This window comes from Mesoplodon mirus (genome assembly GCF_964341445.2).
Source record: "Mesoplodon mirus genome assembly, chromosome: 20".
NCBI lineage: Eukaryota > Metazoa > Chordata > Mammalia > Artiodactyla > Ziphiidae > Mesoplodon > Mesoplodon mirus.
In genome coordinates, this window is record NC_138996.1 from 9,231,175 (window position 1) to 9,302,615 (window position 71,441).

A 71,441-nucleotide genomic window follows, 5' to 3' on the forward strand; every position below is an offset into this window, starting at 1 on the left:
TTAGAAAATCAGCCATTCTTCTAAACTTTAAACTTAAATTTAATGATGTGAAGTTGGGCATAGTGTTTTATTAATTTTTTAAAAAGCTCTGTGTTATCTGCAGTCCTTTTATTATACTTAATATACTTTATTTGTGTTTTCTATTTTTTTCACGATCAGACTAGGTTTTCTTTAATTTTTTAGGCAGTGATTTTCTTTTTGTCTAGCTCGTTATCTTTTGTTTTCATTTTATGATTTCCCCTTTTCTTTTTCTATAATACTTTGTTTCTACTTTCTTCAGCAGAATACTTTATTTCATTTATTTTCAATCTTTTATGTTTTCCAAGAAATGCATTTAAAAGTGTAAATTTTCCACAAAGACAACCTGTACATTTTTTTTTAAACTGTACATTTTTATACACAGTACTTTTATTGCCATTTACTTTTAAATAGGTTCTAATTTCCATTTCAGATTTCTCTTTGACAGAAGAATTATTTTGAAGAGTGTAATGGAAATTTCTAATTGGGGGGAGAATGTATTCTTCAAGTTGCTTTTGCGTTGTATTGTGGGTCATCCTTCCTTCCTTATGAAACTAATACTTTTGGATCCCTACTGTGTGCTAAATATTGTGTCAGGTGCTCAGGTACAAAGGTGAACAAAACTGGCAAGGTTGCTGATCATCTTGGGGTTTAATTCCTAGCATTCAGAAAATGTGGAATTTATTGAGCTTTTCTTTGTTGGCTAGTATGTGAACAAATTTTCTTAAAAAAAAAAGCAAGTGTTTTCTCAGTTTGTTCAAATGAGGTTCCCCAATTTGATCTTCAGATTCTGAGAAAGGAGAGCTCAAGTCTCCTATGAGGTTTGCATTTTTCTCAAATCCATATATTCTCCAACAGTTTAGGGTTCATATTATTGTAACACTATCTTATTTGGTGTGTGAAGACTCATCACTATTATATCTTCTAAGTGATTTCATCCCATATCAATGGATGATAAAATTCTTTATCCTATCTAGTCTTTTTCGCCTTGGAGTCTATGTTGATAATTCTATAGATACCTCTATTTTGCTTTGTCAATATCAGTCTGTTACAGCTTTGCTTGTTTCTCTATTATCCACTTTTCCACTATTTTAAGTGTCAGGTTACTGTAGGGGAACAGAATATAGTTGGACTGTGCTTTTCTAGATTTGGCTTCTTCTTTTCTTGTACTTTCAGTAAGTGTTTTCATGACCTACGTTGTGTAAGTTTGTTTTTCTCTGCTTGCATTGGCTGATGCCAAGCTCAGCATGATCCTGGCACTGCTATCAAAGCTAATGTAGATGGCAAGAGCAGTTTCACAGGCAATTTTTAAAAATTAATTTATTTATTTTTGGCTGAGTTGTGTCTTTGTTGCTGAGCATGGGCTTTCTCTAGTTGCAGCGAGCTGGGGCCACTCTTCGATGCGGTGCGCGGGCTCCTCATTGCAGTGGCTTCTCTTGTTGCAGAGCACGGGCTCTAGGTGCAGGGACTTCAGTAGTTGTGGCACGTGGGCTCTAGAGCACTGGCTCAGTCGTTGCGGCACACGTGCTTAGTTGTTCCGCGGCATGTGGGATCTTCCTGGACCAGGGCTCGAACCCATGTCCCCTGCATTGGCAGGTGGATTCTTAACCACTGTGCCACCACGGAAGCCCCAAAGCAGCTTGATTTTTATAAGACTCCATTGCTTTCCCCCCACTAGTCATAATATTAGAAAATTTTGGTCTTTTAACATTCACTAAAAAAAACTTGCAGGCTTCCCTGGTGGTGCAGTGGTTAAGAATCCACCTGCCAATGCAGGGGACACGGTCCGAGCCCTGGTCTGGGAAGATCGCACATGCCACAGAGCAACTAAGCCCGTGAGCCACAACTACTGAGCCCACGTGCCACAACTACTGAAGCCCATGCACCTAGAGCCCGAGCTCTGCAACAAGAGAAGCCACCAAATGAGAAGCCCGTGCACTGCAACAAAGAGTAGCCCCAGCTCGCTGCAACTAGAGAAAGTCCGCGAGCAGCAATGAAGACCCAACGCAGCCAAAAATAAATAAATAAATAAATAAAATAAAACTTGCTTAATTCCTTCCTTTTTCTTTTCAGTTGAGTAATTCCACAACCATTTCCTCCTGGATTTTTTAATCCCACAAAACTAATTTGACCCTTAAAAATCAGGATCAAATTGGGTCATCAGATCTAGTATATGCCTTGAATTACCACATGCAAATTGATGGTCTCATCATTCATCACCATGTCCAGACCCCCAGCTGTTCTGGTTAATTCATTAAATGGAGCAGGTTCATTTTAAAGGTCACTGGAGTCTAAGCCATCAGTGGTTGGCTGTGAATCACAAGCAGTGAGGAAAGCCCAGGTTCCCATCTGAGAGAGGACAGGGCTATGCATTTCTTAGAGGCTCCCAGGGATGGAAATTCCATGGGTCTCTTGTTTGCTGTCAGCTTGGGGTGGTAAAACAAAATACCATAGACTGAGTGGCTTAAACAACATTTATTTCTCATAGTTCTGGAGGCTGGAAGACTTGGGTCGCAGTGTCAGTGCAGATGGGTTCTGATGAGAGCCCTCTTCCTGGCTTGTATATGGTGGCCTTCTTGCTGTGTCCTCACATGGTAGAGAGAAAGAGGACTTTGGGCTCTTCATCTTCCTGTAAGGGCACTAATCCCATCATAGGGGCCCCACCCTCATGACCTCATCTACACCTAATGACCTCCCAAAGACTCCACCTCCAAATACCAACACCTGGAAGTACTGGAGCTTCAACACATGAGTTTTGGTGGTGCAGTGGTGGGGACACAAACATTCAGTCTGTAACATTGCCCAGTCTACGATTTTATCTTCCTTGTAGTCTAGAGACTTCCTCATGTTCAGAGAACACTTCTTTTGCTGTGAAAGTAATTATATTACTGTTTAGTCCTTTTAAAGAATGAACTATTTAGCATTACTCTAAAAATTCTTCATTTTTTTTAACAGAGGGATTGAGTAACTTTTTTTTTTTAATTTAAAAAATTTATTTATTTTATTTATTTATTTTTGGCTGCATTGGGTTTTCGTTGCTGCACGCAGGATTCCTCTAGTTGTGGCGAGCGGGGGCTATTCTTCTTTCCGGTGCACAGGCTTCTCATTGCGGTGGCTTCTCTTGTTGCAGAGCATGGGCTCTAGGCACGTGGGCTTCAGTAGTTGTGGCATGTAGGCTCAGTAGTTGTGGCTCACAGGCTCTAGAGCACAGGCTCAGTAGTTGTGGTGCACAGGCTTAGTTGCTCCATGGCATGTGGGATCTTCCTGGACCAGGGCTCAAACTCGTGTCTCCTGCATTGGCAGGCGGATTCTTAACCACTGCGCCACCAGGGAAGCCCCCATCACTTTCTTTACTCCACTTCCACCTTACAAAGTTGTTCTACATTATCCTGTGCCAATGAATGGCATTGTTGTTTTCACAGTTACCCAGGTCAGATGGGTAACCAGCCTCCTCTCTCTCTCTTTTTTAAAAAAATATTTACTTACTTATTTCCTTTAGCTGCGCTGGGTCTTAGTTGCGGCATGCACGTGGGACCTAGTTCCCTGACCAGGGATTGAACCCAGGCCCCCTGCATTGGGAGCTAACCACTGGACCACCAGGAAGTCCCAGCCTCCTCTCTCTTTTACTCCAGTTCCCGCCCACCTCCAGTCTCAGTGCTCATCCCCCTCCCTCAGGCTTGCTCTTTGCTAACATTCTTTTTCAAACCTGCAGCGTTACTCTGTATTCCTTCTAGTTCCTCCCTGAAATGTTGGCATTTGTGTTTTATCTCCATGAGGATGGTCGGTTTCTAGCCTGTGTCTATTAGTTCCACCATCTGGAGGACCTGCATCTCTGTTATCTGTTCCCCCTTTGTTTTTTTTTCCCTTTTATGGCCAGTTATACCTATGCTAGATATTGTATTTGAAAAATTATGTATAGAAATCATTTAAGGCCTAGGATGTTCTCTTTCCTCAGAGGTGATTTTAGTCCTATCAGGTGCCTGGACTGCTTTAATCCAGTTTATGAGTTTGAAATTTTCAGGACCATCCACTGGATTCAAAGCTGGCCTAGGGCTTCCCTGGTGGCGCAGTGGTTGAGAGCCCGCCTGCCGATGCAGGGGACAGGGGTTTGTGCCCTGGTCCGGGAGGAGCCCACATGCCGCGGAGCGGCTGGGCCCGTGAGCCATGGCCGCTGAGCCTGCGTGTCCGGAGCCTGTGCTCCGCAACGGGAGAGGCCACAACAGTGAGAGGCCCGCATACCGGAAAAAAAAAAAAAAAGCTGGCCTAAAATCTCTGTGTGAGGGGTTGGTGTGCTTCTAATTCACCTGCACTTGTAGAGTCCTGATACTGAATGAAGGGTGGTTTACCAGAACTCTCAACCTTCACAGGCCCTGGACTCTAACTTCTTCTGTTACCGAACCGAGGTCCAGCTGCTTGCCGCTCGAAAGCCACTTCTCCAGAGAGACAAGTGTTGGTAGGAAAGGAAAGGTTGCTTTATTTCGGAGGTGGGCAACCAGGGGGGAGGGTGGACACCTGTCCAAAGGCCGGCTCCCCGCCCCCCGACAATCAGGGAGCCAGAGCTTTTTTTTTTTTTTAGAAGATGTTGGGGGTAGGAGTTTATTAAATTAATTATTTATTTTTGCTGTGTTGGGTCTTCGTTTCTGTGCGAGGGCTTTCTCTAGTTGTGGCAAGCGGGGGCCACTCTTCATCGCGGTGCGCGGGCCTCTCTTGTTGCGGAGCACAGGCTCCAGACGCGCAGGCTCAGTAGTTGTGGTTCACGGGCCTAATTGCTCCGCGGCACGTGGGATCTTCCCAGACCAGGGCTCGAACCCGTGTCCCCTGCATTAGCAGGCAGATTGTCAACCGCTGCGCCACCAGGGAAGCCCGGGGGGCCAGAGCTCTTATAGACAGAGGGAGGGGGCTACATGCAGAAACAGTACAGTCAGCTCTGACAGTCATCATGAAATTGATCATGTGGTGGCCTGACCAGCGTCATCTTGATTGTTTCAGGTACAGTTAATCTTCAGTTCCAGGGTCGGTTTGTTTCCGTTTCTTTGAGGTCAGTTCTTGGAATTGTGGCAGCTTATGTCATGGCTACAGCCTGGTCATCACGGAGTTAACTTCTTCCATCTGGTGGGGGTTTCAGTATCTACAAGACAGCTCACAGGACATGGCTCAGAATATTATCTATAGCCCTTGAGGAGGAACTACAGATCTTTAACAATGCTTAATGACTAAAGTGTTATTATTTGGTCTCCTTTCACTGTTTTCCTCTGTTTCTGCATTTTCTCACTTCTCTGATTAAACTTATTCTTCGGCTAAAGTTTTTCCACAGACAAAAGGTAGGCTGAGGACATGGGGTGAGGAGCTGGGAAGGACCAAACTGCTCCGTTTCAGTTCCACCAGGCCAGGGGTGCTTAGCCTCTTCTATCCCTTTGGCAATCTGATGAAGCTGTGGACGCCTTCTCAGAACGATGGTTTTAAAAACATAAAATACGTAGAGAACAAAAAATAATATAAAAGAAGAAAATAGAAAAAAATTAAAGGGGAAAAAATATACAGAGTTACAAAGGAAGCCCGTTAAATTGAAATACAGTTAACAAAACATTTAAAAAAATCTTGTGATAGAGTCATATGTGTGCTTCTTTATTAAAGCATTAAAGAGCAAGTTCAAGCAGCAGGTCTAGAAGTGACTGCAATTTAGAAATAGTGATGAATGTAAATGACATTTTTTTTTTGGCTGTGCCATGCAACATGCAGGATCTTAGTTCCCCAAGCAGGGATCAAATCTGTGCACCCTGCGGTGGAAGCGCAGTCTTAACCACTGGACCACCAGGGAAGTCCCTAAACATTCTGAGATACATACAGCTGTAAATGTGGTGTGAAAATAGCTGATTTCTGTTGCTGACAAAGTCACAGGAATGCACACATCACTGAGGCTTGTGGCCTAGGCTCATAATAGAAGGAAAATCTAAGCTTCATTTAGAGGTTAGTGAAAAGAAAGATGTAATTTTTCTCTTAACCAAGTTCACAGACCCCTGAGTTGACCTGTCCGTGAACCCCCGATTTAGGGTCCCTGCGTTTGCTGTAGGAAGCACTGCTGTTTCACGGCTACCGTGTTGCCTTGGCAACGCTAGACTCACTCACCTGTCCTGACTTGTCTTCCTCTAGACCTTGTGCAACAATTTCTCACTAGCTCATTAGCCATCTGATGTTTTCAGAAAAACGCTTTTTCTATTTTATCCAGCGTATCAGTTGTCTTCAGCATGAGAGTTGACCACGGAGATGCCGGCCCATCGCCTCGTGTCTCCACCTTTACGTGCTGCCGGGTCCTCATTTCTCCTCTCCTGGATTGCCAGCACGGCCACCTGTTTCTAACTCTGTGGTCTGGCCTCCATTCTCCAGAGTCAGCAGAGGGATTTTTCTAAATGCAAATCAGATTTCTAGAATGCAAACCTGATCCAATCAAAGTCCTTCAGAAGCTTCCAAATGTTTTAGTGCAAAAATCCAAATTTTTTAGCATAGAAAATCAGACTCCTGTAAAACTTACACATCATGTATGTCTTATAAGCCTCCTATGAGACCCTATGAAATGGGAAGCTGCTCTCTGGCCACACACCCCCGCTCTCATCCTATGCTCTTGCCAAGCCAGCTCCTCGGAAGGCCCAGAATGCTCTATGTGCCCATGGCTTCTGTGCCTTTAAACATGGCATTTCCACCCAAAACAGCCATTGCCTCTTCCCTCCTTGGCCTGGCTAACTCCTTGAGTGTTCAAGTCCTGGCTCAGGCATCACCCCTTCTGGGAAGCTTTGGCGATTTCTTTGTCTTTGGAGGCCTTCCTATGCTCTTTCTGTTTTTTTTGCGGTACGCGGGCCTCTCACTGTTGCGGCCTCTACCCGTTGCAGAGCACAGGCTCCGGATGCGCAGGCTCAGCGGCCATGGCTCACGGGCCCAGCCGCTCTGCGGCATGTGGGATCTTCCCGGACCGGGGCACGAACCCGTGTCCCCTGCATCGGCAGGCGGACTCTCAACCACTGCGCCACCAGGGAAGCCCCCATTCCTACTTTTATAAAAGCATGTTCTTCTGGGATTTGTGCTCTGGTTGGTCTCTCTCACTAGACCACATGCTGTTTCAGGTCAGGAGCCTTCTTCCTCTGAATGCACAGGGTACAAGCAGGTTACACACACAGTGTCTGACCCTGTGTGTTCAGGTACCAATTGAATGGAGTTACAGTTGGCAACTACTATTTTTATTGCATCGTTGACGTGACCTATTCCCTCTTTTTAGAGTTCTAGAGTGACAGGACTAGTCACGACTCTTGCCTTTATCACCACTTTTGCTGATGTGCCTCACTTAGGAATTTGTATTTTGTGAAATGGCTCATTCTCATATATATTTTATTTTATTTTAAAATTTTATATATTTATTTATTTGGCTGCACTGGGTCTTAGTTGCGGCGGGCGGGATCTTTAGTTGCAGCATGCGGGATCTTTACTTGTGACACGTAGGATCTAGTTCCCTGACCAGGGATCAAACCCAGGCCCCCTGCATTGGGAGCATGGAGTCTTAACCACTGGACCACCAGGGAAGTCCCCTCATAGGTATTTTTAAAAATTGGGAACGCAAAGTTACTCATATATGCCCAAGTGACTACTCCATACTTATTTATCTTTTACTTGATTCTCCCCCAAATTGGGCTCTCTTTTTAAATTGACAAAATAAAATAGAAAAATTGGAGGTATAAAAAGGAGATCAGAGAGTGTTTAAGGAAAGATCCAGGGCAATATTACAGGAAGCTGCAGTGAGACACTGAAACAGGAATTGCCTCTGTGCCCCTTGCTAGGAAGGCTAACAAGGGGAAGTGATAGGACTCATCTGTCTGATAAAAATAAATCATAGACATTTGAAGAGGCAAACTTTTACTTGCACCAAATTCTAAGAAAAATCTATTACATGGATCCTTATAAAGAAAAGAATAGGTCATGTAATTGACCATGTCTTCAATTATAATTTTTGGAAGACAGAAGATGTTGCTCACAGGGCTATTTCTTTGCTAAAAGCAAGGAACTTATACCTTAGCCCAGGGATATTGCTTTCTGGCATCAAGTTTGATATGGAAATAAAACTTGGGGGAACCAAGAGAAACAGACAGATGATACTGTCCTTAGTATCTCTCTCGTTGCCCTTATTAAACTGTGGCCATGCCTTGGTTAGCATCCTGCTCATCACTGAGCCCACAGAGTGCAGACATGCGATGTTGTTGATTGGAGACCAGGAAGCTTTAGATACCAGAAGATGGCAAAGTTGATGATCTTTCATAAAAATGAAGGAGGCGGGCTACAGTCTCAGTCAGACTGAAGACCACCCGACTTGCCCAGAGGTTGAAGGCAGCCATGCCTGCGAACAGAGCTAAGCTATTGCCATTTGTTAACAGATGAAGTCAGATGAAGCGTATGCGATTTTTCATTTAGGTTATTTTCATGACCTGTTCTGGAAATTAGATTGCAGCCATGCCCAAACCATCTTGTTGGCACCAGTGTTACTAATGTGAAATTATTTATACCTTACTTAATTCCCCAAAGAATCTTGGTGGGATTTTAAGAAAGATCAAGTAGTAAAAATGTAAGTTATGAAAAGGAGGTTAGAAACCATCTAGGGGAAGAGAAAATACAATTTAACCAGGAAGCTGGGATACGATGGTGAGACTCGTGCTTATCTTACAGGGTTGTTATGAGGATTAAACTAGGTAATTTGTGGAGGGCAATCAGTCCACTGTCCAGGACACAGATGTTCACAAAATATTAATCTCCTTCACCCCTTCCTTTTCTGTAGGCAATAAGTAACCATGGAAGCTTTTTAAGAGAAACAATGACATGGTTAGAATTATACTTGAGGAAAATTGCAGGTTCAGAGATGAAGAAGCAGTTAGTAGAAGTTTTAAAAAATTTACATTTGAGCTGGGAACAACTTTGGGTCCCAAGCAGTACCCCACTTAAACATTCACTGAAAACATTCTCTCATATACAAAGCTCTGAACCCAAGAAAATCATTTCCTTTCAAACTTTTTAGTCCCGGCTGTTAGGACAATTTTTCTTCTGAGTCAAACAATCTCATATTTTCAGATTTACTTAGGAAGTCTTCTTAGGAGTCCTTGTAAATTCCTTGGGGCAGAAATAGTCATTTACTTTTGTCCTCGTTCTCATAGAACCTAACAGAATTGGACAAGAAGCCAGGCTTAGGTAATTGCGCACTGAATTGATATTGTTTTTCCTTGTCTTAGCCAGGAGAATTTGTAAGCATCTTGGTATATAGAACATGACCTACTTAAAGCAGAAAATACTCCCATGTTAAGAAAAATGCCATCTCCTCTCAAGTAATGTGAATGGTAGTGGTTATTCCCCCAAGGAGTCTTTTTGGAAGACTTGAATTTACTCCAGTGAAGCTCTCATTGCTCAAAATACTTTTGGATCTTCTTTCCTTTTGTGGAGAGAGTATTACAAGGTAATGAAGAGGGTGGAATCTGGAGCTCTGAGCTCACCAGGGCTTGAACCCACCTTCTCTACCTAGTAGCTGGGTGTGGCCTTCAGTGGATCAGTCTGTTTTTTTCATCTATAAAATGGGGATATCAGTATTACCTACCTTACAAATATATGAAACATTTAAAACATGTATTTAACAGTAGGAACTGTTGACTCTCGGACAGATGTAAAATGAACATGTGCCAATAATTTTATTTAACTTATTTAAAATTTTTTTTAATTGGGGTATAGTTGTTTCACAATGTCTTGTTAGTTTCTACTGTATGGTGAAGTGAATTAACTTATTTTTTTTAAGGACAGAATCAGGAAAATGTTAAAACCAGTTCAAATGAGGATTTAGCTTTATTCTCTACAGGACAAAATGCATTTGCATTGCCATGGATGGGAATCACTTGCATAGCAACAGTTAGGGAATATTCACGTTACTATCAGTTTTCTATGAATTAACTTCTACCTCTAGAGAGTTGTAAAATAGCCTATTCAAAGACGTGGGCACACAGCCTACAAGGATCAAGCATCCCATTGAAAGGATATCCAGTCATCTCTTTTGTTCATTCCAAAAATCTTAAGTTTTTCCTTGCATAGTGTGGTTGTAAAGATTTACAGGTTTATCTACTTAAAGCATATGGGCGTCTGATTCATAGTAAATAAATCATAAACATTAGATAGTACTATTGCCTTCAGAATCTACAGTGCCTTTGATAGTCTATTTTGATAATCTGTATTGCCTTTGAATACCCCCAGTAGTTGTTTTTCTGCTGTGGAAGGGATATTCAATTTTTTGGAAATGACTAAGTTATTTGAAACCAAGTCTGTTAAATATTAAGAATACTGATTTTGCTTTTTAAAAACATGAAGGTTTTTTTTGGACAAGGTGAGAGTACTTTCAGAGCTAGTTGATTAGATACATTTTTAAAAAATCAATTCTCAGAGGATTCTGGGAGTTGGCAGAGCAGGAAGCCAGGAAGCTGTCCCTCCACCCAGACAACAACTGCAGTGGCAGAAATGCTCAAGGGAGTCCCGTGGGGTAAAATGGAAGGACACTAGACAGGGACTTGAAGCTGTATGGAGAAGTAAAGATCTCAATAAAGGCAAACACATGGGCAATTACGTAAGCTACTACATTGTAACAAGAATGTGACCTTAGCACAGGGGGCTATATTCAATACACTGGGATAAGCCATAATGGAAAAATATATTAAAAAGAGTGTATATATGTGTATAACTGAGTCACTTTGCTGTACAGCAGAAATGAACACAACATTGTAAATCAACTATCCTTCAATAAAAAAAAACTACAGACCAATATCCCTTATGAACAGTGACGCAAAAATCCTCAAAAAAATACTAGCAAATAGAATTCAGCAGCATATTAAAAGGATTATACACATGACTGAGATTTATTCTTAGAATGCAAGGATGGCTCAACATATGAAAATTATCAATGTAATAGGTCATATCAGCAAATGAAGGAAAAAACACATAATCTTTTCAACTGATGCAGAAAAAGCATTTGTCAAAATTCAACACTTTCACAATAAAACCACTCAACAAAATGGGAAGAGAAGGAAACTACCTCTACATGATAAAACCATATTTAAAAACCCACAGCAAACACCACATTTGATGGTGAAAGACTGAAAGCTATTCCTCTAAGAACAGAATGCCCGGCGTTACCACTTCTATTCAACATAGTACTGGAAGTTCTAGCCAGAGCACTTAGGCAAGAAAAATAAATAAAAAGTATCCAAATTGAAAAGGACTAAGTAAAATTATCTGTTTGCACATGATGTGATCTTATATGTAGAAAACCCTAAAGACTCCACAAAAAAGTTGTTAGAATAAATGAATTCAGCAAAGTAGCAGGATAGAAAGTCAACACACAAAATCCAATTGCATTTATATATATGAACAATCTGAAAAGGAAATTACAAAAACAGTTCCATTTAAAATAGCATCAGAAAGGACAAAATACTTAGGAAATAACTTAACCGAGGAGGTAAAACACTTATACAATGAAAACTGTAAGACACTGCTGAAAGAAATTAAAGAAGACATAAATCAATGAAAACACATTGCATGCTCATGGGCCAGAAGACTTAATATTGCTAAAATGTCAATACTACCCAAAGAGACCTACAGATTCAATGCAATCTCTATAAAAATCCCAGTAACTTTTTTTGCAAAAACAGAAAAAAAAAATCCTAAAATTCATATGGAATCTCAAAAGACCCCAAATAACCAAAATAATCTTGAAAAAAGAGGAACAAAACTGGAGCATGCACACTTCCTGATTTCAAAACTTACTACAAAGCTACAGTAATCAAAAGTGTGGTATTGGCATAAAGACAGACATACAGACCAATGGAACAGGATAGAAAGCCCAGAAATAAACCCTCACATATATGGTAACATTATTTTTGACAAGGGTACTAAGACCATTCAATGGGGGAAGGACAGTCTTTTGAACAAATGGTGCTGGGAACACTGGATATCCACATGCAAAGAAATGAATTTGAACTCTTACTTAACACTATATACAAAAATTAACTCAAAATTAATCAAGGACCTTTAGGTCTTTAAATTTATTGAAGACCTAAGTAAATAAAACTCTTGGAAGAAAGCATATGATAAAAACTTCATGACACTGGATTTTGTAATGATTTCTTGGATATGACACCAAAGGCGCAGGTGACCAAAGAAAACATCAACAAATTGGACTTTATGAAAAAAATTTTTTAATTTTTTCATAAAAGATACTATCCACAGAGTAAAAAGGCAACCCACAGAATGAGAGAAAGCATTGGCAAATCATATACCTGATAAGGGATTGATATCCAGAATGGATAGAGAACTCTTAAAACTCATCAACAACAAAAACAACCCGATTAGAAAAGCACAAAGCACTTGAATATACATTTCTCCAAAGAAGATGTAGGAATAGCCAATAAGCACAGGAAAAGATGCTGAATCATTAGGGAAATGCAAATCAAAACTATAATGAGATATAACCTCACACTCATTAGTACGGTTACTATAAAAAAATAGAAAACAGGTATAGGCAAGGATGTAGAGAAATTGAAGCCCTTGTAAAATGGTACAGCTGCTGTGGAGGAGTGTGGCGTTTCCTCAAAAAGTTAAAAACAGAGTTACATTATGATCCAGGAATTCCACCTGTGGGTGTATAGCCAAAAAAATTAAAAGCAGGATCTCGAAGATATCTGCACACCCATGTTCACAGCAGCATTATGCACAACAGCTGAAATGTGGAAGCAACCCAGGTGTCCACTGACAGATGTATGGATAAGCAAAATGTGGTCTATATGTATAAGGGAATATTATTTAGCCTTAAAAAGAATTTCCGACACATGCTACAACACGGATAAACCTTGGGGTTTCCCAAGGTGTCCCTTATGCTAAGGGAAATAAGCCAGCCACACAAACTATGATTCCACTTAATGCGGTACTTAGAGTTGCCAAAACCGTAAAGACAAAGTAGAATGGTGGTGGGAGGCAGTTATTGTTTAACGGGTATAGAGTTTCAGTTTCACAAGATGAAGAGTCGTGGGGACGGATGGTGGTGATGGATGCACAACAAGGTGAATATATTTAATACCACTGAATGTGCACTTACAAATGGTTAAGATGGCAATTACATTATGTGTATTTTACTATAATACAAAAAAATCAATTTTGAACAATTCCAAATATTTGGAATGTTTAGCCTCCCATGATAAATTACTTAACATTTTATGAAGTTTTTTGTTTTTTTGCGGTATGCGGGCCTCTCACTGTTGTGGCCTCTCCCGTTGCGGAGCACAGGCTCCGGACGCGCAGGCTCAGCGGCCACGGCTCACGGGCCCAGCCGCTCCGCGGCATGTGGGATCTTCCTGGACCGCGGCACGAACCCGTGTCCCCTGCATTGGCAGGCGGACTCTCAACCACTGCGCCACCAGGGAAGCCCTATGTGAAGTATTTTTTAAACTGAAGTATACAGTAGCTGATTTACAATATCGTGTTAGTTCCAGGTATACAGCACAGCGATTCAGTTATATATATATGTACATGTACACTCTCTTCAGATTCTCTTCCCTTACGGTTATTACAAAATATCGAGTAGAGTTCCCTGTGCTACACAGTAGGTCCTTGTTGATTATCTATTTAATATATAGTATAGTAATAAATAATCCCAAACTCCTAACTTATCCCTCTCTCCCCCTTTCCCCTTTGGTAACTATGTTTGTTTTCTGTATCTGTGGATTTATTTCTGTTTTGGAAATAGGTTTATTTGTATTTTTTTTTTTTATTCCACATAGAAGCAATATCATATAACACTTATCTGAAGTCCTGGTGTATGGTGTGCTCACTTCACAATCCCTCTGAGAGTTTCATGGTTAGCTCAAGTCCATCACAGAAGGAAGGTGGATGTGCACGGGGTTGGGGGCACTGAAGCCTCAATGTTTGGGCACAGAGTAAACACAGCGGGTCTTGCTGCAAGGTCACAGCTGGTACATGTTTTTGCTGCGCCTGCAGATATGGACCTGCAAGCATTTCTCAGGAATCTCGCTGGCAACAAGCTTATAATAAGGTATGATGCCATTGTTTTAAGTAAATGTCCCATCCTGCTTCCAGTGATTTTTTTTTTTTTTTTTGGCGGTACGCGGGCCTCTCACTGTTGTGGCCTCTCCCGTTGCGGAGCACAGGCTCTGGACGCACAGGCTCAGGGGCCATGGCTCACGGGCCCAGCCGCTCCACGGCACGTGGGATCCTCCCGGACCGGGGCACGAACCCGTGTCCCCTGCATCGGCAGGCGGACTCGCAATCACTGCGCCACCAGGGAAGCCCCAGTGATGAGTTTTTAACCATAAAGCAAAATACTCCCCACAAATTGAAAATGTCAAAGACGTCACACTAAACCACATCATTTCCCTTCACTTGGTTTTGAAATTCAATTTCCCCTTTATTTCGAAATGGCTCATCTAAACCAGTCTTCCTTTGCAGAGGTGACCTAGGAAATGGAGCAATGAGCTCTGTGGCTTCAGTGACGACCTTACTCCTCCATGCTGCCCGGCATGCACAGGGCGGGAGCGGGTGACACGATGCAGCCCGGTCCTCTCCTTTCCACAGCAGAGGCAACGGTGACACGGGACCACAAGGTGGCCCCGAGGAAGGAGACTTGGGTTCAGACCTACTGCTAAACGCCTGCCTTGTTTCCCACCTACTCACCTACTCACCTACTCCCAGCCCTGCCTGCTTCTCAGAATGCTGTGAGGACCCATGGGGTCCTTGCTAACAAAGCCGTACGTGATCTGGGGCCAGCCTGCCTCTCAGACCTTAATCCTGCACCCTTCTGCATTGTGCCCACTGCCTTCTAGCCACACCGACTGCAGGTAGAATTCGTTTCTGCCTCAGGGCCTTTGCACAAGCTGCCTTTTCTGCCTGGAAAGCCTTTCGAGTTCTGTGTCTGGCCCCTTCTTGTTATTCAGACCTCAGCCTAATTCAGTGAGAGCCTCTCAGGGCACCCAGTCAGTCATGCTGGTGAGACCCCCGTTCTAACTCTCTTCAAGGCACTTCTCCCACCTGAGCAGGGTCAGTGACCATCTCATTCTGGCTTGGAGCCCCCGTGTGGTGGACTGTGCCCAGCACACTGTATGCTCACTGCACATTTATTTAATGAATGGCTGAAGAGGGTGAAAACGCTCTGGAGAAAACAAAGCACTGCGTGAGATAGAAAACGTTTTTATTAATGAATAAAACCTTCCTTGCTTTCACTTAGTGATTTCTCTTGGAAACGACAGCAATATCACACTGATGACTCCAAGAGCCAACATCATGTAGATGAAAACCTGCCTTTGCATCGAGCAAGAAAGAATGGAAGGCAGTTGCTCTGTATCACGTTTCAAGGGAAGACGATTCATGTGTGTACATCCCTCACCGAGACACTGTCCACTCACCAAGTTTAATTTCATCCATTCGCCTTGAGAAAGTGAAGAGCCTGAAAAGGAACAGCTGCTGCTAAGGTGGCAGCGTAGGAGAGCTGCTGCTTCTCTGCCCCCGGGGCCCCGGTCAGGGCTGGCAGATGGCCTGCAGGCTGGTCTGGGAGACCGCCTGATGCTGCAGTTCCCCGCGGGGAGGACGCACCTCACTAGACAACATGCTGGGAATGGCCCATGGGCTCCTTCTGCCAAGAAACCGAGACCTAGTTACTAGTTTACTGGCTGTGATGCTCAGTTAGGCACTTAAAGCATTGGCTTTAAGTGCGAGATGAGTTTACACGAGTCAGTGACATACTATACAGGGCGGCCACACGGTTTCATCTATTTACACTCTTCCTACCAGGAGGGCTGAGGGAGCGCTCCTGCCGCTGTCAGGTCGGGGCCCACCAGTCCCCTCATCACAGGCAGCGAGGCCTTTCTACGCACCCCCTCGGCCTCACTTTCCTCAGTTCAAACACCACCACGAAGGGCGCTTCCGTGTCCCTGCCCAGCCGCGGGGTCGGCGGAGCGATGACCCCACCTGCTGATCCTGGCTGGAGCAGCCAGGGAGGGATCTGCCCCGAGCGGATCTCAATGCCCCAGTGACCCATGGCACTGCCGGGAAAAGTTCCCGTCCTCGGGCACCGGCTGACACGTGGGGTTTCCAAATACGCTCTCCAACGTTCCACGTCCTCACACTTGGTTAGTTTCTTCCGGTTTTAAATCAGCTGTACGGCTCCAGAAGCGACCAGGGGTGCGATGGTTTTGTATCGCATCAAGTGCTGTGAGCCCTCCTCCAGGTCGATCACATAGTCCCTGGAAAAGGAACAACGTGCCCGCGGAGCTTGGCTGCAGCCCCACGGGGAGGAGCGTTTCCCACCGTCCACAGCGCGAACGCCACTCACCTCTGCTCATCTATTTCCGGTTCTACCAGTATGTTTTCTTGTCGCTCTTTCACCCTCAGAAACACATACGAATCCAGATCTGGTTTGGGAACTGCCAGGAGGACAGATAGTGTGATCAGAAAATGCTCAGCTGACAAGATCGGGATGGAGAAGCTGCTGGGATTAACTGCCTCAGGCACAAAGGGACAAAGCATCTTGGGGGCAGGGATCTGAGGAGAGATCTGGCTCCTTCTAGAAACAGCATACTTCCCTCAAGGTTGCACACGGCACCCGCTCATCTGACAAGTGATGAGGCCCTAAGATCTGCAGGGTGCCTGGGAGGAAGGGTGAGGGCTATTGGAGAGACACGCAGGGCGTCTTAGGAGGACCGAGTGTGTGGATCGGGCCAGAAAGAATGTCTGTATAAAGGGAGGGAGGACAGGATGTTAGGGGGACGGGGTCACACGGCGACGGCCTTGAATGTCAGGGAGACGAACACGGGCTGCGCGCCGTAAGCATCCCTCCCTCCCTCCCACCCGCCAGCACTTTACCAGAAGTGCCCCGCACTGGCAGCTCCTCCAGACCTTCCCTGCCTGCGGCTCCGTTTGTGCCGAGGACCCCATCACCTGCGGGGTCCGGAGAACCCACCGGACGACTCAGTGTTCAGAGCCCAGCTCAGGTGTGGGGCTGCCATCGGTTCCGTCTACGGGAGGGGGGTCAGGATAACTGACCGCAAAGGTCTGGGGAGGGTCTCCTGGGCTGCTCGGGGGTTCTGGGCCTGCCAGAGACACCAACTTCAGCAGGGTCAGCTGGGCCCAGTGGGCAGCTGCTGATTTGAGGAGACCCTCGAAGGATGATAGGCTACAACACCCTTCCACGACCCTGCCATTGTGGTCTCCGTGCTCCAGGGGGCATCTGGGCTGAGCAAGGCTCTGATCTCACTTGGGTAGGCTGGCTCCCGTACAGCTCCAGCCCTAGGCGCCCAGCTCTGGTCCTTAGAAGGGACCCAGGACAAGCGACACATGAGCGTTAGGAGGTGTTGGCCAGCATCAAGTAGAAGCAGCTCTGGGGCAACGGCCTGGACCCGGCTCAACTGGATACGACAGGTGGTGCTGGGCAATGATTAGGGACGTGGTCCTTGCTCCACTCATAAGTGCAGACGAAAGTGGCCGAACTAGACACGGACTGGGCCTCCTGTGTCCCTCAGGCAGGTTCACCAAAACGACCAGTTCAGAGTTCCACAAGCCCGGCACGCGGTGGGCTTGCTCCTGGTGTCCCCTCCACAATGACACGCTGAAGCCCCGAACCCCAGTACTTCAGGATGGGAATGGATTTGGAAACCAGGCCTCTAAAGAGGCAAAATGAAGACATCAGGGTGGGGTCCTGATGCAACCTGATGAGGAGAGGGACAGACAGCAGGGTGCATGTGCAGGGGGCGGCTGCCTGCAAGCCAAGGAGAGAGACTCAGGGAAGCCAACACTGTCAGCACCCTGACCACGGACTCTGGCCTCCAGATCTATGAGAAGATCCAGGCCGGCTGGTCAGGCGCCCCCGTCCTGTCAGTGGTACTTAGCTGTGACAGCCGGGGCTAAGTCCCCCGCCAGCGGCAGGGCTCAGAGCGCGGCCCCCAGGCTGGGTCGGCGAGGGACGCTCAGGGCTCGGCTGTCCTGGACTCAGCTTGGGAACCCGTGGACTCCAGGCCCCCGTGAGGTCCTGTGTGGACATGGCGAGCTGGGAAAGACCAGGGAGGTGGACTGGAGGCCACATGCCAGGGGCCCTGCTGGCTGATCCAAGGTTAGGGGTTACCACCAGGGCCCCCCCTTGGCTTGGCAGACTTTCGGGGGACCGAGCAAGGGGGCGAGAGGCAGAGGAGATGGCCGTGCTTCCCTCCCTGGCGTCTCCCTGCCGTCTGTCCTGCTCTCCTTCCCACAGACGGGAGGCTGCTCACAACCGAAGATCAGGAGCCCTGAGGGATCCCCGGTGTCCCAGCCTCCCAGCTAACGTTCCCCCGGGAGGAGACAGGCCCTGCATGGCCTGGAACCTGTGAGGGGGACGCTGCTGCCCCCGGAGACCAGAGACCCCGGCATCTTCCTCACCCAGAGGAGCTGAGCACAGCACGGACCCTCAGGAGGTGACTGCGTACGCGGGTGAGCCTGCACTTACAGTGGAAGCTACGAGAATTTCCTCCGAACCGGAAGAACACAGAAGTGATGCTGCAATCGGCACCCTGGCGCCTGCTTTTCACAATTCTTGGTTTTTAACCCAGAACGCTTCCCCTCTGTCTCTTTTCTGTTGACTTATCTATGCACCTATTTGCCCATGTTTGAGAGAAGGGAGTGGAGATGAAGATGCTATGCTAAGGCACCTGGAGACACGCGGGGTGTAAACTACGGCCCCTCGGGACGTCCGAAAGGAGAATGCTCTGCCCACCTGCCCTCAAGAGGTCCACCTTCTGTAAATTAGGAGGCATGTGCTTTAAGGCAACGTTCTTCAGGTAGGTCTCTGTGTTGGCCAGGTACCTGAAACACACAAAGCCACATCGCAGTGACGACACGCCCCGGAGCCACCAGGGCTATAAGGCCAACAGCAGTGGCCCTGCGACTGGCCTCAGGGACACAACCACCAAACTCACACTGGCAAGCCAGGGAAATAAAGGCGGGCCCCACGCTCGCTGCTTACTCACTCTCTGGCAAAGGCAAACTCTTCTGGAGAAAGGCTGGAAGGCTCCCCCTCACGGCGTGTCTTCTCCTTTTCAAGGACGTGAGGGAAAAACTTCTCTATCTGTGGGGACAGGAGACACCTGTCAACGCTTTTTGCCATCAGCAAGTTTGATCAAGTGTGTCATCGAAGGTCTCGCCTGCTTCCAGTGGCATACATGCTAGTTTTCTGAAACAGGTCGAGGTTAATCTAGAAAGTGACTCTTAAAATGACACGTTTTCATGGTTGAGACTCTTTCTAATCATAAGACTTACACACTGGACTTCACGAAGGCGGGTTTCAGAGAAGTTGGAGCAAAGGCCAGGGCTCAAAAAAGGAAGACAGTTTAAAAAGGATGAGAGGCTTTCATGAAAGAAACTCTGGTGAGACAATTGGAAATGGAAGTTAAGAGAAAGGAAGGGGCTGTTACCCAGCACTTCTGTGTCACTGTACAGACACAACTGTACAACCTGTGAAGTGAAACAGATACAGAGGCTGGAGAGACACACACAGAACATTTAAGCAGACAGAGAGTGACGCTTGATTATAAAACTATAACCAGGGACTTCCCTGGTGGCGCAGTGGTTAAGAATCCGCCTGCCAACGCAGGGGACACGGGTTTGAGCCCTGGTCCAGGAAGATCTCACATGCCGTGGAGCAACTAAGCCCATGCACCACAACTACTGAGCCTGCGAGCCACAACTACTGAGCCCATGCGCCACAACTACTGAGCCTGCAAGCCACAACTACTGGGCCCACATGCCACAACTACTGAGCCCACGTGCCTAGAGCCTGTGCTCCGCAACAAGAGAAGCCACTGCAACGAGAAGCCTGTGCACCGCAATGAAGAGTAGCCCCCGCTCACCGCAACTAGAGAAAGCTCGTGCCCAGCAACGAAGACCCAATGCAGCCAAAAATAAATAAATAAATTCATAAATTTATAAATTTATTAACAACAACAAAAGAAACAATATAACCAGCAAGGATAAAACCCACAATGAGGTGAGGCTTGGGAAGCATGCTAAGAACTACCAGAAAACGACAACAAAGCTAAAAGCTACAGAAAGGTGTGTGGTCAGGAAACAGGAAAGGCAGCCTCGTCTGGAGTCAAAGCTCTCACGATCACCTCCGCCAGGGAAACGCTCTCTGCGAGCAGGACCATGATGACGGCGAGGAGGAGCTGAAGGCCCAGGTAAGGCAGCACTTCTCCTTACAGCGGTGAGGTCTCCCGGCTCGGACGGACTGTGCTCTGGGATGAACTAAATTCTCGTCTGTACGGAGTCTGAGTGTGTGAAGCACCTTCTCCTGTCCTATGCAGATCACCGCTGCTACTGTATCATGTCATGCACTAAAGCTACACGCCACTTCAGAATCTCAGAGTCACCGAGTTCAGAAGAGGTGGGAAAGATTAGAGGCAGACACATTTCTTGATTTTCAAAAATACAAAGGAGGGGACTCTTCCAACACACATCAGCGTCCTTCACGCTGTACGTGGCCTTACAGACAGACGGTTTGTGAACTCAAAGGAAAGTAGCGGTGCGCGTGAAGAGCGTTCACCTCACCACACACCCCAAAAAGCTGAGCGGCCTGGCAGCTGAGGGTGGGGAGAGGCGTAGCGCGTCTCAAGTTTTTCAAAATGCGTGATGATGTCTTTAACGTCCTTGTGGACAAGCTGTAGCGGGGGTGCTGGGTGACAGCACAGACTAGGAGACACATAAATGAGTGAAAGAAGAACACGGGCTCAACTGACAGACGCCAATCAGCGGGGAAGGCTCTGGCAGGACAGCGACCACTGGCCCGGTCCTACTAACGAACCAGATAAGACCTTTGATGACACACTCATCCAACTTGCTGAAATAACTAATACGCTAGGTGACAAGATTGGGATCCAGAGACCAGGGAAATGGCCCAAAAAAAGAAGCTGAAGAGGGACAAGTATTGAGCCCTACACTGAAGGGTCAAAAATCAAGCCATGGAAATACAGGATAGTGACGGGATGGCGTAATAATAATCACAACAGCTTAAAAACTTCAAAAGAGGTGGTGCTCGTGGTGAGTGCGGAATGAACCCCGGGTGACGTGTCCGTCAGACACTACAAGATACTGGGTGGCGTTTCTACCAGTCTGATATCCACAAGGGAAGTGATCATCCTGCTTTTCACAAAAGTGACCAAACTACAACGGGAACTCTGTTCCACTGTAGGTGGGATAATTTAAGAAGGATACTGATAAACCTTTTAAGGGAAGAGACCAGGAGAGTAAATGGAAATAAACGGCTGCAATGTTTAGCTGAGAGGGCTCTCAAGAGCCTTCCGAGCTGTCTTCAGTCTCTGAAGCGCGTCCACATGGTAGAGGGTACGGCTGGCCCTTGAACAACTCGGGGCTTGAGTGTGCCAGCAGCCCTCCCCTCCCCCCACCTTGCAGTCGGCCCTCCGTATCCCTGGGTCTGCATCTGGATTCAACCAACCTCGCATCACTTTACAGCAAATATTTATTGAAAAAATTCTGTGTATCAGTGGACCCACGCAGTTCACACCCATGGTGTTCAAGAATCAAGCGTATTTGCTTTGTAATAACTAAGAGGACAATTGGAGCCAAATTAAAAGAAACTTCAAGGAGGTAAGAACTTCCAGGTTTAAAACAGACGTCATTGAAAATAAGCATGTTTTGCCGTTTCATTTTTATAAGTTAGACGGCCACAGAGATATAGCTGAATGTCATTAGCACGGTCCACTTGACACTGACTTAACGACAGATGCAAAACAGTTCTTAAAACCAGGTCCCCTCTGGTCAGTATTCCCTGTTCACCCACTGCCAATACCTCCACGCTCAGCACCGCCCGACGGTCCCTCCGGGGGGGGGGCCGTTCGCGCAGCAGACAGACTAACAGTGTCCCTGGAGGTGGGAGACAACGGTGCCGTCGATGCTTCTCCTCCCGACTCTGGCTCCCCTGACGTGGGGCCTCAGCAGCACCTGCGGGCCCTGGACCCTCCCGGCTCCTCCCAAGACCCTCAGTCCGCACGACAGCTGCCCCCCAACCTTCGTGAGCCGACACCGCAGGTAGCTGCTCAGGACGAAGCGGATCCTCTCCATCTCCATCTGATGGATGCCGACCTTCAGGTCCCCCTTCTTGGCCCTCCTGAGATTTTCTTCCTGTTAACAGAGAAAAAGAAGTTTGTAAGAAACCTGAGAGTCAAAGACTAATGACTTTTTTTGTTCAATCAGCGCGCGGCCCATCATCATTGGCAACGTTAAGGACTCAGAGGCTACATTTAGGTCAGAGGAGAACAAAAAACTCATCGCTTAAGGGCTCTCATTTCCTTCTAATTTATTAACTACACAAACAATACATGACCACAGTCTCACGACATAAAGTGCAGACAGCACTCGTTTACTTTTAGAAAATGACCACTTGAATAGAATCTGAATCTGGCTGGTCAGAAGGGCCCAGAAGAACCCCAACCCGAGTGTAAAGGACGGCAGCAGACAGAAGAAATGTCTAAAGGGTCTTGAAAGTAGTTAAAACACCAGTTGAGAAACTGTAAAAGACCAACGTTTCAAAGCTACCCTGAGGCTGTCAGTGACCGAAGCTCGGTTCATCTAAGGCAAGGACCGCACACTCAGAGGCTTCTGGGCCAGGCAGGTAAGGCACCTGAGAAAGGTGGGCAGCCAGGAGCTGGGGGCCTGGGGAGCACATTGGAAGGGGCGGTCCCTACCCTGCTCTGGTCAGCTGTTCTCGCGTACAAATGCAGGAATGCTGAGGACAGGTTTTTAGAAGCTGACAGCCAGATGTTCATAGGAGCTCCCAGGCTTTGTAAATGTAGATAATTCAACATTAAAAAAGAAAAAAAAACCCCAAACTAGGCTGGGCCCCACGGAACAGATTTGCTGTCAGCCTACGGCCTCTCACCATGCCGACACACCTTCTAAGCTGCCCTCCTCTGAACGCTGAGGGAGGCACCTCTTACCATGTGCTGCAGCTGCTCCATGACACACTCCACGATTTCCGACTTGTTTTCCAGCAGCTCAGGGGCAAACTTTTCATTCATCCAGGCCTAAAAAAACAATGCCCGAAAAACGCACAAAGGGGCATTACTCACAATGGAGCAAAATAAGCCTGTGAGTCAGTACTCACCCCTAAAATCACAGCCGCCTCAGCAAAGAAACTGTCTACCGGTTGGAAATACTGGAAATGCTTTGAAGACAAGCTATGTTTAATGATGGCTTTTTTATTTCCTTTAGTGGAAAGGCTGTGTTGTCAGTACACCTATGACTGAGAGTAACCCTACCTGGTGTCCACTCGGTACCTGTCACCGGGCACCAGTGTCTGTATCTGCTATTGCCCACCAGGGGGCACCAGTGCCCTCCCATTCAGCTCAGAGCACTTTATAATTTTTTCATTCATCTCTGTCATAACTGAGATGAAATGGATACAGTTATCCTTACCTTGTTGATGAGAAAACACAGATCACGTTATTTACTAACTGCCCAAGAGTACAAAGGATCACAAAGGAAATGGAGATTTATCTATTAAGCAGTTTTTGGAATAAGACGTTAAATCCCTAATTTATGACTTAGGCCCAGATGCTTGGTATGTTTCAGAAATTACCAAGGCTTAGGGAACTGAAGTATCCACTGGTGACTGAGGAAGCTGTACTTATCTTTCAATCACAGGAAATTGAGTTCTAGCATAGCTCAGAGTTACAGGCCAAGCACACTCCAGTTATTCATTCTGACACACTTAAGTCTCTGCTTCTCCAATTATCACCATTCAGACGCATTATTAAATACCGGTATTGCTACTATCATAAAATTTTTTTTCAGGTGCTCAAGCTTCTGGAAGAGTGTTGCAGATATATAAAAATTAACCAGAAAGACAATCTGTCTTTTCAAGTAGCATAATGAATGAGAAAAGATCAAACTGTCATAGAGAACTTATAAAGCAGGAGATTTTCTTTTTTTTAAAATAAATTTATTTATTTTATTTTGTTTATTTTTGGCTGCATTGGGTCTTCGTTGCTGCACATGGGCTTTCTCTAGTCGTGGTGAGCGGGGGCTACTCTTTGTTGCGGTGCGCGGGCTTCTCATTGCGGTGGCTTCTCTTGTTGCGGAGCACGGGCTCTAGGCGTGCTGGCTTCAGTAGTTGTGGCACGTGGGTTCAGTAGTTGTGGCTCACGGGCTCTAGAGCGCAGGCTCAGTAGTTGTGGCGCACGGGCTTAGTTGCCCTGCGGCATCTGGGATCTTAGTTCCCAGACCAGGGCTCGAACCCACGTCCCCTGCATTGGCAGGCAGATTCTTAACCACTGTGCCACCAGGGAAGCCCAGGTTTTCTTTTTACCTGACTTTATTAAATACTGAATAGGTACAAAAATATTTATGAGATACATAATACTGATAAACACCTATGGGCACATAGCTTCATTAAAGAATATCATCATCATTTTACAAGTCCCCTTGTGTCCCCTCCCTCCTCAGAGGTGATCATTAGCCTGAATTTAGTGATTAATTTCCTGTAGTTTCATTACTTCTGTTTTTATCTCTACATGGTGCTTACCAACCTTTCCATGACAGGGCACTCAAAGAAATGTTAGCACTGTATGGTATACTGGGTAAAGTGGAGTAGACTTGGGGGAGATTTCTCACTTGCAGTATGAAATCACGGTAATAAAACATATAACAGTAGGGCAAAGTTTATATTAGTACAAAATGCTCAAATAAAATCTTTTCAAAATTTTTAGGGAGAAACTTGTATTTAAGTTCACAGTCTCTTTAAAAATAATCAAGTTCTCTGTTTGAAATGACTGCATTGAAAAAATTTTAACGACAACCTGTTTATCACTGTTACGGGTGAAACTGTGCCGCCTCCACCTGCCGATTTGTACGTTAGAGCCCTAACTCCCAGCACCTCAGAATGTGACTGGATTTGGAGATGCGGTCTTTTAACGAGGTAGTTAGGTTAAAAGGCGGTCACGAGGTGGGTGTCCTTGTAGGAGGAGAAGAGAACACAGACACGGAGTTTCCCAAGGCTCAGTCCCTGGTACCTTCTTTTCTTTATGTACATTCACTCTCTATGGGAAATTGTCTACAGAGAAGACAGAGCACATGAGGACACAGAAGACGGCCGTCTCCAAGTCCAGGAGAGAGGCCTCAGAGGAGACCAACCGTGTCAGCACCTTGATCTCGTCTCAGACAGAAGAGCCTCCAGAACTGAGGAGATAAATTTCTGTCAGCAAAGCCACCCAGTCTGTGGCACTTTGTTAGGCAGCCTTAGCAAACGAATACGACCATTACAATGAGGAACTTTGCATTTTAGGTACCAAGTTTTAAATCGTATTTTTACCAGTATTCAAGAGTATCCTACGTATGCTCCCGGAGCTGTGCTCATCAGTGGCCTTTCAGGCCGGCCCTGAGGCCATGCTACACAGCAGCTGTCCAGGCGGTGGCGAGGGCAGGAGAGCATCAGGTCACAGGTGTGACGCCTGCTCACCCACTCCCAAGGCCGCCAGACCCCACCCTCCTTGGGCTCCCTCCCAGGGAGCCCTGAGGACACCCAGAAGAGGCCAGCAGTCTGGGCCCGGCTGACCTGGAGGGCGAGGGTCAGCATCTGAGCCTTTGCAGAGCCTCAGCGTGTGAAGCACCACCAAGCTGGCAAGCTCTGCCCTGGACGACAGCTTTGCAAGGGTTTGAACGGTACACAGACGGTTTCTTCAGCAACTTATCTTTTGTTCTTCCATGTGATGCTCCTGACAGCTGTCCATGCTGTGGCAGGAGCTTTTACTCATTTTACTGCTGTTTTTCTCCCTCGTTATGTGTATATGCCGTACTCTAGGTATGCACCCAGAATAATTCGGCCACAAGACACGTGTGCCTTCTTTAACCTGACCAGAAAATAACATTATTTTTTTAAAGTGACTGTACCAATGTACATGCACATCGTGGTATACAAGCGTGCTAAATTCTCTACATCCTTGACAACCCTTTATACTGTTCACCTGTTTCATTTCTGCCACTCGGATGGGTATAAGTGATATCTCATTGGGTTTTAAATTTTCAGGGTGCCTGTGAATCTCCTGAAATTACATGCAAAGTTCTGCACGGGTGTATATGTGCATTATTCTGGGAGGGAGGGCCAGAGGTTTCACCAGATTCTTAAAAAGGTCTGAGACATCATTTTTAAATGACCTTCCTTGCGTTTTATCACTCACGATGGCATGTAATGGTAGGAAAGAATGAAGAATCCTAAAGTAACAAACATGAGAGAGCTCTGGAAAGGGGCGGTGAGAGGAAGAAGAAGAAGGCAGCAGGTGTAGTATATCAAAGAGAACTGGTTCACATCCTGGCTCTGTTGTGTGACCTCGGCAAGTTACTTTAGACCTCTCATCTCTAAGCCTCAGTTTCCTCATCTGTAAAATGGAGATGACAATAGGGCTTGCCTCAGGGAGGTGCTGTACTGATTATGACCACTCGCACCTAACACACGTCAGACAACACTCTGAGCTCTTCACACATAATACCCCATTTCATCCTCACAACAGCTCTGTGAGGCAGCCTCTATTACTACCTCCACTGACAGTCAAGGAAGTGCTAGAGACAAGCTATACAACCCGCCGAAGTTGTAAAACAGACGAGTGGGGACTTCCCTGGTGGCACAGTGGTTAAGAATCCGCCTGCCAATGCAGGGGACACGGGGTCAAGCCCTGGTCCGGGAAGACCCCACATGCCGCAGAGCAACTAAGCCCGTGTGCCACAACTACTGAAGCCCACGCGCCACAGCTACTGAGCCTGCATGCTGCAACTACTGAAGCCCGCGCGCCTAGAGCCTGTGCTCCGCGATAAGAGAAGCCACCTCAATGAGAAGCCCGTGCACCACAACGAAGAGTAGCCCCCGCTTGCCGCAACTGGAGAAAGCCCGCGTGCAGCAATGAAGACCCGACGCAGCCAAAAAAAAATTTTAATTATAAAATTAAAAAAAAAAAAACGAGTGGCATGCAGGGATTTAAACACAGGTAGTCTGAACTCCGAAACTACCAAGGCCTCCTGAGACAACAGTTGTGAAAAGCCCTGGCACGCAGGAAATACTCAATAAGCCACAGCGATTATGACTAAAAGGAGAAACGGCCCAGAAGTGGTTTGAGGTAAGCAGTGGAAACATACAGAACGGTGGACAAAAGGAAGTATTTGGAGGAAAAGGAAGAATAAGACCAGTTTTCTCCTAAAGAAGGTGTTTCAGCACTTTCTAGACCTTACAAGTCTCTACCAAGCACTTCTGCGGTACCCACAAATACCAAGCAGATCCTTTGCTCTGTGAGCTGTTCTCGTAAATGTCCCCAAAACTGACCCTCTCTGGCCCCACTTGAGAATTTTGTGTCTGACATTATGAGGTTTCTATCCGGCTGTCCCCCTGCTTCCTATTTCTGTGTAGACGGTAAGATGAGGTCTCTCTTCTCTTGAAATAAGCCTAGAGTTCCATCTCATTTCCTGATTCCTGACATTTGCACAGCTGGACTAAATAAAAAGGCTGAGCTTGGAGCAGGGGGATTCTGTTTGGGCTGCTTACCTGTTCCAGCCTGTCAATGAGCTCTGCAGGGGTCAGGACCACCTCCTCACTCCCCGCATCAGAGTCCTGTCCCGAGAGATCCAGTTCCTCTGTCATCTTCTCTGAAACCAGGAACCTAATAAATAAAAGAACCCATACTATGCTGTGTGTTCCACTTCTTTTCAAGAACCTGGAAAAGGGAAAGGTTTACTGCGGTTGTAGAGGCTCACTGGCAGTGGCTAGGGAATTCACAGGTTTTGGTTTTGTAATTCTTCATCTCTTTCTTCAAATCTTAGGTCAGGGATCAATTTCTCAAAGCGATCACTCCTTACAAGGGCTTCCACGTGCACCCTGAATTGAGCACCTACCACACCCTGCAGTAATTATCTGTTTGCCTTCCAGGAGGAGGTCCTCTCCTCGGGGGCTGCGTTCACTTCAGCTCTAATATGAATCCTTGCACCTCTAAGGACTGGGGACACAGTGACCTGTGCAGCCCCTGCGCTCAGCACGGCTCTTCACTAAGAGCAGGCAAATAAAATTGCTGGGAGAACCAATCCATGCCCGTTTCCTGGAGCCACAAGGCCCAGCAACATCTGTCCGGTCGGTGACCCAAAGGGCTTAGGAAGGCGGGTGGTGGGGACGAGGGCGCGTCCCCGGAGCCTTAGGGACACCGAGAGCACAATGCTCCCGCTCGCCTCCCGGGGCCACGAACACAGGGTCACCGCCTCCCTCCAGGCGCGCGCGCGCGCGCAAGACGCGCGCGCACTCCCAGCGGTCCCACTCGGACGCTCACCCGGGCCTGGGCAGGCTGCGAAGGCACCCCGGGTTGGCGGGTGGCGAGGGCCGGACGCTCGCGGGAAGCAGCCCGAGGAGCACCAGCCGCAGAATGGTCCGCGAAAGGCCTTTCCGGGACGCAGCTAACCCTCCACTTCTCAGCTCCCGCGCTCCTCTTGGACACTTCCCGTCCGGACTCAACGTCACTGCGCACGGACGGGGCTGACCAATCACGGCCAGACGGCCCCGCCCACCCTGGGGGCGGGAATTGCGTCGCCGATGGGGCACTTCCGGAATGGAGGCGGGCCCGAGTTGGGCCCCGCCCACCTCGTCCCGGCAAGGGTGTGCGGTGCAGGATGACACCTCCCAAGGACCGTCGGCAGGAGGCGCCTGGTCACCGCGGCTGGGGGCTCCGGCGGCGTGGGCCTTCCCGCCACCGGTTGCAGCCGTCCGCGTGTGCTCTGGCCGGTAGCCGGGCCTACAGAGAGGTGGGCTGTGATAAATCAGGCCGCTTCCACCTCTTGGGTCGGCTTCTCCACCCACTTCTCTGGTGGCCCTTCTGGTTACCGCATATCTGCAGGGGCTGCACCTGTGGCCACTACTCCCAGCTCTAAAAGACTTTAGGCGAGTGGTTCTTAAAACGCGGTTCCAGACCACCAGCAACAAATCGGCTGGGACCCGAGAAAAATGCAAGTTCTCAGGCCAATCCAAGACCTGCGGAATCGGGAACTAGCGGGGGGCGGGGGAGGAGGGGGGAGACGTTCAACAGTTTCATCAGGTGATTCTGAGGCAGGTGAGCTTGGAGAACCATAGCTTTAGGCAATGCTTCCATCCCAGCTGCTCTCTAGGTTATTTTGACATTTACAGTTTATGCCTTCTGCCTTTACTGTAGGGCAAAGATATATATATATATTTTTTTTTTCCTTTGTGTGATTATAGTTTTTCATCTCTGAATTGCTGATGCTTTTCTTTCCGCTCTCCTTTGTTTTCTGTGCAAAGTGTCGCTTCTGGCCCCCCTAGAAGTGTCTCTTCCCCACCAATCTGAAGATGCTTTGTGATGTGATTAGAAAAAAGTCCGGCTAATTGACCGATTGGGTAGTACCTGCCTGATTACAATAGTGTTATAAAAATAATTACAATAGAATATACTGAGTGAGAGAGTGGACATATTTACAAAGGGCTGAGGAAGCTGGGGACAGCAAAGAGGTATTCCAAGGGAAGGGCCCTTTGAGCTGTGCTTGCAGAACGAGTTCTGTTAATGACAGATGATGGCCTTTTCCAGGTCCATTTCAATTCTGTGTTGCAGTGGTTGGTGACCCAGTGGTTTTTAGTTGTGGCAAGTTGTGTTTTCCCAAGAGAGCTGCTCTGACATCAGTCTTATCCTGAACCTTCTGCTCCCACCTCTCTGTCAAGAGGTGGAGTTTGTGATCTCCCCTTTTTAAAAAAATCTTATTTTGTTGAAATGTAGTTGATTTACAATTGTGTTCATTTCTGCTGTACAGCAAAGTGATTAAGTTATATATATATATATACATATATACATACAGATTCTTTTTCATATTCTTTTCCATTATGATTTATCCCAGGATACTGAATATAGTTTCCTGTGCTATCTGGTAGGACCTGTTGTTTATCTGTTCTCTCTGTAATAGTTTGTATCTGCTAATCCCAAACTCTGAATCGTGTCTGAGTCTGTTTCTGTTTCATAGAGAAGTTCATTTGTGTCATATTTTAGATTCCACATAAGTGATATCATATGGTTTTGTTTTTCTCTGTCTGACTCACTTCACTCAGTATGATCATCTCTAGGTCCATCCATGTTACTTCAAATGGCATTATTTCATTCTTTTATATGGCTGAGTAGTATTCCATTGTATATATATACCACATCTTCTTTATCCATTCATTTGTCGGTGGGCACTTGGGTTGTTTCCATGTCCTGGCTATTGTAAATAGTGCTGATATGAACACAGGGGTATATATATCTTTCTGAATTAGAGTTTTGTCTGGATATATGCCCAGGAATGGGATTGCTGGTTGTGATCTCTCCTCTTCAATCTGGGAAGATCTTTGTAACTGCCTGGACCAAGAGAACGTGGCAGAAGTGATGCTGAACGGCTTCCGGAGCTGAGTCGTGAAAGGTGGTGCAGCTTCCACCCACTGTCTTTCTTGAGCTGCATCCCTTGGGAGCCATGAGCTGACAGGTAAGATGTCTGGCTGTCCTGCAGCTGCCATGGAAGGTCCACATGGAAAGGTCACTTAGAGATGGAGAGCCATGTCCAAGGAACCCCAGCTGTTCTGTCCTTCAGATGTCTGAGTCGAAGGAGCCTTCAGACGGTTCTAGCTCTTAGACTTTGAGCGACCCCAGCTGACCCTAAGGGAGCAGAAACAAGCCATCCCGGCAGAGCACTGCCCAGATTGCAGATTTTGAGCAAAATATAGTTGTTTTAAGGCCCTAAGTTTTGGGTTTTTTTCTTTTTTTATTTAAAAAATTTTTTTGGCTGCATTGGGTGTTCGTTGCTATCACAGGCTTTCTCTAGTTGCAGTGCGTGGGCTTCTCATTGCAGTGTTCTCTTGTTGAGGAATATGGGCTCTAGGTGCTCGGGCTTCAGTAGTTGTGGCACGCAGGCTCGGTAGTTGTGGCACATGGGCTCTAGAGCGCAGGCTCAGTAGTTGTGGCTCGTGGGCTTAGTTGCTCCGCGGCATGTGGGATCTTCCCAGACCAGGGATTGAACCTGTGTCCCTACATTGGCAGGCGGATTCTTAACCACTGCGCCACCAGGGAAGTCCATTTTGGGTGGTTTTTAATCAGCCTTAGAGGACATGAACATTAGTTTCTGAGCACAATCCCATTCTTCCATAATTCTCATTCCTACATAGCTTTGCAATGGTCTTTCCAAATATTCCTTAAGTGTTCTAGATTGGAGTCCACTCACCGATGACTTCCCTGTATGAGTACCCATTGCTAAGTTTGCTCACTCAGAGTCTTCCCTTCCACGGTGCCAACTGCCACCCTGGTCTCCTGTTATGCCCCAGCTGGGGAGCTGGCGTCCAGCTCCTGCTTCCTTACTAAACAGGGCCGTGACCTGGGACACATCACTTCTTTGGGCTTCGATCGGTTGTACTGCCTGTCCAGTGAGAACAAGATGTGCCTTCCTGAAGGCAGAGGGATAGATACATAATTGGGGCCCCCCCTCAGCTTTTGCTTCTAAGATCTTTGGTTCCAACTAATATTCATCAGATAAAATCACTCTAGAGTCAAATGAGTTGGCAGAGAACGATTTCTGCTATGTAAAGAAGGAGCATTGAAGGAGACATCCAAAGAGGATCTACAGAGCTGCCTGTGGGCGAGCAGCACAAACTTCTGGTGGGACGGTTGGCCTGTGAAGTTCAAGAAGGTGGGAGAAATGACCCGACCTAAGTTACATTACGTTGAATGGAGAGAAAAATCAGGAACATCTGGTGGACGTAGCCCCATTGTCAAGAAGTTTTAAAAAATAATTACATAGCCGTGCAAACGGAACGCCTTTCATGAAAATGATCACGTGAAAAAGAGAATTACGTAAGTTATGATAGCAGGAGGGTAAAGTTTGATGGTGATGTATGGAATTGCAGGACAGAATTTATAGGCAAGTTCTGATGATGAAAAGAGCAAGTGAACATGCCAGCATGAATTCAGATGAGTAAAACATGAAGCTACCAACATAGCAAAAGAAGGAAGAAGCTAGTGCCCAACGGTGAAGAGGATACAGAAAATAGGACCCTGTACAATTGAAGAAAGTCAATGCAATTTCCAGATACTGCTCAATGAAGGAGTTGATTTCACTTAAAGACAAGGCAAATGGAAACAGCCAAAATATATGTGGTTAGGTATGGAAGTATGCATTAATAAGAATGGTCCTAATTTTTTTCAATCACTAAGGATAAAAGACAACATATACATATCTATACAGTACCGTGAGCCTTTTTGAAGATGATGCTTTCTAAATACAAAGTAATACCATCATTACTGTTCATGTATCATCACTGCCCTTGCTCATTTGGTCAACAGCTGTTTCTCAATGTTTCCTTCCTCTGAATTCCATCACATTCTTGGTCTTGATACCCTCAGAAGCAAAGCACTGAGTCTTGGGGAGTGTATTTGTTAAGCAGAGTTTAAGCCCCAGTTGTTCTGAATGAATGAAGACTTGGCCTAAGCGTAGGAAAGGAAGAGGGCGGTTTGCATTTTTAAGGAAAGCAGAAAAGTACTCTTAGAATATTTCCTTTTAGCCACACAAGGAAAGCTGTCGATTGGTGAATTGTAAGTGTTTTTCTGGCTGATGGTAAAACCCCACACGCAGTTGTATGGCTGAGATGCTGGAAAACTCAGGGGGTCAGAGCCCTGAAAAATGTAAAATCTGGGCAGTGCATGATATTTCTAATTCCTCTTTAACCCCTCAGACTTTATAGCTCCTCATCCCTTACTCAAATTCCATCTTTAAAGCACATTGAATTAACCTATATATGTTTCCAATAAAGATATAAACTTTTCAAATCTCTTCTAAGCTTTGTGATCACAGTTTCAAGAATAATGTGGCTTTGTACTATTGTTTAGCCAAAAAAAAAAAAAAAAAAGCAGGTACAAAGCTTTAATGCTCTATTCTCCTACCTGCTCCCTTGTAGGAGCATGGTGAGACCCTCTTTCCTTAGTTCGGTCTTAATGTGTTTCTAGTTTCTAGCACAGACGCGACCTCCACCTTTGTGTCTTGTTGCCTTATGGTTGATGGGAGGATGCTTTTTTTCCTCCCAAGCCCAGAATGAGCCTTAGGAATAACAAAAAGAGTCAGTTTGCTGTGGAGGGGAACCCATCTTCTGAAAAGAAAGCTGACCCAGGAAATAGAGCATCTGGCTTTGACTTCAGCTCTTATGAAGGCTCCCCAGCCCTGGGCAAAGCTGTAGATGCTGTCTTCTCACTTTGCCTGAGCTTTGTTAACGAGGAAGCAGAGGCCGACACCAGCCAAGGCTGGCACCTCCTCGGGCAGAGTGTAAGATTACGTTCTCTCGTCCACTCTTTTTTTCTTTCTTTCTTTTCTTTTCTTTTCTTTTTTTTTTTTTGCAGTACGCGGGCCTCTCACTGCTGTGGCCTCTCCCATTGCGGAGCACAGGCTCCGGACGCGCAGGCTCAGCGGCCATGGCTCACGGGCCCAGCCGCTCCGCGGCATGTGGGATCTTCCCGGACCGGGGCACGAACCTGTGTCCCCTGCATCGGCAGGCGGACTCTCAACCACTGCGCCACCAGGGAAGCCCTCTCGTCCACTCTTGAAGCTTTCCTTGGAGGAGCGTGGACAGAACACCTCAGGCTTAGACACTGCAGGGAAGCGGGTTGTTGGAGGCTGGAGGGAGTCCCCTGAGAGGAGTCGGGAGGTTGTATGATTTTAGTCATGCTCTGAAAGCAGCACTGTTGATCTTCTTGTTATTCGGTGTTTCCCCCTTATACCCGCTTTGCTCCCTTCATGTGGAACTGCTCAGGGACATGAGGGATTTTGTCTCCTCTCTTTGCACCTCCTGTTCCCTCTTTCTAGGCTTCTCTCTTTCCCTGTAACCACCTAACGAACTTGTACGCATCCTTCAGGACTCAGCCGAGGTACCTCTTCCTCTGTGAAACCATCCCTAGCAATTAGGTCAGTGTATATACCTTACACTATACCTTACACTATTCTGATATAGCATTTATCACAGTATATGGCAGTGTTAAAATGTCCGTTTCTCCTATTAGGTTGTGAATTCCCTGAAGGTATCCCCAAATCTAGCACGGCACCCCTCATTCCCACGTGCATTCATTTCTTCATTCAACAAATATTTCTGAGCATCTAGTGATACTTGAGTATCTACTGCTAGGCCCTGTGTAGGTGCTAGAGGTAAAGCAGTGAATAGGAAACACAAACCATATGATGGGAGACAGACAATAAACAAATATCAATTGTTTGTCAGGTGGTGATAAAATAAAGCTGGGTAACACATATAGAACATTAAGAGGAAGGACATTTTAGATGGTTGTCCATTCAGGCTGCTATAACAAAATACCATAGAGTAGGTGTCTTATAAAGAACAGAAATTTGTTTCTCACAGTCTGGAGGCTGGGATGTCCAACGTCATGGTGCCAACAAAGTCAGTGTCTGGTGAGGGCTTCCAAATGGCTGTCTTTTCACTGTGACCTTACATGGTGGGAGGGACAGTGGAGCTTTCTGGGCTGCTTTTATATGGGCACTAATCTCATTCATGAGAGCCCCACCCTCATGATTTAATCACCTCCCAAAAGTCCCACCTTCTAGTACCATCGCCTCGGGGGTTAGGGTCTCAACATGTGAATTTTGGGGGAACACAAACATTCAGCCTATAGCAGACTCCCTAAGGAAGTGACATGTGAGCACAGCTTGCAGGAAGAATGAGTCACTTCCAAGGAGACGAATGTGCAGCACTGTGAGGAGATCCAAAGGCTGTGCAGTTACTTGCTCATTGCAGAATATAAAATGACCATGAATTTTCCTTTTTTAAAAAAAATTAAATATATCTTCTGAAAAACTATGGCCAAATAGCATTTATCAGGCTAAGTAAAATGATTTTCTTAATGGTTTTCTGGATAAGAGTCAAGCAAAGAGAAATGTGACCTTTCCATCAAGAAATATGTATGCCTTTGTGTCATGAACCTCTGATGAAAAGCTTCTATGTCTACGTGCTGTGCAGGTCCTCATGTTTATTTAGGGTCCACATAATTACTCTAGGGAATTGTCTCTAGGTCTAAATGAAAACCAGGCAAACTCAGTATTTCTAAATGCTTACAGCTTAGGGCAATGCTCTTTTTTTAAAAAAAAAATATATATAGCCATAGGAAAAAGCTAAAGGGTAGCATTACTCAAGAATGTACCCTGTATTGGCACATGAAAAGATGCTCAACATTGCTAATTACTAGAGAAATGCAAATCAAAACTACAATGAGATACCACCTCACACTGGTCAGAATGGCCATCACCAAAAAGTCTACAAATAACAAATGCTGGAGATGGTGTGGAGAAAAAGGGAACCCTCCTACACTGTTGGTGGGAATGTAAACTGGTGCAGCCACTATGGAAAACAGTATGGAGGTTCCTCAAAAAAATAAAAATAGAGTTGCCATATGATCTAGCAATCCCACTCTTGGGCATATATCTGGACAAAACTCAAATTCAAAAAGATACATGCACCCCTATGTTCATAGCAGCACTATTCACGATAGCCGAGACATGGAAGCAACCTAAGGGTCCAGATGAATGGATAAAGAAGATGTGGTGCATATGTACAAAGGAATACTACTCAGCCATAAAAAAGAATGAAATAATGCCATTTGCAGCAACGTGGATGCAACTAGAGATTCTCATACTAAGTGAAGTAAGTCAGAGAAAGACAAGTACCATATGATATCACTTATATGTGGAATCTAAAATATGACACAAATGAACCTATCTATGAAGCAGAAACAGATTCACAGACATAGAGAACAGACCTGTGGTTGCCAAGGGGGAGGGGGTGGGGGGATGGAGTGGGAGTTTGGGGTTAGCAGATGCAAACTATTATATATAGAATGGATAGACAATAAGGTCCTACTTCTATAGCACAAGGAACTATATTCAATATCCTGGGATAAACCGTAATGGAAAAGAATATGAAAAAGAATGTAAAACTGAATCACTTTGCTGTACAGCAGAAATTAACACATTATAGATCAACTATACTCCAATAAAATAAATTGAAAAAAATAATGTACCCTGTATCAAAATTCCATTCATTTTTCTTCATTTCAATGCCACACCTTTCTTTGTGTTAATGGATTGTAGGCATGGCACCATTTTGAGAACTTCACCTAACGAACGAAATGAGTCATTCCACTTCAGACTAAAGTTTATTAAAATCATTTTTTCTGTATAGAGGCAACTGTTAGAATACAATCAAGTTTGTCTGCATATAGATAGTGGTTTCCCTGAGCTGACAATATACAGTAAGATTTATTTTAAAATTTTCTTAAGTTCCAAACTTTCTAATTAGAGTTACAGAGATGGAATTGTATTATAATTGTTACCATTTCGTTTTCATTTCTACACGGAGGATCTATAAATTATACATCTCTTGAGGTGTCAGTATGTGAAATAATAAGGAATAAGAGGCTTGGGTTAATAAAAGACTGTGAAATTTAAAAATTGGTGACATCTTAAAAACTTTTGGCATTGTATCTAAATTTCTTCATTTAAACAATTACAGGTTTCTCACTGGTAAAAGAGTGGCCTCTCCCGTTGCGGAGCACAGGCTCCTGACGCGCAGGCTCAGCGGCCATGGCTCACGGGCCCAGCCGCTCCAATCTTCCTGGACCGGGGCACGAACCCGTGTCCCCTACATCGGCAGGCGAATTCTCAACCGCTGCGCCACCAGGGAAGCCCAAAACTAAACACTTTAATTGAGTTCCGTATTCACCCTCTATCAGACGGCTAAAGAATGGCATGATTAATTATGTTCCATAATTTTACTATTAAATTAGCTAGAACAGATAATGTATTGATAATAATTCCGCCTTTAGGGTATCCAAAAGTGATTTTAAAAATTATATTTTCAGTTTATGCTATGTTCAGTCAGTTATAAAAATATTTTCAGCTGAAAATACTGAAATTTGGTCATGAAATTGTGTTGATTGTTGGTATCTTTGGAAACAAGAACCAGAAACCTTGGGTCAGTTGATCTGTCAGAGCTGATCTTGCTGTGAGCAGCTGTCATCCTGTGAGCTGCTAACTCAGTAGAATCAATAAGATTTGGATGTGACCCATGGAGCTCTGTGAGGGATGAAATTACTTTGGACTTTTCCCTGTTGGTGGGGAAGTGAGATCATACATTTCCCAGTCACCCTCTTTGTTTCGTTTTAGACATGTTTACTTTAAGAGAGAAATTCAGCTTGACCCTGAACTTTACCCTTAGCTAGAGGCTGCTTCTAGGCTACAAGTTCAATTCATTTCTTTTAGAGGCTTACTCACATACCTATGAGCAGGAATAAGCTATTTGTCCATATTTTTCACTTTTTCTTTTTGGTAGAACTAGCAGGACTCAGAGGCTAGTGTCTCTTGACAATGAGACCAATGAGACTAACAGACCTGAACACGTGGAGGAATTACAAATAGAGACCTGGGTGAAGTCCTGGGGAGTGGGGTTGTGTGTGTGAGTGTGAGAAGTATTGTGTAAAATGATCAAAGACCAACCTGATACTGGAGATGTTAACTGGTATGCATAATATTTAGGATATGGTCATTTATGTTGACAAATATATGTAGTTTTTTTTTAATTTTTTTGATTTTTTTCTTTTTTTCTTTTTTTATTATTTTTTATTTTATATTGGAGTCTAGTTGATTTACAATGTTGTGTGAATTTCAGGTGTACAGCAAAGTGATTTAGTTATACATGTACATATATCTATTCTTTTTCAGATTCTTTTCCCACATAGGTTATTACAGAGTATTGAGTATTACTCTTTTTTTTTTTTTTTTTTTTTTTTTTGTGGTACGTGGGCCTCTCACTGTTGTGGCCTCTCCCGTTGTGGAGCACAGGCTCCAGACGCGCAGGCTCAGCGGCCATGGCTCACGGGCCCAGCTGCTCCGCGGCATGTGGGATCTTCCCGGACCGGGGCACGAACCCGTGTCCCCTGCATCGGCAGGCGGACTCTCAACCACTGCGCCACCAGGGAAGCCCTACTTCAGAAGTTTTGAATGCAATTCCTTTCCTTTCCCTGGGAATTCCTGATCCAGAGGAAAAAGGTCACTGAAATCCTCAAGAATAGTTACCTCTAGGCAAGTCCACTCTAATGGAGTTTAAGCCACAGATACTGCCTCTTAGAACAAGACTTTATAAGGGGAGTTTACCAGCCACTATCTTATCAAGCCAGACAAACACCTTACTAATGAAGATGTAGTAAAGTAACTCTGTTAATGACCTGTCAACTTATATCTCGTGCATTTACACACTTTACAAATAGCTGAGTGCCAAGTGTATGTAGCACTGTGAGGGATGCTGGGAGTTGGGGATGGATACAAGGAGAAAGAGGAATCAGCCCTGCTCTCAGGGCATTCGAGGGGCTAGGTGGGGCGGCAAGGGGGAGGGGAGGGAAGTTTGGAAATCAAAGGCGGCATGAATACTCTGACTTCCTTTATAGGAGACTGAAACAAACAACAAAACAAGGAACAAAGCCTGTCACTCTTGAGAAGCAATGACACGGATCCAGGAGCTAGGGCTAAGTGGAATATGGAAGGAATTTAAGTCGGAATATAGTCTCTATTTTATAAGCAGTTACTCTCTGCAAAGGCATTTCATTTAGGAACACTGGAGTCATCAGATGATCCAAGATTGTCACAGCACTCGGATACTTTTTTGCTAATGAGACATTCCAATCTCTTATTTCTGTAACTGAATACATTTTGACTATTAGGGGCTATTTCTTGGTTTTTACCTGTTTAGCTAACAGGTCTGCACTTGAGAAAAAGCATGTAAAAAATTGCAAAGTGTGACAAACTGTATAAATGTCAGACGTTTGTTTAAAAATACTAAGCTACACTGAACCAGGGATTCTTGTAGTATTGTCTATCTGCCAAATTTAATACCATATCATGTATCACTTTACCAAATCACACCAAATATGACACAGAGACAATTTGTTTAAGAAAAGTTTTACTAATGTGTTAATATTTCAGCAAAGTTATTGCAATGGGTTTAAAAGGCAGACAGACACACTATTATAGGCTATAAAGTAACAAGTTTCATACAATTAAAATATTACATAGACCTATGGGATTTACTGAATAACTAACAGACCCATAAAAGAAATTAAATCTGAAAGGTTAAATCCAGTATTAGCACCTACAATATCTCTGAAAGTAAAACTTTTAACCGTTTCATTCTCTCCTAGTATATGTCCTAACTTTCTCACAAATACAGTGCTCTCAAACCCCAAAGATGAACGGAGGGGAAGTCCCAATGCTAAGAACACACAGCCAAAAAGAACTAGAAACAGTGACCCAGACTTGAGAGTTTTCGTTGGAAATCACTTAACTTACTGAACTTGAACCAATCATAATATTTCTGTGCACTGAATACTGTATATGAGGAAAGTCTAGGAATCATAAGGTTTGCCAGTAGGGATAGTTAAAAATTAGCAATATATAGTATTATTCCTATCAAATTTTTTTCTCTTAAGTTATATTTATAACAAAACTATTAATTAAAATATTTATTAACACTTGCTCACTCAGGGACACAGCAGGGACATTTGTGTTTGATGGTTTAGCATCCACTTTATTGTGCTTACTTATTTTTATAAGGAACAAGCAACACATACCACATCTTCCCAATGTTCAAGGTAATGCAGTAATAACAGAATTCTCAAAAAAAAAAAAAAAACCCAAAAAACAAAAACCTGGAAATTGCATTAAATACTGCTTTAATCAGGAATTGCTGTAATAGAACAAGTAACATTATACATTATTTTTCCAATGAGCTTCAGTTTGAGAAACTGAACAGCAGAACTGGATCTTTAAGCTTTGAGTCATGGCAAAACTGGTAATTCTCTGAAATCTGGGAGATGCCTTAGCAAAACCAGACACAGCCCACCCTTCACCAAAATCCTGGAGAAAAGCGTTTTATGAATTTGGGGGAGTAAGACTGAGCACTGGCTAGGTTTACGACTTGCTGAGGCCCAAGGAATGACGAGAACCACTGGCACTGGTGGCAGGTAAGAAATCAACTGCGTTGGGCTGACCAACTGCGTATTTTATTAATGGCTTTGAATAAAAACAGTGAAATGCTTCATTGCGTTTTCTCAAAAACTAATCAAAAGATGACAGAGTCCTACACAATTTGGAGACACAAAGTGGATGCTGAGCGACTAGAGGTCACTCCAGGTGTGGAATTTTACAAAGTCAGTCCTTGGAGTGAATGGCACCGTGGCTCTGGCAGCAGATACGAAGGAATGATGCTCTGGAGAGGAGGTGGGGGACACTGCGGTCGGCCGGTGGACAGATGAGGGTCCCAGCTGGAGGTGGGCCTGGAGTCAGAGGGGAGAAGAAAAGGTTTTAGAAAGGGATGATAACTAACCTCCAAACATCGACTGATGGGAGCTCCTAGTATGTGGGCTACACTCTATGAAGCCAGGTGCTAGCTAATAAAATGCCTGGATCTGTACTACCTGCCGGAGTGAGTACACAGCTCGACGGTCTAGAGATCCAAGGCTGTGTATCTCCATCTCTGACCCATCCTGTCAGGAGAGGTAGCACAGCACGGGGCAGGCGGCCAATCCGGGGCCTGCCCACCTCCAGGACCGCCTGCCCACCTCCAGGACCGCCTGCCCATTTTTGGCCGTGCACAAGTAACTTAGATTCCCTGTGCCTGAGTTTCCTCATCTGAAAAACAGGGATAACATCATCTACCTCACAGGGATGTTGTGATAATTAAAATGAAGCATTTAAAAAAGTACAGGCACACAGGAAGTGCCGACAAACGGTTATTTTTATTATCACTTATTTATTGTGACAGAATAATGACATATTCTGTTTTTTGAGTAGAGAAGACAATCTTAATCCAAAGAGAGAAAACACCATCAGTCTATTTAAAGGCCACCTCCAGGATTTGTATACTCTTCTGTTAAATCATTAATTTAATTCCCATATAAAGCTTCAACCTGCAGACACCACGTAGACTTAAGAAAAATTATAGAACTGAATTCATTATTCTTATAGTTTTCCCCCTCCTCCAAGACCTCAGCCCACACAGGATCCTGGGTCTGAGGAACACATAGCTCGGAAAACTAAACTGCACTGAACAAAAATATCTGCATTCACGAAATTACCACAAGTTCCTACTGTAAATCTCATTTCAAAATTTCACTGTTGTTGAATGTTGATAGACTGGTCTCTGGTGTGTAATTGCTCCAAACCCCGCACCACCTCAGAAAACCAGTGTATTGAACAACAATAGCTGCCACGTGAGCCATGATGACAAATGGATTGGGCCGAGTCAGTGTGGCTACAACTGATCAAACAAACTTATTCCAACCGCACGTCACAAATACCACATGTAGGGCTCCTGGTTGCTTGTCTGAGAATTACCAGTTTGGAAACTGCATGTGAGAAAGTGCATGAATAGGTAACACTAAGTGTTCCAAAACAAAGCCTCAGTAAAGAATAAAACACCAAGCAGAGGGCGTCATTATTTAGGTCTGTGGCTTGTAAGAATCTGTGTGACACATTCCCTAGAGCTAAAAGGCGGCAGCTTTGTAGGATTCAACAAATGGCACAGGAGCAGACAAAATGTATTTTTAAAAGGTAGTGAAAAAGAAAAGAAGGGGATAAATACTTAGAATAAGCTGATCAACTCTCCTTTTTCCACGTCTCTGCTGCTGCACGTACTTACAGGAAGTACGGTGTAAAAAATAGGGGTTTTATGGTCCATCAGATTTGGGTTCCTATCTCAATACCCATTAGCTGTGTGACTTGGAGAACATCATTTAATGTATTTGTACCTTGGTCTGCTTATCTGTAAAGTGGGGGAAATGCTCTGCAGAATCTTGTGAGGATTGGAAAACACCGTTTGTATAAGAGCGGGCACATAGCAGGTACCCTCAAAACGGTAGCTACCGTTATGACTGTTGCCCTGGGAAGGAACTGGGCTGCTCTGGTACAGTCTGTTTCTGTGCGGCCTGTGAATTAGTGATGGATGCCTGCAGACAAAGTCGATCAGGCAAGCACAGCAGCAGAACACGATTGGGAGGCAGAGCACATGACTGGACTTGGCAGAAACAGTGAAATACGATGTTTTTGTCACTTAGAAGGCTGGGCTAGGGTACTGTGGCTTCCACGTGCTTCTTCCCACAGATTCCCACCAGCATTCACCAACTTGTTTCTCACTTGTTCAAGGTCATTATATTGGATATATAAGAACATAAACATTCTAAAGAGAAATGAAAATGTATGGTTCTACCCACTAGAGGTAAGTGTTCTTCTAAAGGGCTATGAAGTCACTTAAATACATGAAGTATTTAGAATCTCCCTACCCCACTCTGAAACGTTTCTTTGGTTATTAAAGCCATTTGTCAGTTAGGCAGGGAAATCTCTGAACTGATTCTTATATGCAAGACCCATCTATTAAAATGTCTACGATAGTTTTGAAATATTAAAATAAGATGCCCCCCCCCCAAAAAAAACCTCTCAAAACCTCCAAAACAAAGTAACAACTAAACCAGTCTGAAAACAATACAGGGGGAAGAAAAAAAAATCAGGATTAAATTCTCTATCACTTGGGTTATAGAATTTGGTTTAAATACACATTTTAAATATCAAGCCAGTACAGAGAATAAGCCACTACTTATGATGCAGGGAAGAAAATTCATGCATCCCACAAAATTACAAAAATTGCACATAAATCACATAATTTCATATTTACCTTTAATCCTACGGTTTATCTTCCACTGCTCATGCCTCTGTCTTCATAAATAGTAATTTCAATCTAAACAGCATGGCTGTTAAGAAAACACACTAGAGAACAGAACATAGAAAAAGGGACCACGGCGAGATGATAGGTATGATCTGTGCAGACTTGTCTTTATTCATTTAAAATTATTACTTAATTTAAAATTCTTATTTAAATAATTAAATTATTTAAATAATTTAAAATTAAATTATTTGCTTTACTTATTTTGAATTATTAAAATTTCCTCCTGCTTGAGGTAAACACGGTGTTTTCTACACCTTTGCTAAAAATGTAAGAATTGTAATTGCCTGTAGTACACATGTAGCTCCTCCCCAAACACTGATTATTCATTTTTTGAAAAAAAAAAAAATCTGAAAAAGGATGCTTTATTGTAGAACTGAGGGAGCGGCTCTTAACTGAGCATCCACGGAGGTAATGAAGTCAGGGGTTCAAAATGCCCTGACATTACATGCAAACTTTTTCTTGGGAGAGGGCTCACAACATCTAAAAGTTTAAGAACCACTGCTGCTGAGTATAATAAAACTGTTGCCGGAAGGCCTGGGGTGATCTGACCTAGGTTTTAAAAAAAATTTATTTTACCCAGTTATTTATTTTACTCCCATTATCAAGCTAAATTAGTTTTTTTGCAATTTATGAAATTCACCTCGTGAGTTTCAAAGCTTGCTGCCTCTAAAAATACGCGCAGTATGTCAAAGGTAATGAAATGATACATCTGGCAGCTGTGGCTGATTTCAATGAGCCAGATGAACCCACGGATCTGTGATTCATCTGGACAACCTTGCTGCGCGTTAGTTCATGCATTTCAAAGGGGCTTTGGGTCCAGCCTCTGCAACTGAAATGCATGACTCACACCACTCCCATTATTACTACAAGATGCCACAGAGTCACCAAGATGACGGCAACCCGAGAACTACACAATGCACAGAGACCAGCATGATACAGAGGAAGGAGAGGCGTGCGTCAAGGGAGAGTGCTGGAGCTGGGGGGCTCATGGCGGGTGTGCCTTCTCACAGCAGAGCCCTAGGGCAAGTACGGCAGAAGGGAGTTAAATTCTCTCCGGCCGCTGCTCGACAGGACCAATCAAAAGGTTCTGTTTACAGATATTGAGACCTTGTGATCTAGGCTGAAAAGATACAACTCGAAGTCCTCTCTCGATGGGATCTGTCAGGAGGAGGCCTTGGGGAGCATAGATCTTCTCATTCTGCTCTTGAATGTATTTGGAGACTTTCTTCAGAACCTGACAAAAAGAAACCCCACAGCTTTTTATAAACGTCATCAGATTTCCCTGTGAAGCATCAGCTGGACCTCAAAATATTCAGGCAGTGGAATTAGTTTTCAAAGCAAGAATGGCTGTTCACGTGGAGGGATGGCTCTGACTACGTGGCTAAGGCCACGGGGCTCCCGACACCGCCGCCCCCGAGTCCCGAGCACCGTCCACGCAGTGCAAGTGCCACCGCAGATGCGGCCTCACAGCGGCACGAGAGCCACGCCCTCCCCTCCCGGTCACCTTCATCCTGGTTGCGGAGAAATACAAGGTGACTATACACACGAGGGTTAGTATGCTTTCCCCTTCCCTACCCATGAAGTGCGCATCACGTGACCTCTTCTGATATCAAGGACAGCTCTTGGCCTTCTCCTTAATACTTAAGAACTGCTTCTCGGGACTTCCCTAGTGGTCCAGTGGTTAGGACTCGGCGCTTTCACTGCTGAGGGCCCAGGTTCAACGCCTGGTTGGGGAGCTTAGACCCCGCAAGCTGTGCGGCGCAACCAAAAAAAAGAAAAAAAGAAAGAACTTCTTCTCTCCTTTGTACATTTTCATCAATTTTAAGTAATGATACAAGGTAGGCCTACAACAAAGGGAGCCCAGTGAGTTTTAAACTGAAAAGTTTATTCCCTTTATCAAGCATGCACGTACTGGCTGCCATGGAAGTTCTGATGGCAAATGTCTTATATCATTTCCAGGCCTGCAGGGAGCGCTGCTCTGTAGTTTGCTCTTGTGTCCTAGATGGGAACCTCAACCTCACTAAACCTTATAAGTTTAGTATTAAGCTTGTAAAAGTCAAAGCAAATGTAGACAAAAGCCAGATAGGATACAAAGGAACTTCTGGAACTTGCCAAATCTCCAGCTTTAATAAGGGCAATTCTGAAACAGATAACCTAGAAGAAAATAAATTTTAATAGCTATATACAAAATCAAAGAGTTACATGTTTTATTTCAGATTCAAAGTCATTATAATCCTTTGCTGGCTCTAATCTTCAAAGAGGCTTTGATCCAATTCTTTAATTACTATATGCTTTCTTAAATTCACACTACCAGAATATGATAAAGTCACAGATAAATGTGATCACAACATAAAGGGAAAAAAGAACTGTATGAAAATGAAGTTGGAAATTAAGAAATGATTTATGTGTGGGTCTATAATGTACCAGGCTAAACTAACAAATTAGGATGTTAAAATTTAGGCGCTTTGGTATAAGTTGATTTAGAATTTAAAACTCTATGTGGTTTGTATAATGAATTTTCTCACTGAAGGAAGATAAACAGTTTATTCAGGTTACATCTTTGGGGAATAATACAATCTAACGTTTTACGCTTTTTTAAAAAGAGCATGATATTATTAAAAGAGCAATCTGCAGGGTCATGAAGTAATTTAGGAATGCTATTTCTAAAGAAAAGAGCTTTTCACCTAATTATCTGAAGTACATGTCATTCTCCTATTCTCAACTCTCAAAGAATGTGAGCGGTGCTCGGTCTCTATGGGCGCTCTCTTTCTATCAGCGTTTGTCAATCATGCTAAAATGACATGGGGAAGGAAGTAGCCCATGAAGGTGCCCAACTCAGGACCCTCCATCTTCTCTCCAATTTCCTTCTCAGCTCACCTGCCAGAGCTGGAAACTGGAGAGCTAGTCTCCCCTCACCCCAGTCCATTCATACTCGGGGTGGGGGGGACACTCAGAAAAATGCCTGCATGGCTGGTTTCAAAGAAAGAATTCCTTCAGAACAGCTTTCCTCCCTGTCTCCTTGGGTACAGGTTACTAGCAAAGAAACAGCATTCCTTTATGCGATTCATGCAGAACTTTGTCATGCAAGGTTTTTATTTAAACTTTAATAACATTCATGGGCACTTGGGTATCAGTTCAGAAGGAAAACAATTAGTTTTCTTTTTGTGTAAGTTCCAAATCCTCTTACGGTATTATGGTGAAGGCAGCACTGTCCTAACCAAGATGCTTTTAAACTCTTAGTGTCATTAGCAATAGGAAAGCATTAACATGAGTCAACTCATACCTCACCCCAGACAGGACAAAGCACCATTCTCACCCCCAAGAAACCTTATGTTGACATATTACTCATACTTTATTATTTTTGGTAAATCAATGTTAAAACAAACTATAATATTGAACAAAATTATCTGTTATCTTCAAACACTCAATAAAACCTCAATTTATATAATATTTACAAAGCTAAACACTCAAACCTCAGGAAAGACTATTATCCTCCTTGAGAATATTAAACCGGAGAAAGCCTACCAGACCCTCAAGGAAAGATATCCTAAGTGAGGCTGAGTGAGAGCACCAGGATTTTAGTATTTTCAGAAAGATCTAAGCTCCTCTGACTGTGCTCCTTTCAGATCACAGCCCACGGGCAGGAGGGATGTCTTCTGGTTGATGAACACAGCAGACAGCTCCTGAGAGGAGAACCTTCTACAAGCCCATTTGTTCCCTGATTATAATGGGCAGCAACAGAGAGGAATAACACTGAAGCCTTTATCTTCATTTTAAATCAATAAATAGCACATTATAGGAAACAAAATGCATGATTGTTCTAGTGGGTTTTAAAAGGCCTATTTACAATTTTCAAAAGTTTAACCCACGTGACTAGTGTAAGCACAATTATATTTGGCTTTTACTGTTTGCAGACTAGGAGTTTTAGTGTTTAAAACAATAAAGACTACTAAATGACTCAATCCTGTCCTTTCGTAAAGTAGAAAATAATAGCACAGAAATTCCTAAGGGACAAGCTGGAGAGCGGGAGTGGCTGGGTATCAAAAATACAGATACACGTTTAAAATGTTTTCTTTTAAAAGTACAGGTACATTATACCTTAATTATGACCATTCCAGTTATTTACTTTGCATGATCTAGTTATCACGGCCAGTTTCTAAAATAAAATCATGTATTTATAAAAAGTGACTATGCCTTAAATTTTGGTTTCTTTACTAATTTTACTTGGTTTTTACTTGTGTTATTAATACTTACTCTGTAAAAAGAAAGAGACCTTAACTAGACTTATAAAGTTGTACCTTATAGGTTACCTATGAACTCAAGTCCATTATATTTCTGACACTGAGAACTTCCTTCCAAGATTAATAATCAAAAAGATTTTAACTAAGGGTTGCTAAATGTTTTAGTAGATAAATAAACTAGCAGCTGCTAAAAAAGACTACTTATACACTTGAAATAAAAAAACTGTACATGTAAGTTCACAAATATCTGATTAAAACATATATATATATACACTAATTTAATTTTTAAATCTTAAGAAACTTTATTAAGCATCTACCACATATAAGGCAATTTATTAATTCTAAGACCCATTTTATTTACTTTTTTTAGATTTATCTTTTTTAAAAATTGAAGTATAGCTGATTTACAATGTTGTATTAATTACTGCTGTACAGCAAATTGATTCAGTTACACATGTATATACATTCTTTTTCATATTCTTTTCCACTATGGTTTATCACAGGATATTGAATATTGTTCCCTGTGCTGTACAGTAGGACCTTGTTGTTTATCCATTCTCTATATAATAGTTTGCATCTGCTAATCCCAGCCTCCCACTCCATCCCTCCCCCAGCCCCTCCTCCTTGGCAACCACCAGTGTAAGACCCATTTTATGGTTGAGAGAACTCAGACTTGGAGAGATTAACTTGTCCATGATCACATCATTAGTAAATGACTTGGGTGGCACCCAATTACCAACTTCTTTTTACAACTGAGGTCAGAAGCAGGTATCTGTATCTATTTTAGCAACTGCATACAAATAAATAAAAGTTAATTAAAATCTCATCAACAAATTTAAAAGCTATAGTGAAATGAGAGTTCAAGCATCTAATACTCCACTAAGCATGAATAAAATACTCGGGAGGATCTATTTCTACCTTAGATTGACAATATTACACACGTCTTTAATGGCCACCCAGGATGACTGTTTTTACCCGCCATGGTCAGTGGCTCCTCAGGGTGTCCAGGCTCGACCACCAGCGCGTCCCCTGAATTTGTTCACCTCTTTCCATCCCTGCTGCTCTGCTACCCATCCAAGTTATCATCCTCTCTTGCCTGGACTTCAACAGAGCGTCTTACTTCCACTTTTATACTTTTTCCCCCCAGACCCAAGGAATCTCTTTAAAATGAAAATCTAGTCCTATTATTACTCCTGCTTAAAACCTTTGAGTGGTTCCTCCCTGCAGGGAAATAAAATCTAAGCCTCTTTCCACGGAGCACACACTCCGTGGATGCAGGTCCCCTCACCTCTCGAGTCGCCTCCACCCTCCTCGCCCCACGCCCCGCTCCGCACGGGGGCCGCCAGATGCTCCGCATACACTCATCCCTCCGCCTGAAGGGCCCTGGGCTTCCCATCCTTCACGCAACAGCTTAATGTTACCATCTCAGAGGCCCCTTCTGACCACACGATCTAAATTAGGTCTTTCCTGTATTTTCTATCCTAGGGAAGTTCGTTTTTTTCAAGGCATTTATCACGACTTACAGTTCTGTGGGTTTTGTTTCCTTATTATCATTTTTTACCACTGAGTTATAAACTCCATGACGTCAGCAACCATTTCTGCCCTATTCAGTGATATCCCCTGCACAGTACTTAGCACATGGTAGGTGTTCAATAAATACTTATCGAATGAATGAATCCCCTGGCCCTTCACTCACCGAATGTATTATTACAGAGAAGCTGGTAAGACAGAACAGACTGAAAGCTGATGCTGATCCTCTGTAGGAATGAGTGTGTGCGACTCGGAGAAGGATATAAACTACTCTTCTTCAGGGTCCCTTTTAGTAACACCAGGGGAATTCGTGTCAGGGTGCTAAGGAAGACTACAGCACCATTTTCAGCCAACAGCTCAAAATATTTTAGCTGCGACTGTATCTGCTCTCCACCACATGGAATGCAAGACAGTCACAGGGAAACTTCTATCAGGTGGGTATAATACAGATCTCCTTACAGCCTTTCTTTTCTAATCATGGACAGAATTTAATGATCTATTTGGGGTTTACTGTGATTAACGTAAATTCATTCACTTAACACATAGTAAATGAGTGCCTCATCTACCCGAGGTATGGTGCTAGGCCTGAAGAGGGATACACTGTCCTTGACCTCAAGAAAAAGACATACCTGAAGGGCAGGTAAGACAAGAATATCAACGGCTACGTTCCTAAGTAGAGAGTGCTAAGTGCCAGAAAACAGATACGAGTAAAGCACTGTGGGGATACAGAGGAGAGAACGAATTCCGATTACCGGGGTAGAGAAAGCGTTAGCTGAAAGTGGGACTGGGGGACTGGTGAGATTCGGACACGGAAGCACGGCACTTCAGGTGGAGGGAAACCTCGGAGTTTCTGCGCGGTTGGCTGAAAGACAAAGTGAGGAAGGGGCGCAGGACAGAGCTGGAAAGGAGAGCTGGAGGTGGGCTCGAGAAGGGCCTGAAACGGAACCCGGGGAAGGCCTCTCACTTTGCGGGAGCGGCAGGGGAGGCACGGCTGTGTTTTACGGCACAGCAGCTGTTTGCAAATGGAAAAGAAGGGAAGGAGTGAGGCTCCGGAGACTGTGGCACTGGTCTAGGAGGAAGGTCATAAGGGCATGAGTCAGGGTGGTGGCAGAAGTCATAAAGTGAGTGAACGGGAAAATGGAAGCTATTTCAGTCTGACAACTGATAAGTTCTCCCCCGCTAGCCCTCCACCTAAAGATGGTCCTGAAGAAGACAGGATGCTGCTGAACGAAATGGGGAGGTGTGAGGCTTGACTTCTGGACATCTAGGTTGAGAAGCCAGCAACTCTGGGCCCAGCAGACAGTTGAAAGAGAAGCCAAGAACTCAGGGGGGAGGATAAGATGGAGGATAGAAATTTGGGGAAATAAAGAAAAGGCTTCTCAGAAGGCCAGGCAGCACGAGAACAGGGATTTTCTACATTCTCCTCAAGTGTCAGCCGATTTGAATATCAACAGGGCAACCTGTTTCTGAAAGACTCAGGATTCTTTTCTGTGTGTCTGGTCGTAGAAGCAACAATAAAATCTCCACTATTATTAGGAATGCCCCTTTGAGTTTTACTGCAGTTGTCGCCCTGTAAACGTAAACCTGTAATAAACCCACCTTCTTTATGGTTTTAAGAGACTGTGTGAAAACAGAGGTAGGCCTACCTTCTCGTAGTGAGTTTCCATGCACAAGAAGATGGTGTACGCTGTGAGACAAGCCAGGCAGCCTTCAAGATAGGACTGGCCCCCGAGCTTCTCTGCTTCAGCATAAAGGTTATTCAGAGTTCGAACTGTTTCTTCAAATTGTTGCCTATCAATCTGTACGGAAAAAAGAATTTAAAGATAAGTTTTGGAAAAAAAGACAAGCACCTCACTCCTGCTTGCTCTCACTAATTTAGGTCACTGTTTTGTCAACATTCTTACCTAGCTGTCCGCAAACAAATTTTTAGGTGATTAAATCTGGACGTAAGTTACTGAAACTGGTTAGTGTTTGTTTAATCTTATCCTTCTTATGGGCACTGGATATCATCAAGGCTCAAAGTGGTGTCTCTTTGTCCTCTATACTGAGTCACAGGCAGCTTAATTCAATTATACAATCTTTCCATTCTCTCATATTCACATTTATGGAGCACCTACCATCAGATATCATGACAGGCCTTAAAGAAAGATGACTGAGACTTTCTAGTCCTCAAGGCATTTACAGTCGTGAGCATAACAGGTATGTAACAATAAAAACACAGTAAGTCCACAGAATACTGTAATTGAGGCACGTATAAAGTATGGTGGGGGAACAAACGGAGGGGTGCATTCTCTTTATCTGCAAAGAGCAGGTAATCTTAAATCAAGTCCCTAAATGCTGGAATCTACATCGGCAAAAAAGGGAAGTCAGGACATTTTCCACAGATCAGAAGGTGCAAACTGTATTATTTCCTCATTTCCCATCTCTTTTAAAGTAACTATTTGGTTACTAAAAGCTGACACCGAACCAGGCAAAATCTCAACCCACTACACAACTCTTCATACCAAGGGCTCCTATTACCCTCTTCTAGTCAGTGATACCACGTACACTAACACCACCGTTGTATCCTCTTCTCACTTTCATCACCTGCTTTCACTTTCTTCTTCCAATAGCACGTTACTTTCTTCTTTTAACAGTTCGCCGATTTCAAATCTCAGTACTTTGCTCTAGGAATTTCAAGTCCCATCAGTTGAGTATTTCACCCAATTGTAGCATTCTTGGTAGGTAACAAAGCACAATTTATCCGTCCTTATTCTCCGATTTCTCTCACACAGTATCTCCCTTATTCCTAAAACGAATAACTACTTACATATGAATTCTCTCTTTCATGAAGACTTTACATAGAAATAGACTCAGAAAGAAACTCAAAGAACCTCGGTATACAGCGTGAGACAAAACGTTCCCAAGAACATAATTCTCTGTTAACATACAGAATACATCTGAGGATTTATGACCATCAGCCTTAAGCTATTGAAACACTTTAGGTGAGAGCAGTTGTTTTGTCCTTCATGTGGAAAACTGTGAGGACTCAATGAGCGAAAGGCATGAAAACTTTAAAGTGGTGGTGGCTTGACCTGTTCTTTAAAAGGAGCTACTTTGAACTTTCCAGAACATGAGTGTTTCTGACCGGGGCTGGGTGGGTGGAGAGGGTGCTGAGAGCCAGGGCAGCGTCCCTTCGCGGAGCCTCCACTTGAAGATGTGCTGTGTTACGAACCGTCACCCAGGCAACCTGTCACCGTTCCCAGAAAACAGACTTAGGAGAACAACTCAGTGAACAAGTATTAACGGTCAATTGTTATCTCCACCTGGTTTTGCCTAAGTTAATGCCTTCAGTTTGTCCATCAGTAAAAGCACAAAGGTCCAAATAATTTCAAACACTCGCATTTGATTTACTACGATGTTATGATCTGAGAAAGAAAGTTCTTTGAATTATTTATGTTTCTTTGGACAGAATGATTCAAAACTAGGGAATCAACCCAGAAACATTTTATTTCTTTCAGATCAGAATGACTGATCCTACCAGAAACACTAATTCTTAAAAGTTATTCCAAGATTGCAATGCTTTATAGGTTGGAGGCAAATCATAGATCATTAAAAAAAAAAAAATCCAAGGTGAAGAACTTTTTTTTAAAAAGTTTAATTAAAAAAAAAAAGCGAGGGCGGGGGGGAGAATTCCCTGGTGGTCCAGTGGTTAGGACTCCACGCTTTCACTGCCGAGGGCGCAGGTTCAGTCCCTGAAGATCCTGCAAACCTCGCACCTTGGCCAAAAAAAAAAAAAAAAAGAAAGAAAGAAAAGGGAAAAAGCATGATGGGCAGCAGTAAGTAAGGGCAAGGATACACTTACTACGAAGGGCTCTACAGAGGTGTGGGCCTTGTTCTCATGCCCTTTAGGCACCATGAAGCATGGCTGTCAATGTTCACCCCTTGGTACCTGCACACTAATATGGCAGCTACATCGACATTTGGAGATTTGTGAAGCTGGAGCTAAATGCAAATTTGGATCAATAAACACCGGAGGCCAGAATAGAAATAGGAATCAGGCTCGTCTTCCCAGAATTTCTGTTTCTTGTTGAACTACCTGTCAGAGAATGGGGCTGAAGCTTAAAGAGACTGCAAGTCAAAGGTAACTTCTACTGACCGGATGTAGAGGCATATTTTTAAAGGGATGCAGGGGAACAAATGCCTCAATTATAGTTCACTCACTGCTCTGCTGCCCAGGCCAAGGGTGCCTAAGATGTCTGTATTTTCGCTAAAGTGAGAATCGAGCTTTCTTTAAAGAATTGTCCGGGCAACAAAGCACTTATACATTAAAGTATTAAGTTCTCACAGGCAGTGAGCAAGTAAACTTGCTAACAGACAGAACTTGTCCTCACTCACAAATTAAAGGGTACAAATGTGTGTGTTTAATGCTTTAAAGTCATACAAAACATTTGCATGTTTATTTCTTCCTCTATTAAGTTGCCAAGAGCAATGTTCTCACAAAGGGAAAATCAGCCCCAGAGGCGGAGCAATCAGTACAATTTCTAGAGTAAGTAGTAAAAAAACAAAGAAAGAAACTTTCAATTTTCCATCAAACAAAGCAAGGAAAATTTAAACCTGTAATTTAAATTTAATCTCAACACATTTAAAAAAAAATCAAAGCCTTCCCAAGCAATTTAAAGTATAAGCTAGTGTTTTAACCCAAACATTTAAAAAAAAAAAAGAAAATTCAAGGGCACAATTGAACAGCACCAAATAACATTCCTTATAGTACTCAGAATCACAAGCAGTTCTGGGCTACATGAAGTCAAAGAAGTAAAAGGACTCCAGAACTTAGAGACAGCAATTTCCTGTAACAGTCAGTGAAGTTCTGTGACTACATTGTTTCTGTATTCAGACTATAACATAAAGGCTCCACCACACACAGAGTGGAAGGCTCATGTCTGATTCTACATACATATATTTGGCTCAATTATGAGTTGGAAGTTTGACTTTTAAAACTTTTAAACAAAGGCATCATGTGACAGCCAAATAAGTGTGGTGCAAAAGAGTTGTTTACACTCTGATTTGAAAGTACATAAATAGTATTAAGTCAGAGTTTCGGTGTAAGAGGCTTAAAAGTAAAACATTTGATCCATTTCATGTAAGTCCTAAAATGTAAACCATGTTAACTGGGATGTTAAATTATTTTTAAAAAACAACATTCAGTAGCTCTAACCAAGCGGCAACACGCTCCGTGGCAATCAGGTAGGACAACCCACCTCCTCACAAGCCAATTTTAAATGACTGCTACACAGCGCTCCAGTAGGCTCATCAACACCTACTTACTCCACAGCCAGCATTCCTTAGCTCCACACCCATGCCCAATGACCTCTCAGCCCCGCACCCACCCCTTGTCAAAGAGGAAAGAGCCACAAAACCTGCTTCCATCTAACCAGAAATTGACCTCTGAACAGGAAACACACAGTCAGGTTTATCTTACAAAGCTCAAGACCAAACAGTCCGTCTTTGGGTGTGTGAACACATGTGGGCACAAGAAAACACACAAACTCACATATGCTCACGTCGCTGTACCTTTAAAGTAGGATACAATGATCATTACCATGATTTTTCCTAAGTCTGAAGAAAGGGGAAGCTCCTCCCTTTTTGCATGCAAGGCTGCCCCAAAGACCCACATCCTGATGACAATTCTGCCCTGGAAGCCAACACAGTACAGGTGGTTCCCAGCTATCAGACCTGCGAGGGACAAGTTGTGGGCCTCGTTCTGAGATATTTCCCTGCCCAGGCCCATCCAGTGCTCTGCGTTTTCCAGGTTCAAGGCCTGTCTGCACTGCCTAGCACAGCGCTTAATAATAAACCCTTCCTGCCGAGCAGTGCGGCCAGCACTGTGGCCACAGACGCCAGTCACGAAAATGATATTTATCTCCCTTGCGTGGTGAGGTTGGAGGATGCAGCTTACAACACGCTGAGATAGGTGGCCTGGAGCGCCAGGAATTAGTTCCTCTTCACTGTGGTCAATGACCCGGGGTGGGGTGGGGACGGCAGGGGAAGACGGCGGCGCACACATCAGGGCCCTGGACACCACGGAGCTCCACCAGGTCGTCAGACCCGGGGGCTTGGCCTTATTCCTTGTCCTCCAAACACCAGGTCTTGCTTAGCGGCCCTCTTCGCACATCCCCGGCCCAGGCCCCTTCTGTGCCTGCTCCTCCCAGACCCGCACTCCCTGCCGCCCCGGGGGAGGCTCCCGGCCTCGCCCCAGAGCAGGTGCGGGGAGCCCGGCTGCATACCCGGTTCTCCAGCTCCGCGGGGAACTTGGTCTGGAACTGGCAGCGGGTGCCACTGCTGTAGTCTCGCTGAATGAAAACCTTCCCGGACACTGGCGCCTGCTGCGCCCTCATGGCGAGGACAGGACGGGCCGCGCTGCGGGTTCGGGGGACACCAACCACGGTCAGATCTCCGGCCTGGACCCAGGACTCCAGCCCGCCAGCCCCGCAAACCCACCCACCGCCAAAGCAGCCCAAGGCCTCCCCGCCCCACTCCCCTGCACCCATGCTTTCACCGCGGGCCTTCAGCTACCTCCCGGGCCAGGCCCCGCGCCCCCCAGAGCCCGGTTCGGCCCGGGAAACACGAACCCGCCTCCGCTGCCCTCCAGCGACTGTCGCACCGCCCACGCCGTCACTTACGTCCTGCCGCAAAAGGCCTCTTTCCTCGCCCCTCAACTCGGCCTCCTACCTCGAGTCTAGGACCCACCCACTCCTCCGGCCGTAAAGCGATCCTGCCGAGGCTGCGCGCTGCGGTGCGGGGGCGGGCGCCGTGGGCGGGGCTAGGGCCGACTCAGTCCCCCACCTAGCCCGGAGGAGTCCATCCGGAAGGAAAAGGCCGGGCGGGGCGGCTGTAGGGCGGGGCCGGAGGGCGGGGCTGCAGGACCCGGGGGGGGCGGGGTTGCGGGGCGGGGTTGCGGGGCGGGGCGACGGGGAGAACGGTGGAGACCGAGTTCATCTGAGGGTGCAAAGGGTTCGAGACTCGGGATTTCCCCGGTGTGTCATTTCCCTGGTGTGTCATTTCCTCGTTCAACATGGCGACATAGTTTCTGATCACCGATTGTAAGGGTTTATTTTCACTCTTGATTGGAAGTCTCAGTTTACACGTGGGACACCACCCAACTCTACAAAACAACTGCTCACACAGATTTACAAATGGAAAGCAGGCTTGGCGGGGGACGATCGGTTTGGCAAGGGGCGGGGGGAGGAAGGGAGGAGGGAGAAGCTGCATGGGCTTCATCGTCAAGCATCTCTCTTTCAACTTTCCTGGAGGTGTTGTCTTTCCTTCTACCCCAAAGATTTTCATCCAGCAGTCCAGCCTCCACCCCTCCTGAGAGGCTTGCCAAGGGCCCTTACCCACCCCCCACCCCCACCTTTGCAAGGCAGCCACGGAAACCCTTTATCTGGTGTGCCTGGCTGATACAGTATTCCACCTTTGTTTGGCTTTCCCAGTTTTCAGTTACCTCCGCCCCCACCCCCAGTCAACCTCAGTCTGAAAATATTAAATGGAAAATTCCAGAAATAAACAATTCATGTTTTAAGTTGTGTGCCTATTCTGAGTAGCGTGATGGAATGTCTTGCTTTGGGCTCCATCCCTTTGGTATCCCCAATCATCCATGTCCACTCCTGACGTCCCATCATTGACATCATCATGATCCAGGATCCCCCAAAGCAGATGCTCCTCTCTGACCTATTATTAGGTCAATAGCATCCTAACGCTGTCATTCACCTCACTTCATCTCATCGCGTAGGCGTCTTATCATCTCACCTTATCACAAGACGAAGGGTGAGTACAGTACAATAAGATTCTGAGAGAGACCACATTCACATAACTTTCATTACAATATATTGTTATAATTGTTCTATCTTGTTATTAGTTATTGTTGTTAGTCTCTTACTGAGCCTAATTTTTAAACTAAATTTTATCATAGGTATGTATATGTAGGAAAAAACAGTATATATAGGTTTTGGTACTATCTTCAGGCATCAAACTAGTACTTTGGTACTAGTTTCAGGCATCCACTGGGGGTCTTGGAATGTACCCCCCGCCTTGGGTAAGGGGGACCAATGTATAACCTGTTAGCACCACTCTATGATACTGCCAACTATATATTTTAAATTTTTTTCTCTTATTGTATTTTAAAAACAGCTTTATGGGAGTATAAATAGCATACAATAAACTGAATGTATTTAAAGCAGACAAATTGGTAAGTTCTAACATGTATACAACCGTGAAACCATCACCTCAATCAAGATAGTGAACATTCATCACTTTCAAGATGTTCCTTGTGTTCCTTTGTAATCCCTCCTTCCTTTCTTCAGTCCCTTTCCCCAGGCACTGATCTGCTTTCTGTCCCTATACATTAGTTTGCATTTCCCTGAATTTTATATGAAATGAATCACACAGTATGTATTCTTCTTGTCTGGCTTCTTTCACATAGACTAATTCTTTTGAGATTCATCTGTTGTGCTGTCAAGAATTCATTTATTTTTGTTGCTGGATAGTATTCCATTGTAGGGACACCCCACAGTTTGTTTATTCATTCATCTGTTGATAGACATCAGAGTTGCTTGCAGTTTTTGGCTATTACAAGTAAAGCTGCTATTGCACATTCACCTGCAAGTCTTTGTATAGATATATGTTTTCCTTTCTCTTGGGTAAATACCTAAGAGTAGAATGTCTGGATCATAGGATAAGTATATGTTTAACTTTTTAGGAAGCTGCCAAACTGTTTTCCAAAGTGGTTGTACCATTTTACGTTCCCACCAGCAGCAAATGAGAGTTCCAGTTGCTCCACATCTTTGCCAATAGTTGTATTGTGGTGTCCCCTTGTGGTTATAACTTTAGTTTTTCTTATGATTCTGAACATCTTTTCATGTATTTATTTGCCATCCATATATCTTCTTTGATGAAGTATCTGTTCAAATCTTTTGCCATTTTTTATTTGTGGTTATTTTCCTATTTTGAGTTTTGAGAGTTATTTGTATATTCTAGAGCAAAGTCCTATATCAGACATATGGTTTGCAATCATTTTTCCCTATTCTGTGGCTTGTCTTTTTAGTCTCTTAACACATTCCTGGGTTTGGGGGGATTAAGATGTGGACATCTTGAGGAAGGCATTATTCTGCCTACCACAGGTATGAAGTTCATTTTTCCCCTCCATACGATTATCCAATTGTTCTAGCACCATTTGTTGGAAAGACTCTCCTTTCTCCACTGCATTGCCTTTGTACCTGCGTTGAAAATCAGTTTGTGTGTTTGTGTGTGTGTGTGTTACTGGATTTTCCGTTCTGTTCCATCGTCTAATCGTGTTTTGCATTAAATGGCTACTAGTGTTTGTCTATGAAATTGATGCTTCCTCACTGCCTCAGTAAGATCTCTTGGGAGTTGTTTTCCTACACACTTAATATTTGCAGTTGGGAACACCCTGAAACAGGTAAAACAGTTTCCACCCTCAAACTGTCAGTTTAGTGGAGTAAACAAAGAAAACAGTTTTCATACAATGTGTACAAGGTTAATATTTTTGGAAATATTTCTCAATGTACTTACCCTAGGGAAAGTACAACCCAACTCTTGATGCTTGGGAAGAGGGACCTGGTTGAAAGAGGGATTAAGGGACAATAAGTCATAGTAAATGTCCTTGCCTACCCCCCTTCACACAGTCATATGTCTGTATTCTTTCGGGAGGAAACTGCTGGTGGTGGGTGGGGGAAGGAGGACTAAGGGAGAAATCCAGGATGCCAGGACATCTTGCTCACTGCTTCTCAAGGTTTAGAACAGAAAGTCCCTCTTCCAGCATGGAACCGGCAACCAGAGGAGCCCAGGTGCCACACAGATGACGGGGCGGATGAGAGACGGACAAGACCGGTGGGCCAGAGTTGGTGCTCCAAATCTCCTCTTTTGGGTCTGTGCCTGTGACTGGGGGAACCAGAAAACCCTCTGTGGAAATGCCCAGAGATCCGGGGACACGGAAGGAGCCTGGGGTGGGGATGAGGAGGCCGCAGAATGCAAGGGCCTTCGGCTGGGCATGCAGTCTTCTACGTTGCTGCCAGCGTGATGCTCAAAAGAATCATGTGTGGCCTACTACACCTCAGTGAAGAACAGCACAAGATGCCCAGAGATTAAGCAGGGCAAGCTAGACTCGGGAGGACGCCAGAACAAGAACCCAGCTCTCCTTCGCACACATCAGAGTGCTAGGCAAGCTCCTCTACAGCTTGGATTTCCTCCAGTAGAAGGAGGGACTCAGAGCTGACTGCACCTAAAACCTAACCCAGGTTAAAAAAAAATACTCGGAAGCGAAGTTTTTTTGAATAGACAACTTTAAGTGCCCCCCTCCCCCGCTAAAGGAGCAATAAAGAGAATAAAGAGAAAATAAAGTTATAGTTCTTTAGCCCAACGATCACAGCCTCTAAATTTCACCTCTCGCAGCCAGCACCTGGAAAGTTATCCCCAAAGATGTGAAATCTGATCGTCCATATGAATAGGAAGGAGTTAAATGGGAGAGGTGGGCTCTCTCCTGCACTTGAGTTTGTTTTGGTACCAGTGATTAGGGTTGAGCTTCTACCTAATTACATTTGTTCCTTGGTATCCATGGGGGATTGGTCCTGGGACCCTCATGGATACCAAAATCTGTGGATGCTCAAGCCCCTTATATAAAATGGTGCAGCACGGTTGGCCCTCCATGTCCACGGGTACCGCAGGTTTGTTGAATCCGAGGATACAGAGAGCCCACTCTACTGAGGGAGATAAAAGTGACTATGGAATTGCTTTTCTCCCAGCGAGACTCGTTAAGGATCAGAGATATACTTTTAACCTTAGTGGCTCCCAAGCTGTTTTTCTGCCTCGATACACCAGATAGACGGCAATCGCATTGAGGAAACACTTCCATGGACGTGCCTAGATCAAGGATTATGGTCCAGAGAAAACATTTCCATTTGCATCAGTCTTCATTCTCCTCCTCCTTCCCCTACTTTTCCTCCTCCTCTTCTCCTCCTTTTTATTTTTTTTTTTTGCGGTACACGGGCCTCTCTGTTGTGGCCCCTCCCGTTGCAGAGCACAGGCTCCGGACGCGCAGACTCAACGGCCATGGCTCACAGGCCCAGCCACTCCGCGGCATGTGGGATCCTCCCGGACCCGGGGCACGAACCCATGTCCCCTGCATCGGCAGGCGGACTCTCAACCACTGCGCCAACAGGGAAGCCCTCTCCTCCTCCTCCTCCTTTTTTCCCTCCCTCTCTTCCTCCTTCTTTGGTAGTTTTACTGTTCTTGGTAATGAGTGGTTTAGAAAGATCCCACCCTAGTCTATGCATTCAGCATATTTTGGAATTCTGTACTATTAATACATATTCAGTTTTAGTTATCAAAGAAACCATCAGCATGGCATGGAAATGCTCTTGAAAAATTATCTAGGGTCTTCCCTGGCGGTCCAGTGATTAGGACTAGGAGCTTTCACTGCCATGGGCCCGGGATCCATCCCTGGTCTGGGAACTAAGATCCCGCAAGCTGCGTGGTGCCGCCAGTAAAGAAAGAAAGAAAGAAAAGAAAAAATTTATCTAAACAATGCCCTTGCCTTGTAGCACAAACCCCAGTGGTAGATTTCTAAGGACTCTAGGAAGTATTTCACAAACTTTCACATAGTCACCTTTTAACATCGAATCCTGCTGATTCAGGCTGGCTTTCTGTGCCTTCTCAACAGCCATATGCAAGGGCTTGCATGCTGTGCCCTCCGAGGTACGCACGGAGCCACGTGTGGGGCTTGAGTCGGTGAGGTGTGTGGAGCCCTGGGCGGGCCCATGGCCAGTTGGGGAAACCCACAGTGGCTCATAAACAGGCTTCCTGGTGGAGTCTGCACCCTTTTAATGCCCTCTGAGGGCCCTGGCTGCCCCCATCCTCCCATCGTGTGGCACAGGTCAGTCTTCTGTTTGGGGTTCCTTCCACACAGCTGGGGAAGCCAGGTGCTTACGCGGTTTCACTTTTTCCTGTGCGAAAAATCACAGGCCAAGAAGGTTTCTCTTGGCACTTTTCTGAGCCACCTTGGGGGAGGGTGACGTGGATGAAGGCAGATGTTCTCCTGTCCTCTTCAATACATCCAATATTGGATGTTTTCACTCCAGCAGCGTGCTGGAACTTCTCTGCTGAACTCCTGGACTTCCCCCAAACCCTCTTGTCCATGGGAAATTGTCAAAACTGGTGTTCTTCATAGGAAAGACATCTGGTAGAAAACTCTTATTCCTCTATTTTTCTGACATCACTTCTCTCCCATAGGTATTTTAGAGTGACTCAAAATTCAGCCTATGAAGCCATTTAAGACCCAGCTGTGGTTATTGCCTGGGCCCTGTAGTCTTTAAACTTAAAATGTTACAGTAGGTCTGTGCACTTCTTGAGAGCTGGGCTCTAGTTAGATGAGTGTCTGCAGCACCATCCTCCGGGACAACCATAGCACATGCCTGGAGCCACCCAAATGCTTCTATAACACTGAAGGCTTGGCAATACTTCAAATGAGAAGCAATCGCTTTTTTGTTTGTTTGTTTGTTTTTGGCAGCGCTGCGAGGCTTGCGGGATCTTAGTTCCCTGACCAGGGATCGAACCCTGGCCCCCGACAGTGAAAGCTTGGAGTCCTAACCACTGGACCGCCAGGGAACTCCTGCCAAGCAATCGTGTTCTGATGGAATGTGCCCTCTGGTCAGAAAAATGGAGCTGTGGAGGGAATAAGGATTTATTCGAGTCTCCTTTCTAGTCTAAGATCGTCTCCAGCTGGAAATTGTTGTGTCATCTCTGGAACCGCAGTACCTCTTATACTCCACAGTATCTTGCAGTCACCATCTCATGTCCTAGCTGTCACTGCCTGTGCCCTTGGTTGCTAGTCCTGGTGCAGGACTGGACAATTGCAGCCTCCACTTTAAGGTTTCAACCAGCCTCACTCACCAGATCTTTTGGACACCTATGCCATATTGGGTACTGCGTCAAGCCTTGGGGTAAAGTTATGGATAAGACACACTCTTGAGCTGCTTGCAGCCTAGCAGTGGGCACCAGAAACAAATTTCTTTTAAAGTATGGGATAAGCAATACAATAACAGAGAAATGCTCCTACCCTATCAAGAGCTTCCCTTCCTATTTTTTTTTTTTGTGTGTGTGTGGTATGCGGGCGTCTCACTGTTGTGGCCTCTCCCGTTGCGGACAACAGTCTCCGGATGCGCAGGCTCAGTGGCCACGGCTCACGGGCCCAGCCGCTCTGCGGCATGTGGGATACTCCCGGACCGGGGCATGAACCCGTGTCCCCTGCATCAGCAGGCGGACTCTCAGCCACTGCGCCACCAGGGAAGCCCTTCCCTTCCTATTAATCCCCCTGAGCTCTTCTGAATGCCATGTGTGCTACGTAATCATGCACTCACTTTCATGACCCCTTGGGATTACAGATCTTCCTCAATTTATGATGGGGTTACATCCTGATAAACCCAACGTAAGTTGAAAATATTTTAAGTTGAAAATGCCCTTAGTACAGTTAACATCAAATATAGCTTAGCCTAGCCTATCTTACATGTGCTCAGAACATGTACATTAGCCTACAGTTGGGAAAAATCATCTAATACATTAGCCTACAGTTGGGAAAAATCATCTAACACAAAGTCTATTTGATAATAAAGTGTGGAATATCTCATATAATTTATTGAATACTCTTCTGAAAGTGAAAAACAGAATGGTTGTCTGGGTGCAGAATCATTATAAGTGTATCGGTTTTTTACCCTCATGATCGCATGGCTGACTGGGAGCTGTGGCTGCCCTGCCCAGCATCACAAGAGAGTATTGGACCACATATTGCTATCTTGGGAAAAGATCAAAATTCAAAATCCTAAGTACATTTCTAAGGATGGATGAACGCGTAGAGCTTTGGCACCATCATAAAGTCGAAAAATCGTAAATCGAATTATTGTTAAGTCAGGGACTGTCTATGTCTGTACTTTCTCTTAAAATATATACATTTCTCAAGTGTAGGGATTGACACTTTTATAGAAATAACACAGAATCTAGAATTCTAGAGTGAGAAAGATGTTATATGTTACCTGCCCACCTCCCACTCTGCAGAAATTCCTTTCTACATTCTTCCTTGAACACTAATTTTAGAGGTTGGTAGACTATCACTTTAGCATCTGGATCCATTTTCTTTGTTAGACAGGTAACCTTTTACTGGCTGGAAATCTGCCTCCCTGTAACTTCTATAATGCTGTCTTAGAATGGATCTCCACAAAGTCTGTACATGCTGAGAATAGTAGGTGAAGCTGGTGCTTGACTACCTATGTGGACAGATTAGGGAGATTGTAACCCTTGCCCTATCAGCATCAGGGCACCACCCATCTCTCTCTGCTGGCCTTGAGAACCTTCTTTTTTTGAAGGATTATTGGAGTTCTTGGCATTTCCCGTCAAACCAAGTTAGAAGGGATTCAAGAAAGACTGTTCTGGGAGTTTCCAGTATGTCTCCCAGAGTCTGAAGAACTCATGCCTGAAATGTTTAAAGGCTGGAGGCTGTGCCTGTAGCTGCTTCCATCCAGGGATGTAGCGAAGAGGCTGCCTGGGAAGGGAGCTGCACCTCCTCTGATGGTGCAGCAAAGGTGCATGTTTTCCAGGGATCAGATGATCATGCAGAAGGCAGCTGGTCTGGGTCTTCTCAGAAGGGCTCCCAGGAACTTCTGGAGAGGCAAAGAGATCCCAACAGATGGGTAAGTGACTGGGGGAAAGCTGTAGGCTGCTTTTGGGAGGAGAGGCATTGCCTCAGTCAGGGGAACACAGCCTGACTCTGGAGGAATCCCCAAGTGCTTACAAAAGGAACATACTTTTCCTTCTGCCCACAAGAGGGTGAAACCGTCAAATTACCACCATACCTCCCTCTTTGCCCTTTTCTCCTAATCTCCCCTCCCCTTTAGGGTTTGACCCTAAAGGCATCAATCGAGGTGGCTGACAGTCTGGTGAAGGAGGTAGAGATAGGAAGAGAGACGGAGTCAACCAAGCCTCCTTCCCCAAACCTCCCCTCTATTGGCCTCCAAGCTGGGAGAGGAGGGAAGCCTCAAGTTTAAATGAGTTTGGAGTGTTGATGTTACACTAGAGGGATATTTTACTTACTGAAATGAAATTGTCCAACTGATTCAAAGGGCCCAGAAAAGCTGTGGGATCTGCTGGGGATTTCATCCAAGGATGGGAAAGAGCTAGTCCAGGGAGCAGACTGGGAGGTGCAGTGGGGGAGAGAATAAAAGTATCCCTGCTAGAACCCAATAAAACTGTTACCCTTCCAACCACCGAGCTCCATCTTCTCTCTAAAGTATCACAGGGTCAGTCTACTTCCTCTCCAACATTTTGACAAACCTTCAGGTATTTTAAGAGCTCATGGACACGTGCCACTCCCCACCCCAGTCACATTAAATATCCTTACTTTCTCAGGTAATAGGGGTTTTGTTTGACATTGTTATAGTCTAGTTTATCAACATCCCTCTAAGTATACCATGTGCACCAGCGCTATTGCTTCCTGGGGCCTGGACACCAGATGCTCACTAATGCCGGGCATCACATGGTTGATTCTTACTCAGTTTCATTTCTGTAAAACCCCTCTTAATTTTTCACACAAGCTGCTTTTCTTTTCTTTTTTTTTTTGCTGTACGTGGGCCTCTCACTGTTGTGGCCTCTCCCGTTGCGGAGCACAGGCTCCGGACGCGCAGGCTCAGCGGCCACGGCTCATGGGCCCAGCCGCTCCGCAGCATGTGGGATCTTCCCGGACCGGGGCACGAACCCGTGTCCCCTGCATCGGCAGGCGGACTCTCAACCACTGCGCCATCAGGGAAGCCCCAACACGAGCTGCTTTTAAGTCAAGCCACCCCTATTTTACATTTGCGTATTTTTAAAAAACTCAGATGCAGGACTTTATACGTTTTTTTCCTGTGAAGTTTTATTTTACAGATCAGTGGATTTGGGGTCATGCCTGTTGAGAATATTCTGAATCTATGGTCATCATCCTCCTTCCTTGCTTGGTGCCATTGACCAGTCTTATAATCAAGGCTTCTATGACTTCATGGAAATGCCTGCAGGCAGGATGTTGTGGAGGTCATGAGCTGAAGTTCAGGCCTTGGCACTTTTTTTTAAATTGAAGTATAGTTGATTTACAATGTTGTGTTAATTTCTGCTGCACAGCAAAGTGATTCAGTTATACACATATATACAATCTTTTTTATTTTCTTTTCCATTATGGTTTATCACAGGATATTGAATATAGTTTCCTGTGCTATGCAGTAGAACCTTGTTGTTTATCCGTGCTATATATGATAGTTTGCATTTGCTAATACCAAACTCCCAGTCCATCCCTCCCCCACTTTCCCTCCCCCTTGGCAACTGCAAGTATGTTTTCTATGCCTGTGAGTTTGTTTCTATTTCGTAGATAAGTTCATTTATGACAAGTAGATTTCTATTTCATAGATAAGTTTGTATATGTTCATTAGATTCCATATATAAGTGATATCATATGGTATTTGTCTTTCTCTTTCTGAATTACTTCACTTAGTATGATAATCTCTAGTTGCATCCATGTTGCTGCAAATGACATTATTTTGTTCTTTTTTATGGCTAAGTAGTATTCCATTGTATATATGTACCACATCTTTATCCATCCATCTGTCCATGGACATTTAGGTTGTTTCCATGTCTTGGCTATTGTGAATAGTGCTGTTATGAACGTAGGGGTGCGTGTAACTTTTTGAATTAGAGTTTTGTCCGGACATATCTGGCCTTGACAGTTTTTAGCTCTCTAACCTTGACGTATCACTAACCCCCCTGTGCCTCCATTTCCTCACATGTAAAATGAGAAGCTGATAAAAATACACTATTATTATGGTACTCCCTGTGTCCTTTAGCTAACAAAACATCTTGAAACTCAATGGCTTAAGACAACTATCATTTATTTAGTTTATAATTTTCAGGTTGGCAGTTTGAGCCGGGCTCCGCTTGTCAGTTTTTCTGGTCTCAGGTAGGTTCCTTCATTTGTCTGTGGTCAATTGCAGGTAAGTAGCAGCTCTGCTACTGAAGGGAGGCTGGCCTTTAGCTGAAGTGCCTCAGCTCATTCTCCAGGTGGCTACCCTGGGCTCGTTTTCCTGGTGTGGAGAGGGAAAGCAGGTAGGGCCCTTTGAGGCCAAGGCTCACATCTGGCACACTGTCCCTTCCACTGCTCTTTGGGCCAAGGCAAGTCACAGGGCTGGCCCAGACTCAACGGGGGGTGGGCGGGAAGGATGCTCCATCACATCTTCTTGGGAGGAGCTGCAAGGTCACTGCAGGAGTGTGGGTAGAGGGAGAGATGGAGAACTGAGCCATTTTTTAATTCAGTCTTCACATTGCCTCATATGTGATTGTTTGAGAAGTAAATGTGTTAATATACATAAGGTGCTTAAATGGTACCTGGCACATAGGAAGTGCTTCATAAATATTAGCTGTTATTGATAATATTCACTAATAGGTGAACAGGATCTGGAACGTCCTCACTTCTATAAAAATGAATGAATGAATGAGTGGCTATCATTAGAGAATTCTTGAGGTTGATGTCAATATATTGATTAGGATTCTTGGATGGCAGAAGATAAGCCAGCTGTAAATCTGTGGACCAGTTTACATGTTAAGAGCATGGGGGCTAGAGTCAGACAGACGTGAGCTGGAATCTGGGTTCATCCATTCCTAGGTTTGTGTCCTTGGACAAGATGGGTCACCTCTCTATAGCTCCGTTTTCTCTTTGTCAATGAATGTGAAATAGCTACTGTGTTAGTTTCCTAGGGTTAGCATAACAAATGACCGCAAACAACAAAACTTGATTCTCTCATAGTTCTGGAGGCTAGAAGTCCAAAATCAAGGTGTTGGCAGGGCCCTGCTCCCTCTGAAGGCTCCAGGGGAGATTCCTTCCTTGCATCTCCCAGATTCAGTAATCGCTGGCAATCCTTGACATTCCTTGTATGACAGCAAAACTCCAGTCTCCATCCTCACACGGCCTTCTTCTCTGTGTCTCCTCCATGTCTTCAAATCTCTCTCTCCTTATCGGACACTGGTCATTGGATTTAGGGCCCACCTTAACCTAGTATGACCTCCTCTTAACTTGATTACATCTGCAAAGGTGGCCACGTTCTGAGCTTCCTGATGGACATGGTTTTTTAGGAGCACCATTCAACCCAGTGCACCTGCCTTGTGGGGTTTCAGTGTGATATTGTGTGTAAAGCACTGAGTATGTGTTTGGCACATTAAATATTCAAAACATGGTGATCATTGTTTTTTTCTCTTCTTTTTTTAATCGAAGTATAGTTGATTTACAACATTGTGTTAATTTCAGGTGTATGGCAAAATGATTCATATATATATATATTTTTTTTTCAAATTATTTTTCCAGAACTTCCCTGGTGGCCCAGTGGTTAAGAATTCACCTGCCAATGCAGGGGACATGGGTTCGAGCCCTGGTCCAGGAAGATCTCACATGCCGTGGAGCAACTAAGCCTGTGCTCTAGAGCCCGCAAGCCACAACTACTGAAGCCTGTGTGCCTAGAGCCTGTGCTCTACAACAAGAAAAGCCACCACAATGAGAAGCCCACTCAGTGCAACTAGAGAAAGCCACAAGCAGCAACGAAGACCCAATAGGGCCAAAAATAAATGAATAAATGAATAAATTAAAAATTATTTTCCATTATAGGTTATTGCAAGATATTGAATATAATTCCCTGTGTTATATAGGAAATCCTTATTGCTTATCTCTTTTATGTAGTTTGTGTCTGTTAATCCCATACTCCTAATTTATCCTTCCTTCCCTCCCTCTTCCCTTTGGTAACCATAAGTTTGTTTTCTATGTCTGAGAGTCTATTTGTAGTATTTTTTAGATTCCACATATATGTGATATCATATAATATTTCTTTCTCTGTCTGACTTACTTCACTAAGTATGATATTTGCTAGGTCCATCCATGTTGCTGTAAATGGCAATATTTCATTCTTTTTTATGGCTGAGTAATATTCCATGATATATGTCATGTCTTCTTAAGCCAATTGTCTGTTGATGGGCACTTGGGTTATTTCCATGTCTTGGCTATTGTCAATAGTGCTGCTATGAACATTGGGGTGTATGTATCTTTTTAAATTCGAGTTTTCTCCAGATATATATCCAGGAGTGGTATTGCTGGATCATATGGGAACTCTATTTTTAGTTTTTTAAGGCGCCTCCATGCTGTTCTCCATAGTGGCTGCACCAATTTACATTCCCACCAACAGTGTAGGGGGGTTCCATTTTCTCCACTCCCTTTCCAGCATTTATTGTTTGTAGACTTTTTTAATGATGGCCATTCTGACCGGTGTGAGATGATACCTCACTGTGGTTTTGATTTGCATTTCTCTAGTTAATTAGTGATGTTGAGCATCTTTTCAAGTGCCTGTTTGCCATCTGTATGTCTTTGGGAAAAAAGTCTATTTAGGTCTTCTGCCCATTTTTTGAGGTAATCATTGTTTTTATTATTATTACTGTTATCTCATTAGAGATAGTCAAATGCTTTGCTGAGCTCAACAGCTATCATTTATTGAGCAATTACTGTGAGGACTAGGCGGGGTAGTCTATGTATCATCTCGTATAATCCCTACTACATCTGTAATCTAGGAACCCCAGCCAAACATGATAATACAGTAGTTCCCCCTTATCCACAGTTTTGCTTTCCATGGTTTCAGCTACCTCCAGTCAACCATGGTGTGAAAATATTAAATGGAAAATTCTAGAAATAAACAATTCGTACGTTTTAAATTGCACACCATTCTGAGTCGTGTGATGAAGTGTTGTCCCTCCCTGGACCTGAATCATCCTTTGTCCCACGTGTCCCACCCGTCAGTCCCTTAGTAGTCCTTTTGGTTATCAGATTGACTGTTGTGGTGTTGCAGGGCTTGTGTTCAAGTGACCCTTATCTTACTTAATACTGGCCAAGGGTAGTGAAGCTAGAAGTTCGGGTATGCCAAAGAGAACCTGTGAAAGGCTTCCTTTAAGTGAAAAGGTAAAAGTTCTCCACTTCCTAAGGAAAAAAAATCGTATGCCGTGGCTGCGGAGATCTATGGTAAGAGACAGTCTTCTGTCCGTGAACTTGTGAAGGAAAAAGAAATTTGTGCTGGTTTTGCTGTCACACTTCAAACGACAGAAGTTACAGTCACAGTGTGTACAGTGCACAGTGTTTAGTTAAGACGGAAAAGGTATTAAATTTGTGCAGTAAGGTATTTTGAGAGGAGAGAGAGGCCACATTCACAGAACTTTTATTACAGTATATTGTTATAATTGTTCTGTTTTTATATTTAGTTATTGTAGCTAATCTCTTACTGTGACTAATTTATAAATTAAACATAGGTGTGTATGTACAGGAAAACATATAGTCTGTATAGAGTTCGGTAGTATCTGATGTTTTAGGCATCCACTGGGGGTCTTGGAACGTATCCCCTGCAGATAAGGGGGGCTACTCTAATACTATAATATGAATCAGGCACAGTCTATGATCCATGACCCTATGCTAGCTCCAAATGATCCTTTATATGTTTTCAAAAATCCTTTAATATTTTAACTGGCTGAAGTCAAGCTACTGGTCTCTAGCCTTGAAACTTAATTTTTTTCTCTTTTGAAGCTTGAGTCCACTGTCTGTGTCTAGTTTCTTTGAAACCTACATGTTTATTTTATTACTCTGTCCATGATAAATTCTCAAGAAATGATTTGACAACGAATCCATCCAACAAGTATTTATTGAGTACTTACTCATATGAAGATGAAGGGGTGAGCAAAGCATGGAGTAAGTCCTAGCAAATCTCACATTTCTGTGGGAGCCAGAGGGTGGGAGTGGGGAGATTATAGCAGGTAGATAAGCTTGAAGGAGAAGATGGGGTTTAACAGATGGAGAGCTAATAGGATATTCCAGCCCTGTGTCCAGGGAATGATGAGTATACCTGGGGGCGTGGTAAATTTTTTTTTTTTTTTTTTTTTTACGGTATGCGGGTCTCTCACTGTTGTGGCCTCTCCTGTTGCGGAGCACAGGCTCCGGACGCGCAGGCTCAGCAGCCATGGCTCACGGGCCCAGCTGCTCCACGGCATGTAGGATCCTCCCAGACCGGGGCACAAACCCGCGTCCCCTGCATCGGCAGGCGGACTCCCAACCACTGCGCCACCAGGGAAGCCCGGGACGTGGTAAATTTTACATCTCACCTTGACTTGGCCAAGGGCTGCCCAGATAGCTGGGTGTGTCTGTGACGGTGTTTGCCGAAAAGACTAGCATTTGAACTGGTGGGCAGAGCACAGGAAGTGGCCCTCCTCAGTGTGGGTGGGCGTCACCCAATCCACCAAGGGCCTGAATGGAACAAAAAGGTGGAGGAAGGTTGAATTTGCTCTCCACCTGACTGACTGAGCTGGGACGTTGATTTTGTCCTGCTCTCAGCACTGGTTGTTCTCAGGACCTCAGACCCAGACTGGAATCTACAACATCAGCTTCCCAGCTCTTTGGTCTTCAAACTGCATCAGCAGTTTTCCTGGGTCTCCAGTGTGCAGAGGGCAGATTGTGGAACTTCTCAGCCTCCATAATTGCATGAGTCTCTTTATACATAAACCGGTCAGTCTGTCTGTCTTTCTGTCTCTCTCCTTCTCTCTCTGTCTCTCTCTCTCTGTGTCTGTCTCTGTCTATATATATGTATGCATGCTTCGCTTCTCTGGAGAACCCTGGCTAATACACCTGGAGTGATAGACTTTGATGTCTGCCTGGGTGAGGGCAAGGTGGGAGTCGGGGTAAAAGACCTTCAACAGAGAAGAGAGATAGTGGTAAAAATCTTACATCCTTTTACATGTCCCTCTATTGTCTATTCTTCTTCAAGATAAATGAACCAGTTCCCTTTGTCTTGAAAGGTAGGATCTCTTTTCCAAAGCTTCAGTCTTTTTGTATGACTCTCGGACCCTTTTGGTGTTTAGAACTAGAGGCAGGACTCCAGTAAGAGCATTCATCTGTGCTGAAGATGATCAGAGAATGGCCTTTAGTCCTTTCATTGTAAACTCTATTTTTTTCTGATCAGAACAAAGCAAGCTTTTCAATATGGTACCCTATTCTGTATCACTGACTCATGTTCAACTTTTGACCCAGAGATCATTTTCAGCCCTGCTTACAAACAGCTTTCTGTGCTGCAGATTATTTCCCTCTTCAGCTACCATCCCTCCCGGGTTTTGTTCTGTTTGGGCCTGACCACTTTCTCTGAGGTCCTTCACCAAGATTTGAACTGAAAGATGTACTTATACTAAAGAAATCTGAGGGCTTCCCTGGTGGCGCAGTGGTTGAGAGTCTGCCTGCCGATGCAGGGGATACAGGTTCGTGCCCCGGTCTGGGAGGATCCCACATGCCGCGGAGCGGCTGGGCCCGTGAGCCATGGCTGCTGAGCCTGTGAGTCCGGAGCCTGTGCTCCACAACAGGAGGGGCCACAACAGTGGGAGGCCCGTGTACCATAAAAAAAAAAAAAAAAAAAGAAATCTGAGACTGTGCTCCCTGGCCATGCTCGTGTTGCTAACCAAGCCCGCCATTTCATCCAGCATTGTTTTTTGGTTATTTCCTTCTGAAGCGTCGAGGCAGAACTAGACGGGAAGATCACACCCGTTTTTTAAAAATTAATTAATTAATTAATTTTTGGCTGCACTGGGTCTTTGTTGCTGTGCACGGGCTTTCCCTA

At 44.7% G+C, this 71,441-nt stretch overlaps 2 protein-coding genes across 6 annotated transcripts; both read right to left on the minus strand.

Moving 5' to 3' along the window:
- Positions 1 to 15,299: 15,299 nt before the first annotated feature.
- Positions 15,300 to 28,586, minus strand: GINS4 (GINS complex subunit 4). 3 transcript variants are annotated; one of them, XM_082608623.1, is made up of 8 exons: positions 28,422 to 28,586; positions 27,650 to 27,764; positions 23,061 to 23,147; positions 22,132 to 22,245; positions 19,080 to 19,177; positions 18,827 to 18,915; positions 16,418 to 16,508; positions 15,300 to 15,532 (listed from the first exon to the last, which is right to left on the minus strand). In XM_082608623.1, exons 2-8 carry the CDS (start codon positions 27,743 to 27,745, stop codon positions 15,469 to 15,471), a joined length of 639 nt encoding a protein of 212 aa, XP_082464749.1. In that variant the 5' UTR covers positions 27,746 to 27,764; positions 28,422 to 28,586; the 3' UTR covers positions 15,300 to 15,468. The 3 variants fall into 3 exon arrangements, with proteins under 3 accessions (XP_082464749.1, XP_082464747.1, XP_082464748.1); XM_082608621.1 differs by having other exon boundaries at positions 15,475 to 16,328; XM_082608622.1 differs by having other exon boundaries at positions 15,475 to 16,328; positions 27,650 to 27,818.
- A 10,512-nt stretch (positions 28,587 to 39,098) lies between these two features.
- On the minus strand, positions 39,099 to 55,381 carry GOLGA7 (golgin A7). Of its 3 annotated transcripts, none has more exons than XM_082608501.1 (6): positions 55,314 to 55,381; positions 54,969 to 55,101; positions 50,349 to 50,501; positions 44,064 to 44,165; positions 42,881 to 42,943; positions 39,099 to 40,487 (listed from the first exon to the last, which is right to left on the minus strand). In XM_082608501.1, exons 2-5 carry the CDS (start codon positions 55,077 to 55,079, stop codon positions 42,896 to 42,898), a joined length of 414 nt encoding a protein of 137 aa, XP_082464627.1. In that variant the 5' UTR covers positions 55,080 to 55,101; positions 55,314 to 55,381; the 3' UTR covers positions 39,099 to 40,487; positions 42,881 to 42,895. The 3 variants fall into 3 exon arrangements, with proteins under 3 accessions (XP_082464627.1, XP_082464626.1, XP_082464628.1); XM_082608500.1 differs by having other exon boundaries at positions 55,258 to 55,375; XM_082608502.1 differs by having other exon boundaries at positions 55,241 to 55,339.
- Positions 55,382 to 71,441: the final 16,060 nt, after the last annotated feature.

Excerpts from the sequence above, each read along its gene's own strand:
- GINS4 (XM_082608621.1), bottom strand. The coding sequence starts at position 27,745 with ATGACAGAGGAACTGGATCTCTCGGGACAGGACTCTGATGCGGGGAGT. Across the intron at positions 22,246-23,060 it reads TGGAGCAGCTGCAGCACATG|GAAGAAAATCTCAGGAGGGC; the intron begins GTAAGAGGTGCC and ends CTCTGTTAACAG. Across the intron at positions 16,329-16,417 it reads CCGGAAATAGATGAGCAGAG|GGACTATGTGATCGACCTGG; the intron begins GTGAGTGGCGTT and ends TTCCTTTTCCAG.
- GOLGA7 (XM_082608501.1), bottom strand. The coding sequence starts at position 55,079 with ATGAGGGCGCAGCAGGCGCCAGTGTCCGGGAAGGTTTTCATTCAGCGA. Across the intron at positions 50,502-54,968 it reads CCGCGGAGCTGGAGAACCGG|ATTGATAGGCAACAATTTGA; the intron begins GTATGCAGCCGG and ends TTTTCCGTACAG. Across the intron at positions 44,166-50,348 it reads TGGAAACTCACTACGAGAAG|GTTCTGAAGAAAGTCTCCAA; the intron begins GTAGGCCTACCT and ends TCTTTTTGTCAG.